The 70,555-nt window shown below is 52.4% G+C and overlaps 1 protein-coding gene across 4 annotated transcripts; it reads right to left on the reverse strand.

The window, feature by feature from the left end:
- Positions 1–1,813: 1,813 nt before the first annotated feature.
- On the reverse strand, positions 1,814–43,382 carry SYNPO (synaptopodin). Of its 4 annotated transcripts, none has more exons than XM_063643163.1 (3): positions 42,715–43,382; positions 10,928–13,287; positions 1,814–4,546 (listed from the first exon to the last, which is right to left on the reverse strand). In XM_063643163.1, exons 1-3 carry the CDS (start codon positions 43,112–43,114, stop codon positions 3,884–3,886), a joined length of 3,423 nt encoding a protein of 1,140 aa, XP_063499233.1. In that variant the 5' UTR covers positions 43,115–43,382; the 3' UTR covers positions 1,814–3,883. The 4 variants fall into 4 exon arrangements, with proteins under 4 accessions (XP_063499233.1, XP_055141587.1, XP_063499235.1 ...); XM_055285612.2 differs by lacking the exon at positions 42,715–43,382 and adding an exon at positions 36,633–36,906; XM_063643165.1 differs by lacking the exon at positions 42,715–43,382 and adding an exon at positions 30,472–30,630.
- Positions 43,383–70,555: the final 27,173 nt, after the last annotated feature.

Below are 70,555 nucleotides of genomic sequence, written 5' to 3' on the forward strand. Positions count from 1 at the left end.
GCCAAGAATGGTGCCTGATAGGAACTCAGTAGATATTTGTCAAAGGAAGGAATGGATGGATAGACAGATGGACGGATGAATGAATTGCTCCTCAATATCTTTGCTTGACTTATCATTTTCTTCCTTCCTTTCTTCTCTCCTGCCTTTCTTCTTCTGGCACCTTCCTGCCTGCCTTCTTTTCTCCCCTCCTCCCTCCCTCCCTCTACCTTCTCACATTCCCTGAGCCTCTCTCTAAGGACTGAAAATAAATAAGGCAGGGCTCTGTCTTCAAGGAGCTCAGCCAGGTCAGATTCAGACGGGTAAACAAGCTTTGGGGAAGGCTCTGGGAGAGCCCAGGGGAGGGAGTTACCAGCTCAGCCTGGGGTGGGGGGTGAGAAGGCTTCCCAGAGGAGGACACACTGGAGTTGGGCCTTGAAGGATGAGTGGGAGTTCACTGCGCAGAGAAGCGGCATGGCAGGCAGTGGACATGTCACCTACAAAGATGGGTAGGGGGTTGGCAAGTAGAGCCTGAGCTGGGGGCAGTGCTGAGAGATTAGCCCAGACAGTGGGGGCAGCGGCCAGATCCCAGCAGGCTTTCAAAAGGAAACTGTGTTTATGAAGGGTTGCTGACAAGATTAAAGTGGTGAAATGGAGTGATCGGATTGGCATTTTCCAAAGATATCTTTGCTGCCATGTGGGAAATGGGTTGGAGGGGGCCAGACTGGAGGCAGGAGGACCTGACTGTCACCAGGAGTGGCTGGATCAGGGCAGTGACAAGGAGATGGAGAGGAGAGGGAGTTGAGGGTTATTTGAAGAACCCTTGGGTCTTCGTGAGGAACTGGATGTGGGAGGCGAGGAAAGGGCGTCCCACTCCCCTGTTTCATGCTGGGGTGACTGGAAGGGGAGGAGCAGGAGGGGTGGGGGCAGACACTGAGGTCAGTTTTGGATGAACTTTGAGGTGTCGGGGGACTGGGATGAGATCACCAGTAGGCAGTGGGACACTGTGCTGCGGTGAGGCCCCAGCCGAAGATAAAGATTGGGTCCAAGGCACACACACCACTCCTGGGGAAGGGTGGACCTAGCAAGGATGGGCTGGGTGCAAGGTGGGGAGCACCTGTGTCTGTGTGCTGGCAGACTATCCTGGGGTGTATTTCTGACACCTCTCAAATCAGAAGCCTGGATTCTGCTGTCTACCACCCTGACCTTAGCTTCCTGGCCCTCGGTGGGCCTGAGCTTCTAGAGAGGAAGAGTGAGGTGTGTTCCCAGGGCAAGCTCAGCCTCACCTGGGAGCAGAATCGCAATCCCCTTCTCTGGCCAAAGGACACTCCTGTCAGGAGAGGATGCCTCATGGCCCAAGTCCTTGCCTCACTGGGGCTGCCTGGCTCAGATGGGACCTCTTACAGTGGCTCCTTTCCTGCCCTGGCACCCCCACCTGCCATGAGGAAACAGCCTCAGAGCACAGAGCCCTGACCCAGCTTGGCCCTGTCCACTCTGGTGACAGTGCTCTGTGGTCAGGGCCTGGACAATACCACCCTGAGACCTTACCTAGACCAACTCTCCCCATTATGCGGGTGGGGAAGCTGAGGCCTGGAGAAGGAGTGGGCTCACCCAGCGTCACCTCACTTATCCATGACAGGACCAGGACTGCAGCCCAGGTACTTCTGTGGCCTCAAGTTATCCGTTGTTCCCATCTCTCCCCATGGCTGCTTCTTCCCAAGCTCCCATCCCATGTGTTGCAAATATTCCCAGCCACCCAGAGTCCCATGGACTGCTCTATGCTTGGGGAGAAGGGAAGGGCATCAGACACAGCTAAAAATGACACAAGAGGCAGAAGAACGCAGGAAGCATTTATTGAGGGCCAGAGCTGAATTCTACAAGAGGCAAGAGGCAGGACACAGGCAAGCTCTAGCGGGTTAGAGGAGAGGCTGGGGAGAGGGCAGTGACAATGAGAGAACAGCCAGGGGCTGGCTTGGGAACTGCCGGTTTCTCAAGGCTGCCTCCTGCTAGTCCTTTGGGAAATGCAGGTAGAAATGGATCCTCTATGCTACTGCCTCAACCAGAGGCCTGATGGTGTCCCGTCTCTGGGAGGGGCCCTTAGCCCCAGTCTCCTGTGCCACAAGGGACCCAGCAGCAGGTGGGGGCTTTGGTAAATATAGTCACTCATCATTAACTGAGTAAGAGCACCTTCTCATCTTCACACCAGCAGGAACATTCCTGAGGCCCAAGGAGCCCTCTAAGGTCACTCTTTCATTCCAAAGCACCCCGTCCCAACCCTATCTTCCGTACTGACCTTAACTCCCTCCAGCCTCACTTGAGGGTTCCAGATCTAACATCACCCTGGTAAGTCCCAAACCCACACTGTCCCTCACCTTTGGCAACATCCTGGTATCCTTTCACCTACATACGTTTGATCCTCAGCCAATTCCATCCCCCCAGCTGATCCTGAAGCTAATATTCTGAACCTCTAGAAGGCTCTACCAGCCAACTCTGGAAACTACAGAACTCAGCCATATTCCTCCCTGAGTCCCTCCTGGGGACTGGAATCAGAGCCACCAAGGTTTAGGGAACCAGTGAGGGCCTGCAGCCAGGCTCCCCCAGGTCACTGGGCACCAGGCACTAGCTAGGTCAGAGTGCACTGGGGAAGGGATGGGACAGGATAATGTCTACTTTTCTGGGCACAATATGGACACTGGGACTGAGGTCTGACACTGAAGAAGGGGACATTTCCAAGGGGGCCAGTAATACAGGCAGTCCCTAACCTAACACCCTGCTCATGTACCCAAGCTCATCGGCCCCTAAATTCAAGCCCAACTAGCCCACCACCACCACCCACCCCCCACTTCCTAATACCATGGAATGCATTTCAAGATTGGAAGAGCCCTCAGGGGTCATCTGAGCCAATCCTGTCCCCTGCTAGAATCTCCTCTATGCATCCTGGCCATGCTTTTCATATTTCCCATAACAAGTAACTCTTTGTCTCTCTCTTTCCCAATAAGCAACCCCAAACTGAGGGCAGTCAGGTAAAGTCACATGGTAGCTCTGTATCTCTTCTCTCCCCAGTTCAGCTTTGAGCCCAGAACCTGCCATGAATGGGCCCAGAAGGAACAGATGAGCTGGAGGCCCAAGTCCTGGGCCTAAGGGAAATCACTGCCTTATAATTCTCTTATGGCTGCAGATAAGATGTCCTGGACAGTCTGAACTGGGATGGAGAAAGTAGCATGACAGGGACCCGGGGAGAATTTTCCTGCCTCTTCTCTCCAGAGGGGATAGTGGGACACCTTGAGCTGGCCTGGGAGACCTCTCTAAAGGTCATTGTGATAAAAATAGAGCTTGTCTGGGAAGGGATGGAAAACAGCTGCTCCTGCCTGGGACTTGGTGCCAGGGAGCCGGATGGTCAGGCCAGTGCCTGGACATGGAACACACCCCGCTTGCCAGACTCCAGACAGCAGAGCCAGGAGTGGGGGGAGGAGTATGGAACCCTGAAGGTAGCAAGTCCAGGGGTCCATATACACACTGCCCTGCCTCATCCAAGGCACTAACTAGTGTGTGTGTGCGTGTGTGTGATAGAGAGGGAGACACTGTGTGTGTGTGTGTATCTGTGTGTCTACTGATGGGATGGGGAATTTTGACGTTTGTGGATTGCCTTGGCCAAAGCCACCATTAAACAGATGGGAAAGCTGAGGGTCAAACAAGGAAGGGTCTTACCTAGGGTCACACAACAGCTGAATGAGAGCGAGGGCTGGAACTCAAGCTTGCGTCCCTAACCCATCCCCAACCCCAGAGCTCTCCTCTGCTGACCCCTCATCTCTGGGGCTGCCCAAAGAGGCCAGACTCTTTGGGTCCCCCAGGTCTAATAAGCCTTCTTCTGGCTCTGCCCTCCCGGGGTGGGGTCGGGGATGGGGCTCTAGGTGGTGCAGGAGGCCTCGGCGGGGAGGCTGCCACGCTTGAGCCGAAGGCTGCCATTCCACCCACGGGGACAGATATTGTAGCCGAGGATGCCTGGAGACTTAGCCCCGGAGTCCTCGGAGTCGAGGGACACGTCGGAGTCCGTGGGCGAGCGGCGGTAGAGGAAGGGCCTGGGAGGCGCGGGCAGCGGGCTCCGGGGACTGGTGCAGGACGAAGGCCCGGCGGGCAACGGGCTCCGCGGGATGGGCGCGAAGGCGGCCCCCGGCACAGCAGCCGAGCCGGGGCGGGCGGGCTGTGGCGAGCGCATGCGCGGGGGCGGCGGCGGCGGCGCCCTCGGCGGGGAGAAGGGCCGCAGGTTCTCGGCGCCCGCCGACCGCGGGGAGGCGCTCTTGCGCCGGGCCGCATTGATGATGTTTCGCGCCAGAAGCGCCTGCAGCTGGCGGCTGGGAGGCCGCGCCTCGGTCTCGGGTCGCAGCGGGGACACTGAGCGCTCGCTCCACGAGGGAGACATGGGCGGCGGCGGCAGCGGCGGGGGGCTGCTCATGCTGCTCCCGCGGCCTGGCTCCCACGGCCCCGGGCTCACCCAGCCGTCTAGGCTGCTGGGGGGCCGGGACGCGCCCGGCGTCCAGGGTGGGGAGGTGGGCAGGCTCTCCCGTCGGTCCTGGGGAGAGAGCAGAGAGGGTGGGGCAGGCATTAGTGCTGGTGTCCTCCACACCGGGCTTTAGGAAGGGACGAAGTCCGATTTGTCCATTACACCGAGAAGGGAAGCCACCGATCCAAGTCAGGTAGTGCCTGCAATAAAACGCAGGCTCTCAAACTCTCAGCCCAAAACGCCTGAAGAGTCTCCGCTGTCTTGTGTCTGCCTCCGCGTTAAGAAGACTCGCTTTGGGGAGAGACGCCTTAACTTACTAACTGAGCTTGGGCAAGTTACTTCACCCCTCTGGGCTTCAGTTTCTGCTTCTGTAAAATGGGGTGTGATAACAGCACATAACCCTATAGGGTTGTTGTGAGGGTTAAATGAGATAACTGATGGAAAAGAACATTACATATATTGGCACATTCCTTGGAGGAAAGTTCTCAATAGATGTTGATTACCATAAAGAAATACCAGAAGGGCCTGGCTCAGTGGCCCGCGCCTGTAATCCCAGCACTTTGGGAGGCCGAGGCGGGTGGATCACCTGAGGTCAGGAGTTCGAGACCAGCCTGGCCAACATGGAGAAACCCTGTCTCTACTAAAAATACAAAAATTAGCGGGCATGGTGGCGCGTGCCTGTAGTTACAGCTACTGCGGGGGCTGAGGCAGGAGGATCGCTTGAACCTGAGAGGCGGAGGTTGCAGTGAGCCGAGATCGTGCCACTGCACTCCATCCTGGGCAACGGAGCGAGACTCTGTCTCAATTAAAAAAAAATACTAGAAGGATATACATGAAACTAACCAAAGTGGTCACCTGTTAGGAAATGGGGTGAGAACAGGAACAGGGCACACAGCCTGAGGCACTGGGAGCTGCTCTGTCTGTGACACATCCTGGGAAGCTTTCAGTCAGGCTAGCTGAGGGAGGCTTTGGTTTCCCCATAACTTAGGGAGAGGAGCTGGGAGGGAGGTCCTGGACCCAGGGCCACATGGGAAGAACTAGATAGAGGCTGAGGTTAGTGTCTCAGGGCCAAATGCCAAGTCAGGGTGGGCTCTGTATGTCCTCTCGTCTGACCACAGTGTCACCCTGAACAGGGAGGTGGGGCCTAGAGCTCATGACCCAAGCCAGTCAACAACTATTGAGGCAGGGGAACCCGGTTCTTCAGCCAGGAGAGTAGGCTGGGGCAGGGAGATGGGAATAAGGCTTTTTGATATATTACTTTTTATATAAGTTTAGATTTCTGAACCATATGAATGTATTATCTATTATCAAAATTAGAATGTAAAAATATTGACCATTATTACTACTTTTTTTTTTTTTTTTTGAGACGGAGTCTCGCACTGTTGCCCAGGCTGGAGTGCAGTGGCAGGATCTCAGCTCACTGCAAGCTCCGCCTCCCGGGTTCACGCCATTCTCCTGCCTCAGCCTCTCCGAGTAGCTGGGACTACAGGTGCCCACCATCACACCCGGCTAATTTTTTGTATTTTTAGTAGAGACAGGGTTTCACCGTGTTAGCCAGGGTGGTCTCGATCTCCTGACTTCGTGATCTACCCGCCTCGGCCTCCCAAAGCCCTGGGATTACAGGCTTGAGCCACCGCGCCCGGCCTATTACTACTTTTTAAGATGGAGTTTCGTCCTTGTTGCCCAGGCTGGAGTGCAATGGCACAATCTCAGCTCACCGCAACCTCTGCCTCCCGGGTTCAAGTGATTCTCCTGCCTCAGCCTCCCAAATAGCTGGGATTACAGGCATGTGCCACTACACCTGGCTAATTTTGTATTTTTAGTAGAGACGGGGTTTCTCCATGTTGGTCAGGCTGGTCTCGAACTCCTGACCTCAGGTGATCCGCCCACCTCAGCCTCCCAAAGTGCTGGAGTTACAGGCGTGAGCCACCGCTCCCGGCCAACTATTATTAAAGTTGGACTTAGGGAAAGACCCTCTCAGCCCCAAACCCCTTCCCATGTTGCCATAGTCACCTCCTCATCTTTCCTTGGATGCCTGAGCAGGGAGGAAGATCCCCCTGACAGATGGAAATACAAAAGGAAGTCGGGTCATTCCTCCCTAGGCAGCACACGCCCCTCACTGAGCTTTTTCACAGCATGGGGAGGGGAGTGTGGTTTTGGAGAGGCCAAGATGGTGAACAGCTTGGAGGCTATGAAGCACTGGTCGGCGATGCACAGCCATACCTGTTTCCTATGTACTTAAGGACTTTCAGTCTATAAACTTCGTTCTCATCCTTTATCTCATTAGGTTTTCACAACAGACTAGTGAGGTAATTAGCATTACCACACCCATTTTTCAGATGATGAAAATGAAGCTCAGAGATGTAAATAACAATCTAGTGTGTTCTGCCCCACCAGGAAGTGTGTGTGTGTGTGTGTGTGTGTGTGTGTGTGCGTGTGCTGCTCAAAGCCTACATGTTTAAGCGGTTTGAACTGGTTTGGAAGTGGAGGGCTTGGGAATCCCTGCCTAACATGTATCTCCTGAACTTTCCAACTGTTCACCCAATCAGATACCAGCAATAACCAGTCCACCTTGCCATTCAATCCAATCCAAATTCACTAGCAGTCATCCGCCAGAGTTCAGAGCTAGCCAGTCCATTCCATGCTTCCTACCCAATCAAAATCTAGAACCATCCAAAGATTTATTCTTTCATCCAATCAGTGATCAGCCATAACCAAGCCAGTCATCCTCTCATCCAACTGAGAGTCTTCTAATTCCTCCCAATCCAAAGGAAATAGACACCAATTGTATGTTTTATCCAAACAGAATGTAGCAGCTGCCAGATGAGCCCAGACTCCAAACTAGAGCCCTTTAACCTAAAGAGGAATGTTATACAACAGCCTGAGCAGGACATTTCTCATGGGATGCTAATGCTGGAGTGACCCTTAGAGACTCCCTAGGGACATCCAAGCTCCCAGTCATCAAGCTGAAAGTTAAGGCTCGGCCTGGGATCCCACTCTTTTCTTCCCAGGGTCAGAATTGTGTATACATGAGCCAGAGACACTGGGAGCTTCTCTGTGACAGTGGAACATCCCAGCCAGGCTGGCCACGGAAGGCAGACCCCACAGTTCAGGGAGAGGAGCTGGGAGGAAGGTGCCAGCTCCAGGGCTAGAAGAGGAGGGCTAGGGCCTAATGCCAAATCAGGGTGGGCTCTGGCATGACCCAACACCTGACTACAGTGCCACCCTGAGCAGGGAGGTAGGGCCTAGAGTTCACGACCCAAGCCAGTCAATAACCACCCAAGGCGGAGGAACCTGGGGTCTTCAGCCAGGAGAGTAGGCTGCACAGGAGAGCTATGATAACTACCTAAAAATCTCTAAAGCATCGTTTCTGCCTTTGGTGGCCACAAGGGGAAAACTGGGGTCAACAAGTGGAAGGAATAACAATTCAGCCAAGACTGAAAAACAGAAGGGCTCAAACGGGGTTGAATGTTTGAGGGCAGTGGTAAGCATGACCTCACCCTAACAGCCATGCCTGGGCACTGACTCTGTGTGTATGTTTGGAGTGGGGGGTGTGCACAATACAAAAAGGCTGCAGGAAATCAGAACTGTTCACTTTCTGACAGAGAACTCAATGCACCATGCACACCAGAGCTCCTTGGGAATGCTGTGGGTGAAAATTCAAAAAGTAGCATCCACTCAATGCAACCCCAGACCCAAAGCAGGGCACGTGTGTGGGGTGAATGCATAAGTAGAACACAGTCAAACCTGGACTGTCAGAGACCAAATGGTCTCTGAACTCCTTCTGTAATCCTTTCACTGCACAGAAGGGGAAACTGAGGCTCAGAGATTGGAAGAGGTTGTCTGAGGTCACATACGAATCAGATGCGGACCTGGGGCTAGAACCCAGTTCTCCTGACCCTTGATGGCAGTTCTTTCCTCCCCACCAGGGGCAGAAACTCCATGCTTTTAGCATCCAGACAGTGAAAACAATGGCAAATGTGGGAAATGGCCAAATTTAGATAATGGGGAGCAGGGAGGGGACCTAGGGAACTGGAGAGCGAATGCTGGCTAGAGGAATTTCTATTCCACTTGTAAAGAACCCAAACAAACCTCAACCAGAAGAGGTAGTGCATTTTCCCCAAAAGTCCTCTACAGTATTTTTGGCCAAACTCTGTGGGAAGGAAAGAACAAAAGGTTGCAATTTGCACAGGATTCTGGCTCCCTGAATGCTGTAGAGAGGAAGCCCTCATTTCCAAGCCAGCACACGTCTGTACCAGTGCAGAACCAGACACACGGCAGATGCAGGCAGCACGCAGGACACAGCCACACTTTCACACACAGTAATTAAGCAGGTCCACTCCACTTCCCAGGCTAGAATCAGGGAGGAGGAAGGGAACCCTGAACCCTAGCAGCACGGAAGAAAGAAAGAAGCAAGACGGATTTGAGGCAGAGTGTATTGAGAACATGAGAGAAAACAAAGTTGGGGGCAGAGCTCAGCCTGGCCGCAGGAGCTGCAGAATGAAGGGTGGGCTCTTCCATTGGTGGTCCTCAAGGGTTGAAGGGAGCAGGGGTCCAGGGCAGGGGCTTCACTCTGTTCTGGGAGAGGCCAGGCCTGAAGGAGCCGAGCTCACTCACAACTTCCCCACGCATACCCCCTCGATCTGTGTGAAATGAGCTCACTAAGAAGGCACCCCTGTTCCCATGGAGACAAGCCCAGAGCTCACAAAAACTGCAGGCTCAGCCCAGCATGGGCACTGCCTCCATCACCCCTTGCCCTACTAGGGAACCCAGAACTAGGGCTGGGAAAGAGAAGTGGGTGGTCCTTGGCCCCCAGCCTTGTGAAGCTTCCATCTGAATCCTGCCACTTGTGTCTGTATTCTCTCACCCCCTACAAAGCCTGGTTTGGTTGGGGGCTGTATCATATCACCTCTAAAAGTGTCAGAGGCGATGGGGAGTCTCCAGCTACCTGACTTAACACCCTCCCTGTATGAATGTGGAAACTGAGACCTATAGACACACATGCAGTTGGTCTGTTAGAATCCAGGTCTCAAGTCCCAGATTTTCCTCAAAACTCTAAGATCTCCTCTGTCCCTTCCCACTGCACTGCTATGCACCTGTCCCAGCTCCTGCCATGCTCCTACTGTCCCCAGGCAATCCTGAGCCTGAGCCAGCCCAGCCCAGCCCAGGCATCCCTTGGCCTCCTGCAGCAGCTCATTCCAACCCTTCCCTCACCAGGTCGCCCTCACAGCCATCTAACGCCACCTGTCCTTTAGCAATAGCCCATTTCCTTTCTCTTTCTTCCCAGGGGACTGTCTTGTCACTTACAAGGTCTTTCTTCAAAGCACCAGCCTATCCTCTCAGTCCTCACAGATTGTTACAGCTAGAAAAGCCCTCCTTGTATAAATGATAAAACTGAGGCCCAAAGAGAATGTGAGTGGGCCAAAGTCACAAAGCAAATGAGAAGGTGACATGGGACTGGAACCCTCCTCTCCTGCCTCCCCCTGGGCCCCGTTCCACTACACTGAGGTGGCTTCTTGTAGTCAGACAGATCTTGGTTGAATCTGAAGCCAAAACAGCCAATGGATACATGGCTAGGGGCCATCCTCCCTGTGGCACACCCACATCTGCATGGCCTCCTACAGGGCTCTCCTTCTCTTGGGGATCCCCTGGGACGTCCCCCACCCCTAGAGCAGTGACAGCAAGCCAGGTAGAATTGGGGCTGAGGCCTGGGCCCAGTGGTCTCCCTAAAACAGAGCCAGGCCTCAGAGGGGGCAGGAAGAAAAGCGTCAGACAGCAGTGGTGGGCTGAGTCCACAGCCAGCAGAAGGACCCTGGAGGGGAGCGCAGGCGGAGGCGAGGCAAAGCTCTCTGAAGCAGCGTAGAGGAAACGGTGTCCAGAAGACAGAGGCAGAAGAGACAGGCCCATGGAGGTGAGAATCCAGCAACAGGAATAAAGATGTCAGGAGCTTGAGCCTCAGGAGGGAGGCCCCTCTGGGGCAGCTGAGGAGGCAGAGCCTTGGCTGGCTGACTTCACAGGCACTGGCAGGCTCTGTCTGCTCCAGAAGTTCCTGTTAGGATCCCCTTCTAGGCCACTCCCCCAGCAAGACGCTGGCATCAGACTGTGCATCCCTACAGCTCACAAAGGCCGGAGGATGCCTCTCTACCGCATCAGGGCTGCCAGACAGTTCTCTCTCCATGACCCTCCTCCCACTCAGACATGGAGTCCGACCCCTGTTGTAGTAGGGGAGGGGCAGCTTCAGCTCAGAGAGGGGAGGCGACTCGCCCAAGGTCACAAAGCCAGCTGGTGGCCGCATCTGACCTTGAACCATGGACTCCCCATTCTCCTCACTCAGCTCTGTGACATTTCCTGCCACGTCTGCTCTCCATCTGGCCCTCAAGGAGGGGACCTTGACCGGCAGTGGGACCCCCATGGGGTTCGTTACTTGAAGCAGAAGGAAGGCTTCCACACCTGAGCCTCGATCCCGGCGTTCCGGGTAGAGAAGGAGGGCCTGGGCGCCTGCTTGGCTCGGGGAGACCACGCCCTGGAGGGAGACACGGGGGAGATGTCACCGCCGTAAGGAGGGCTCACGGCAGTGGGCTGCAGGCTGTCCTGGCCGGGGGAGGTGTAGAGGCCCGGTGAGGAGCGGGAGGGCCGAGGCAGGGCAGGAGATGGAGGGAGAGCCCCCTTGGGCAGGTTGGGCACCAGGTCCAAGGAGCTGGGCTTGGCGGGCGAGGCAGCTCTTGGCGAGACCTTGGCAGGCTCCTTGATAGGTGAGAGGACAAAGAGCGAGGGCCGCAGCTGGTATGGCGGCTGCTTGGTGGGCTCTGGGCGCAGGACCCCATTCTCAGGCAGGTAGCCATGGTAGAGGGAGGCAGGTGGGGTCCGGGCTGGGCTTCGGGATGCCACTCGGAAGGCCCCGGGGGCATTAGTGGGGTATTTCCAGGAGGAAGGCAGGGACATGGTAGGTGATGGGCAGCGGGCCAGCTCTGGCGTGTGGCTTGAAGACTCGATGACATATTTCTCCATCCGTGACTGGCGGCGGGCGTAGAGCTCAGCCCCCTTCCCAGAGGCCTCGGAGAGGTTCTGGTTGGGTTTGGGCTTCGGCTTGGCCTGGATGCGGGGTGACTTGAGGCAGGAGGCCCACTCTGGGACCGCCTCCTCCACCGCCGCGGGGCTGGCCCTGTCGCGATGTGCTGGCTCCTGCTGGAAGTTGGAGGCCTCGGCCCCCAGTGCGAAGGGCTCCTCCTCCACGCCTACCTCCCCCTGGTCCCTCTGCCGCCGCTTCTCATCCGCTGTCTGTACCAGATCCAGCAGGTCTGGATTCGGGGTCACCTTGGGTTTCTCCACAAAGGTAAACATGGATTTGCGGCTGCCCCGGCGGGCCATCGACTCCTCCAGAATGCCTGTCTTGCTGGCAGGAACCGCCTGGCCCTTCAGATGAGAAGACTTGGGGTCGGAGCTGGGATACAGGGCAGAATATGAGGGAGGAGACCTCACCCAGGAAGCCAGAGGGGCTGTGGACAAGGTCTCAGTGTAGGTGGGGGGTGCAGTGAAGTTCCCCAAGGGGCGTCTCTCTGAGGCCGGGCTTCGATGCCCCATCATCCTCCTTTCCACCATGGGGCTGCGGGACATTATGTGTCTCTGTGGCCGGGGGCTCCTGTCTGGCAAACTGGGGGGCTGGGGAGCCGGGGCCTTCTCCCCAAAATGTCGTCTCTCTAGCATGGGGCTCCTCTCCATCTGGCTGGTGCCTCCTGGCGCCTGGATCCCAAAAGGCCTGGCCGTCCTGTTGACCACTGATGGGGGCTTGGCCAGTGTGAAGTGGACCTCACTGTAGACCTTGGTGGGCGTGGTGGCAGCTGCTGGCCCAGACATCTCTTGATCTGCTGACACCACTAGGGTGTCGGGCTGGATGTCAATGAGCAGGGAGCTGGACATGAAATCTGAGGCTGGGGGCCTGGAGCTGGGGATGAGCGTAGCTTCTCTGGAGAAGGTGCTGGTGGTGGTAGCTGGAGTTGATACCTTGTCAATCAGGAGTGTGCTGCATCTCACCTCCTCAGCCGGTGCCTGGGGTTGCCCATCAGCACACAGGGTGCTGGGTTTGGAAGCAGGCCCTGTGCCATTGGATGGGAGTTGGGCCTCCGAGGAATTCTGTTGGATGCTAGAAAGTGGCAGGCTCTGTGGGACGACAGTTGCCGGTGGGTTCTGATTGACATCGGTGGCTGGCGGATTGTGGCTGCTGTTAGAAGCTGGTGTGGTGAGCGTGGCACTGGGCGAGGCAAGGTTTTGGTTGACATCTGCAGCTGGGCTGTGGACCTCAGCTGGAGGTGGGGCCGGTGAGGACTGCTGGGCCTCTCGGTTTTGGGACAGGTGCAGCCCATTGGCCGTCAGCAGCGCTGCATTCTCCTTTAGATAAACCACCAGCGGTACCTCTTCCTCCTCACTGGCCACCTTCTCCAGGTGCCGCAGCAAGCTAGCCTCCTCTGAGTACCCCTCCATGCTGTGGCCAGGGACCCCTCTGTCGGGGCTCTGGGGATTGGGCTGCCGTGGAGGGCCTGGCTCCGGCAGCGAGGTGGAACTCAGGCTCAGCCCCGGCGCATGGCCTGGGGGGCTTGCAGGGAGCACTCTAAGGGACTCTTGGCTGGGCTTCTGTCCCCTCTGGCCGTGGCTCTCCAAGGTGAACTCGTTCACCCTCTGCCGGCGCCTGTTGAAGAGCTGGACACCTCGGGAATTGGAGCTGGGAGGGGTGGTCAGCTGGGCTGCAATCTGCTGGCTCCGCGCCTTGGCCTCTTTCAGATCCTTCTCCGTGAGGCTAGTGCTCCGGCCCAACGCTGCAGGGAGGGACAGAAGCCCAGTTAGCAAACAGGAATGCAGTGACACAGGGGTGCACAGACAGACAGGCGGACAGAGATGGTCGCCTCGGCCCTTCCTACACAGGATCTCTTCTGGAATTTAATCGTCACTCACTGTTTCTTAGAATTAGCTCACTTCGTAATCAGCCCTGACCTACCTTTCATGGCCCAACTCAAATGCCACCACGTCTACGCCACCCTGATTATCCTCTCAGGATTAACTGGTCCCTGATTTGGATTCCCCCTGACAGTTGCTGATATGGCACTTTACGAAACTGAGTATGAACACATCACCCTAGAAGTCCCACCATGTCCCCGGTTCCTCCCCACTGCCTTCTCCTCTCTCATTAGGCTCTGCCACACTGGCTTGCTTTCTCTTCCTTGAAAATGCCAAGTATGTTCCTGCCCCAGGGCCTTTGGACTTGCTGCTCCCTCTGCTTAGAATAATCTTTTCCCGGGTAGCCGTCCATGCTGGTTCCTATCTTGCCACTCAAGTCTCAGCTGGAATATCCCCTCTCTGGAGGCACTTTTCCTTCTCCTATCCCATCTGTTTTGTTTTCTCCATAGCATTCGCCAAGTTGAAATGATCTTTATGTTTCCCTGTCTGCTATCTGTCTCCTCACCTACAGCATAGCTCCAAGGGGCAATGACCTTGCCTGACTTTTTTGTTTTGTTTTGTTTTGTTTTGTTGTTGTTGTTTTGAGAAGGAGTGTCGCTCTTGTCACCCAGGCTAGAGTGCAGTGGCGCAATCTCGGCTCACTGCAACCGCTGCCTCCCAGGTTCAAGTGATTCTCCTGCCTCAGCCTCCCGAGTAGCTGGGACTACAGGCATGTGCCACCATGCCCGGCTAATTTTTGTATTTTTAGTAGAGACAGGGTTTCACCATGTAGGCCAGGCTGGTCTCGAACTCCTGACCTCAGGTGATCCACCCACCTCGGCCTCCCAAAGTGCTGGGATTACAGGCATGAGCCACAGTGCCTGGCCACCTGACTTGTTTATCACTCTAACAGCAGCCTCTAGAACAGCACCTGTCATACAGTGGCACTTGGTAGATATTGCTTGAATGCACAAATGAACCTCCAGAATATTTTCTGTGTGCCTTCCTTAGGGCCCTTTATACTTTCAGAATTATAGTATAGGAATGTGCTCTAATTTTTTTTTTTTTTTTTTTGAGACGGAGTCTCGCTCTGTCGGCCAGGCTGGAGTGCAGTGGCGCGATCTCGGCTCACTGCAAGCTCCGCCTCCCGGGTTCACGCCATTCTCCTGCCTCAGCCTCTCCGAGTAGCTGGGACTACAGGCGCCCGCCACCATGCCCGGCTAATTTTTTGTATTTTTAGTAGAGACGGGGTTTCACCGTGGTCTCGATCTCCTGACCTCGTGATCCGCCCGCCTCGGCCTCCCAAAGTGCTGGGATTACAAGCGTGAGCCACCGCGCCCAGCCTCTAATTTTTTTAAACAAAAATATTTTAATAAACCACTGTCTGCTTTAATTTTTTACATTTGTATTTATTTATTTTTTTGAGACAGTGTCTCACTCTGTCACCCAGGCTGGAGTGCAGTGATGAGATCTCAGCTCATTGCAGCCTCGACGTCCTGGGATCAAGTGATTCTCCTGCCTCAGCTCCCCAAGTAGCTGGGACTACAGATGTGTGCCACCATACTCGGCTAATTTTTGTATTTTTTTTGTAGAGACAGGGTTTCACCATGTTGCTTAGGCTGGTCTCAAACTCAGGTGGGCTCAAGTGATCCGCCCACCTCAGTCTCTCAAAGTGCTGGGATTACAGGCATGTGCTTTGATTTTATAAAGAGATGCCACTAATATTTCCCCTTTTTAGAGTAGGTAATACATTCACATAGTCTAAAAATTTATTTATTCATTCATTTTTATTTTATTTTTGCTCTTCTGAGACAGGGTCTTGCTCTGTTGCCCAGGCTGGCATGCAGTGGCACCATCATAGCTCACTGCAGCCTCAACCTCCTGGGCTCACGTCATCCTCCCACCTCAGCCTCCCAAATATCTGGACTATCGGTGTGCGCCACCACGCTTAGCCGATTTTTTTTTTTTTTTGTATTTTTTGTAGAGAAGGGGTCTCGCTATGTTGCCCAGGCTGGTCTCAAACTCCTGGGCCCAGGTGATACTCTGGCCTTGGCTTCCTAAAATGCTGAGATTATAGGCATGAGCCACCACACCTGGCCCTAAAAATTAAAACATAAAAAGGTATACAGTAAAAAGTGTCACCCCATCCCTGATTACTGTGTATCACAATCAGTTTCTTCTATCTCCTCCCAGGATTTCTTCCCACTTTTACTTAAATAATCATGATTTTAAAATTTACATCTTTTAACACTAGAAAAGTAACAAATTGAGCTAGTTTCACCAATGACTACTCTAGAACATTGCATTCTTTTATCTGCACAAGACCACAATGAGACAAGCATTGCTTGCCTGTGTTTTACAGAAGAAGAAACGGAGGTTCAGAGATATATAAGGAACTGCCCCAAGGTTGCAAAGCCAAGGGTGACAAAGCTGGAGTCAGAACTGTTCTTTCTGGAGTCTCCAGTCCATGCTCAAGCTGTCTACTCATCCCAAAAGGTCTCTTTGGGACCTAAGGGGCAGGAACAAGGTCATCATGGGTCGGGGTTCAGTCTGGGACTTGAGGTGCTGAGATCAGGCTGAGTTCAGTCCCCTATTAATCTATAAGATCACTATAGGCAACCATTTCTCTTTCTATCCCCAGTGCCCAGCTGGCACACAGTTGATGCTCAGTTTATAATTGTTGAATAATAAATGAACAAATGCTGCATGAACAAATGCATTGACAGACAGGTGGATGGATCAGCCTGTGACCAGGGTCAGAAGCAACATCAGTGGCTAAGAAAATTCCTCCCTCCATCGCCCCTCTCCTCCCTACTGTGGGAAGCTAATTAGTTCTTGAGGAATCCGACCCTGCCCTCCCCTCCCTTGCCCTCATTAGCACTGGCCATGGCATGCTGAGCCTGTCTCCAGGGACAGTCTTTCCAGGCATCTTGCCAGCGAGGCTCTGAATTCGTGGACTCTCAGAGCTGGAAGAATTCTTACAGAGGAGGTATTTCATGGCCACTCTGTTTTATAGGTGGGAAACAGAGATCCAGAGAGTAGCCCAGGGTAGAGCCGGCTGACCCCACATGGGACCCGCAGGGAGGCCCACACGGAGCAGAGAAGCTGTGACCAGCAGTGTCACAGCAGCTCCACTGGGGCCAGGCCAGGCAGCCACAGGCTTTCTGGCCCCAACCTCCTTCTTCCCTCCTCCATCGAACCTGGTTTTCCCCTAACCTATTAGAAACAGTGAAAGCACACAGCCTATCCCACCCACCCATGATACTACTCCCCTCCCTCAGTAGGACTCCTCTCCTGCCTGGATCACCCTATCTATTAAAGATGTCTATCAGCCACCTATTAGCCAGGCTGCTCCCCTGGGAGGAGCCTAAAGGACCGGGTGCCAGCCACACAGGAGGGCTCTGAGAGGTTGCTCAGCTCATGCAGTGTCTGTCTCCCCTGCTCTGCTTAGAAACCAGGCCTCCTGGCCTGAATCCAAGCTCTGCCATTTGCTAGCCATGTGACCTTGGCAAGTTACTATACCTCTCAGAGCCACAGTCTCCTTAACTTGACATGAGTGTTGGGAGGCCACAGTGAGATCACGAAAATGCCAAGGCCTGACAGCCATGAAGCCCAGGTGGACAGACAGAGGGCTCATGCTATCCTGGCATAAGCTGGCAATTGGTCATCCCATTTCACTCCCTGGAAAAGGTCAGATACTCTTCTAGCACAGGAGATTGACTGAAGGTCAAATAGCAGGAGATTCCAGAGCTACAGGGAGGCAAAGCTTACTGCCCCAAAACACGGAATCTCGGAATCTCAGAGGTGGCTATCACCAAGTCCAATCCCCACACAATTCTTGCATCTTCAAAGCCACACCCTTGAGTGTGCAAGTCTCTGTTTACATACTCAGGTGACGAGCTCAATCCCCCAGGAGGTGTCTTCCACTAATTAACATTCCTCAGCTAGAAAGTTCCTCCTTACATTCACTTCCATCCACTTTTTTTTTTTTTTTTTTTCTGAGACAGGGTCTTGCTCTGTCGCTGGAGGGCAGTGGCACCATCATGGTTCACTGTAGCCTCAACCTTCCAGGATCAAGCAATCCTCCCACCTCAGCCTCCTGAGTAACTGGGACTACAGGCATATACCCGTATGCCTGGCTAATTTTTGTATTTTTTGTAGAGACAGGATTTCACTACATTGCCCAGGCTGATCTTGAATTCCTGAGCTCAAGTGATCCACCCACCTCAGCCTCCCAAAGTGCTGGGATTACAGGCGTGAGCCACCACGTCCAGCCTTCATCCACTTTCTTGATGTGGTTCTGCCTCCCCAGGCTGCACAGAAAAAAAGTCTTCTCAGCCAGGTGCGGTGGCTCACGCCTGTAATCCTAGCATTCTTGGGGGCCAAGGCAGGCGGATCACGAGGTCAGGAGTTCGAGACCAGCCTGGCCAATATGGTGAAACCCCATCTCTACTAAAAATATAAAAATTAGCCAAGCGTGGTGGCGGGCACCTGTAATCCCAGCTACTTGGGAGGCTGAGGCAAAAGAATCGCTTGAACTAGGTAGGCAGAGGTTGCGGTGAGCCAAGATCACGCCACTGCACTGCAGCCTGGGCAACAGAGCGACATTCCGTCTCAAAAAAAAAAAAAAAAAGTTTTCTCATTCATTCCAGCCTGACAGCCCTGCAGATTTGCAGCTACATCAGATCCCCTTGGGACAGGGTCAGGATAAACATCTCCAGTCTTGCCAGTGTTTCTTATGACACAGTTGCAGCAATAGTAGCCAATATTGATTGGTCACTTACTGTATACCTATACACATACTTTACTCATATTACTTAATTTCCAAAACAACCCTAAAAATCACAAACTATTATTATGCACACTTTATCGATGAGAAATCTACGGCTCAGAGAAGTAAAGTGAGCTGCCCAAGATCACACAGCCAGAAGGAGTAGAGCTGTGTTCACACCTGGCTCTATGTTACTGCAGAGAGCACCAGGCTCCTGGCTGGCTGGTTCCCACCGTGTGAGGCTCATAGAAAGCACTTCAGTGTTTGATTACTCCAGACCTCTCAATGCCCCTGCATTTTTCTGCTTTTCTCTTTACTGGCTCTAGAAGGCCATGGGTTTAGAAAATCCTCAAATGTCAGAGTTTGAAGGGCCTTTAGAAATAAGCTGGCCTGGGAGGCCCAGCCAGGGAAGGGGTCAGAGAGGAGGATGTGAGCCCAAGACCAGGTCAGCTGACTCTCAGTGAGGCTCCATTCACAGCCTGCGCTGCTGCTAAGATCCCATCACCACCACCTCTCTGAGCTTAGAACTGCTCCCAAGCTACTGTTCTGGAACAAGAGGAATGGCAGAAAAGGCCAGGAGTTAACAGAGCCCTGCCCTCCAAGGCAAGCTCCTGCAGCCCACACTCCAGCCCACAGTGACTCCATGGAAAAGGAATTCAGCAGGAGGTTTGGACCAGATCCAGCCAGCCATCCAGATGATTTTCGCCACCCTTCACAACAAAGCTGGGGAGGCGGGGGGACACCCCAGAGTCCCTTGTAGCAGGGCACCAGGGGGCAACTCCATCTAAAATTCCTCAGACTAGGGAGCTGCCCTCTCTGGCAATATCCCAGGCAGCAGCTGCTCAAGATCATGCTCTTGGTGTCAAAGGTGGGGGTGGGGAGGTAGCCAAAGGCTACAGGGGACAGGTACCTCATTGAACCCTCAATCAGCCTGGCTGTGGCCTGCACTTGTGCAAGTCATGATGTCCCCACCGCCTCCCCACCTAAACTTCTGCAGGGCCAGGTTGGGGTGCTAGCCCTTTAAAGACCCACTCTGGACATTGGATCAGGAGCCCTGAAGATAGGCCTTCAAGAGAGGAAGGGGTGGAGGGCGGGCACAATGAAAAGCTGCCTGGGGTCAGGAGACTTGGGTCCAACAGGGTAAATCCTGAAGTGGGGGAGTAGGCGAGAAGCCCCAGCACAGCCATTAGAAGGGGGTTTGCAATGACTGCTGTCACTACTGAGCCCCCGCTGCAGCCCAGGCGCAGTGCTGTGCACTTTATGCTCACCACCTTGTTCAGTTCTTACAACAGCTCCAAGACATTAGTCCTGTGATTCTTCTCATTCTGCAGATGAAACTGGGGCTCAGAGAGACCTGCCCAGGGTCACACAACTTATGAGTGACGGACCTGGAATTCAAACTCAGAAAAGTCTGGCTCTGAGTCTGATCTCCTAACTATTCTCCTTCCAGACTAAGACTCTGGAAAGCGGAAAAACAAGAGAGGCTCCAGTGCTCTTGGATGATGGTCTGCAAAGCCCTCTGCTTCCTCATCTCATGATCAATGCCCCTTGGCAATGTCTTCTCCCCTGCAAACCCAGCTGCCTAGAACAACTCCTTCTTTCTCCCACTTCTTCCTCTCAGGAGAAGAGTTGATAAACTCATTCTTACTAAGGTAGAAAGGACTGCTAGGGGATGAAAGATGAGTAGAGTGGAAAGATCACAATGCTGGGAGTCAGGCCCAGTTCTCGTTTGGCGTAGAAAGGGACAAACCCTTTCCCCCACCCCTACCACGCACCGTGGACAGCTGCCTGTTCTGCCCACCACTGGGGCCCGTGTGGACGAAGGATCCACAGGAGGGAGGTGGGGCCGGGGAAGGGAGGCCAGAGCAGAAGGTCAGGACAGGGAGAATTCAAGGAAATGCTTCTTCACACGATGCCGTCAATGGGAGTGTCCAGCCAGGGTCGGGTGGGGCGGGGTGGGACAGGGAGCCAGGGGTAGGAATAGAGATTGGCTCAAGGCAGCCCATTGTGGTAGTCCAGGGGTCTTGGCAACAAGAAGGGTAAACAGGCTAGGTAAACTGCCCCCCCCGGTGAGGTCAGGAAGGAACCAATGACTGGCCACTGCACAACCTCTGGCTCAGCTGGGGGCAGGAAGATGGAGAGGCCTGAGTAACAGCCTGGCTACCTTGCCAGCCCCTTCCCCATTCCTCCCACTGAAAGGAGGAAATGACACAGGCTCCATGCCCTGGGGAATTCTCCATCCCCAGAGTCATGGCGAGCGCAACCTGACTGGGGTCGGCAGACTGCCAGACCTCCTCTTGGGAGGAGAATAATCTAGGCTTTGGTGGGAAGGACTGCCGGGCATGGGAAAAGACACAGAAATGGGGTGGGGAGCCCCAGGCCCAGCCCCCGCCTCACCACTCACAGGCTGGCAGAAATCACCACATACCTCTCCCTTGATGCCCAGAGGAGAGACTAAGATCAGAGGGGGGATGCCACATGCCCTAAGTCATATACCCCAAGCCACAAAGGCACCTCCGGGTGCTCATCTTACTCACTCTGCTGGGTCCTCCCTGAAGCCAAGCTTCCCCCTGGATGCTCCTGCCGGCCTTCAGGCCTCGGTTCTCAAAGCCTCCGGCAAAGGCAGCCAATTGCCTGGCTGACGAAGCCAGGAAAATCCCACATCGGCAGCAACATGAAGGAGCTGGATATGACTTTTCTCCTCCACAGATGACTCAGCCCAGCTCTTTATCAGGAAAACCGATTTTGCAACAGCCTTTTAAATGGCCTCTCCACCCCCAGTCTCTCCCCCGCCAATCTACCCGCCCCACGCTGCCAGATTCATCTTCCTCCCTCCGGGCTCCACTCATGCCTCTCTCCTGCTCAAAACCCTCTGCTGCCTCCCCAGGACATGGAGGATCAAGAGGAGAGTCCTCATCCTGGCATTCAAACCCCTGCCATCGGGGCCTGCCCAAGAGCTCACTCACCTTCTCTCTGTGCCCTCAGCAACAGTGGAGGGAGTTCAGTGGCTTGCAGTTCCCACAGCCGCCCAATGAATTCCTGCCTGCAAAGCAGCGTTTGCACAGACCCCCTCTACCGGGAGCCCTCCTCTGTCTCACATCCTTTCTACATGCCCTAATCCTTCAGATTTCCGGCCTACCTAGAATGCCACCACCCCCTCCAAAAAGCCTTCTCCCTGATTCATCAATGTTCTATCTGCATCACTTAATAACCATCACCTTGTGTATTATTTATTCTAGTAAAAGTAATCTTTCAGAGTGTGCTCACCACATGCCAGGTAGCAGGACAGGGCCTTACTTCACTTACTTCCACAGCAACCCATGAGGCCAGCACTATCCTCATCTCCATATTAGAGAAGACGCTGGCTCAGAGGGGTGCAGCGACTTGCTCAAGGTCACACAGCCAGCCAGAGGAAGAACTGAAATTCAAGCCCAGTTTGGCCTAATGCCCAGTGCAGGGCCAGTCACGTGGGCCACGCTGCCCCCTCCCAGTGTTTTGCTTTGTAGCAATCAGGGGCTGGGTCTTATTTTCCCGCAGAGACTGCAATGGCCTCGAGGGCAGGGGCCTCTACTGCTTCACTTCTGTATTCCTCCCTCGTCCCCACCACATCTTCCACTGGCACTTGCAGAATAAACATGAAATCTATGAGAATGACAAGAGCCAACATTTTGGGAGCACCAGATGCTGCCAAGCCAAGGGTTTAACGTGCCTTTTCTCATTTAATCATTTAATCCTCACAGCAACTCATAGAGGAGGTTCCCTTATCCCCATTTCGTAGATGAGGAAGATGAGGCACACAGAAGCAGCTAACTCACCCCAGGTCTCACAGCATAGCAAGGGGCCCCTGCGGTCTGACTGATCTCAAGCCTGGACGCCTTCCTTCTGAAGAGCTCCCCACAAAGCAAATTCACCTTCCTTACTCACCCACCCAGGCCCAGCCCAATGGCCACTTCTTGTAGGAAGCCCTCATCAATCCATTCAGACTCCTAGATCAGTGCTCCTCCCCTGTTCAACCTGGCCCAGAGGCCCCAGAGCAGGAACAGGGCTCAGAGGAAATGGCAGGTTGAGAAAACTCAGAAACCCAGGGGAAGGAGGCTGGGCCCGGCCAAACTTCTGGTTTCTCTCTGCTGGCAGTGGGTCGGGATCAGGGAGGGCAGAGATGGAGGGGTAAGGGGAAGCTAAGATGAGGGCTCCACAGTTAGTGCAGGCCTGACCCATCTTCTATCCTTGCAGACCACAAGCCCTGCTCCCTGCTGGCTGACCAGGGCCCTGCCAAAGGCCAGGAGCCACAGCCTCTCTCTTGCCCATTCTACTGGGGTAATCATTAATCTATAATCAGTCGATTTTTAGAAACTTTGAGATAGTAACCCAGAGAGAGGCAGGCTAAGCCCCAGATATACAGCAAACTGAAAAGGGAGGGCTCACAGAGAGGATCACAGGATCACAGCCCAGGCTTCCACCTCTCCAGTCCAACCCTGGTGAGCTAGGCCTGTGCTCATGAAGCCCCCTCCTGCTGTTTCACTCGCCCCACCCCCAGCTCCCTGGAAGCCTTGGGAGTACAGAAAGGACCATCACACCCTGCCTTTCCAGAGAAAACACATAATCTAAAAGACAAAAAGGTGGCAAGCCAGCGCAGGGAAAGAGGTGGTTTCCCCTAAACTGTGCCTCTGCCAGGGTCAGGGCGGGGCCTAGGTCATCTGTGGGTCCCCTCCACTCTTCCCAGGGCCTGACACACTCTGGGCCCACCACAAAGATGTGGTCCCTCCCCTTAGCCCTGTGCCAGCCTAGGGCTGGGACTGGTCTCCGTCCTCTGTAAATGTCCCAAGACTCAGCAGAAGCCATCACCCAGGAGGGGTTGAAACCATCACCGTGTTGACTAAATAAACTACTAAAGGACGAGCACTTCCACAGTCCAAAGCCTTCCCCTTCACATTTTGCTTCACCATTCATCCCTGGAGACGAATTTTAGATTTGTCTAAATCCAAGATTCATCTAGATTCTAGATCAAAGATCTAGAGGGTGGTTCCTGGGAGTGGCAGGAGAAGGAAGGAGAAAGTAACACGTTTGTGAGAGAAGAAGGAGATGAAATCTCAAATCACTGTGTTAGACCTAAGAGGAAGAATGTTTCATGAAGTGAGGGGAGAACATAGAACCTAAGAGAAAGATGAATTAGGATGAAGCAAGCCAGGAAGGCTCCCTGGAGGAGGTGACATATGTCCTAGCTCTTGAAAGATGGAGATAAGGAGGTATTCTAAGCAATGATGATAGCTCAGCAGAGACTAGGAGGTTCAAGATAACCCCCATCCCACTCCCCTACCTATCCCCATACCCCAAATCAAGACCAGCTGAATAGAAAGGAAACTTTGATAGAGGAACACACCCATTGGGCTTGCCCAGAGGCCAGGGGTGAATGGGGAGGGCCAGGCACAGTTCCACAGGAGCTATGTACATTATCAGGCTCATGCCCGGAGACCAGAACCTGGGCCTCTGGGTGGGTTACATAACTGCCCCCGACTCCTTGGGCCACAGAGCTAGCTGGGACCCTCCGCCTCCACCTCTCCTGCCATCTGTCTCAGCAGCTTCCTTCTTATAGGAAAGGATGCCATGCAGCCCAGCTGAAAGCAAAGGCCAGCGCCCTGTGGTAAATTCCCCACATTCCTTCCTCACAGAAAAATAAATAAAGAAAAACGCAGGAGGAATGATAATGACGAAGTCACCGCACATGGGGTAAACAACAGAGAGATGAGGTTTATCCCCAGCAGGCGTCATCACCAGCCTGGGGCTCTGGGACAGACAAACCTGCCCCCAACCCCTGCGGGTCCCCCAGACGGGGTCTCAGGCTTGCTCACAGCTGCCAAAGAAGGCACTGGCAATCCCTCAGTCGTGGCAGGTGGTCACCGTGTGCAAACTCCTCAGGGGCCGGGTGCACTCATGTTCATTACTCAAGTTGCTGCTTACTGAGCGCTTCTGTATGTGCGAGGCGTTCGGTTTCAGTGTTATCATCTTTCATCATGTTTTATTTTATCCTCACAAGCTGTGAGTTAGGGAGTACCATTATTCCCATTTTACAGATGAGGAAACTGAGCCTCAAAAAGAAAGGTTTTGTGATTTGTCAAGGTTATTTGGCCAGTGAGTGGATTGTGGGTTTCCAGCCGGCCCCTCACTCCCGAATCCATTCAGCCTGCCCGCTCCTCCCACAGACAGCCCTCCTTTACCAAATCCAATCAGAGGTGCAGCCAGTTCTTCCCCCACCTATGGCTCAGCAAGGCATCCTATTCAAATTGCTGGGCTACCTTCAGTAAATCACTTCACCTCTCTGAGTCTCAACTTCATCATCAGTAAAACAGGGACAATAATATCTGCTTTGCAGAGTAGCTGCTGAGTAAATGAGATGCAGCAATGATTTCTAAAGTATAAAGCACTGTGCACACATCGGGGGGTGGTTAACTGTAGGCTTTTGCACACACCCACCTCTGCATAACTCGACCAGGCTGGGGCTGTATCTGTCTCTCTCCCTGTCTTCACCACCCCTCTCTGGGTCTGGTCTCACTCTTCTGCTCATTATCAGACACAGTCCAACCCCATCCCCCTTCCCAACACCCCCCACCCCTGCATCCTCTCTGCAGAGGGGATCCCCATGTCACTTATAGGCAGAACCAGTTTTGAATCCCAGACCCCCTCAGAGGAGGACACCATGGCTCTGGGGTGCTGGAGGCTGCTGACCCTGCCATGGCCCTCTCCTCTGCTGCCATTCACCAATTACCAGGCGGGTTTGGCCCCACTCCCACAGGAGAAGTCTCCTGCCGGGGAGAGGCTGAATCATGCAGTCCTGCCCTCCATGTTTCCCTCAAACTACAAAAGAAAAGAAGACTAGAAGTTAGGAGATTTGGCTCCAGGGTCTGTCCTGCCACAATTTGGGTGAGACGCTGGGCTGATCCCTGACCCTCTTGGGGCCTCAGTGCATCCAATTTGTCCAAAGGAGGGATTGGACTGGACTGGTGGTTCCTAGAGTGTGGTGCCCCCACCACTAATGGAAGCAAAAAGGATTTTAGGTGGTACCCTGATATTTAAAATCTTAATAGTTATATACATTTCAAATGTGAATTGGAAAAGAGGTATCATGAATACACTTGTGATCTCAGGTATATTACTGCTTAAGGAGAGGCTAAAGTGGACATTTCACTAACAAAATTTAAAGAAAATACGTATAGGTGGTGCATGGATTCATTCATCCAACAAGTATTTATTATACACCAACTAAGGGCCAGGCACTGTTCACAGGCATGGAGGGAAACAGATTAAAATCTCTGCTTGCATTCGAGCAAGGGAACAAGATAATAAATACACAGGTAAGTCAGATGGTAAATGCTATAAAAAAATTAAGCAGGGACTGGAGGTATATGGACTGTAAGGGGTGAGGAGTGATTTGCAAAGGTAGATATGATAACCAAAGCCATCCTCACTGAGAAGGCACATCTGAGCAAAGAACAGAAGAAGGTGAGAGAGTGAGGCATATGCGTGTCTAGGGCAACAATGCAGGCAGAGGGAACAGCAAGTGCTAAGGTCCTGAGGCTGGCTCACACCTGGCAGGTTTAAGAATGATACCCATAATGTGGAGGTAGGACACGAATAAGAAAAGTGTAGGCTGGGTGCGGTGGCTCACGCCTATAATCCCAGCACTTTGGGAGGCCGAGGCAGGCAGATCACTTGAGGTCAGGAGTTCAAGACCAGCCTGGCCAACATGGTGAAACCCCATCTCTACAAAAAATATTCGCTAGGCATGGTAGCGCATGCGTGTAATCCCAGCTATTTGAGGGGCTGAGGCAAGAGAATCACTTCAACCCAGGAGGCAGAGGTCACAGTGAGCCAAGATTGCATCACTGCACTCCAGCCTGGGTGACAGAATGAGACTATCTAAAAAAAACAAACAAACAAAAAAATGTTTTCTCTAATGGCCCTTCTCCTTCTGAGCTCTGCATTGCAACCATTTACATACACACACATACACCTGCAACATACACGCATTCTCAGTAGCCTCTTAATGCTGGAGAGGCTCCAGCCGGCAGCAGCACATCCTCCTCTGCACGTATGCCCACACACAGAGGTGCTGCTTGCTTCAAGCCTGTGCTACACACAGCAGAGCGTGCCCAGGCACGCATGCACACCCACAGAGGGGGCAGGACATACACATAAATATGTGCACACTGAGCACCCGCAGGTACACGGGACTCATGTGGAAGGCTGGCATGGATGGACGGGCATCAGGTACACACCTTGTGGGACATATGTGTTTCCTTCCTGCCAGCCTGCCCTGTCTTCAGGTAACCGGGTTAGCAGACAACTCTTGCCTTGAGGGCACATGCTCCTGGAGAATGGACAATGCACCGACGGTGTGGTTTCCAATTCACTTCTCCAGTATCTTTGCATCTCACTCATAGTCTCCCTTTTCCAAGGGTACATTAAAATCTGCCACTTGATGCTCAAATGATCCGGGGGATCATGTGGCTGTGGAGAGTGTCCCCTTTGTGTGTGTGTGTGTGTGTGTGTGTGTGTTTAAGACAGGGTCTCACTCTGTCACCCAGGCTGGCAGGCTGGAGTGCAGTGGTGCAATTACAGCTCATGGCAGTGACCTTCCAGGGACAAGTGGTCCTCCTGCCTCAGCCTCCCAAGTAGCTGGGACTACAGGCATGCACCACCACACTCGGCTAATTTTAAAAAAATTTTTGTACAGACGAGGTCTCACTTGTTGCCCAGGCTGGTCTCAAACTCCTGGGCTCAAGCAATCCTCCTGCCTTGGTCTCTCCAGGTGTTGGGATTACAAGCACAAGCCACTATGCCCAGTCAAATGTCCCCTTTTCTATCCTTATTGCCATTAAACAGGATAAGCCATGTGAAATGCCTACCACAGCACCATACACCTTAGCACCACCACCAGCATCCTCATGTGTCACCAAAGTCATCTCCACCTTCATTCCTCTAGGGCACTTGGAGGCAACTGAAGAGTAGAGAGAAAGGATCAGGCCAGGAGCTGGAGATCTGGGTTTTAGCCTCAACCTGGTCTCCAATTCAATGTGAAGCCTCTGGCAAGTTCCTTCCCCTCTCTGGTCCAAATCAGAAACTTGCAGGTGCTTCAGAATCCCTCAGGGAATGTGGTCAAGATGCAGATTCCTGGGCTCTACCCTAGACCCGAGTAACCACAGAATATACACCTTAACAGGCTCCCGAAGGGGTTATGTGTACAGCCAGGCTGGGGACCCACTGGGCTTTAGAGTCCATGATCTTATAACCAAGTGTGTAAGTTAGTTAACACAAGAAAATGTCTGGAATACAGACTTGCACACAGTAAGACTCCATAATGTTAATAAAAATACATTCAATAAAAAATATTTATATAATTGTCTTTTTTTAATTTTTATTTTAATAGAGGTGCGTTTTCACTATTGAACTCCTGAGCTCAAGCAATCCTCCTACCTTGGCCTTCTAAAGTGCTGAGATTACAGGAATGAGCCACCACACACAGCCTGTGATAATTATATATGTTCATTTTATAGCATTCCTTGAATATGCACAACACTTTTATAGTTTTCCTAGCACTTTTCATCCATCAGAGATAGAGACAGAGCAAGGATTGTTACACCATTTTACAGACTAGAAAACTGAGGCAGAGAAAGGGCAAGGGACCTGCCCAGGATCTCACTGCACATGGTTCATTGGCTCCTAGCCAGAGCCATTGGCACAGCCTCATGAGGCGCCCACCTCGGGGCCTTGTCCTCTCATCCCATGTGATTTTGACTCCCACCCCGCAATGTAACTGTCCTACCACGCCAGGTTTATGAAAACTCTGAGCACACATGACTTCTCCATGACTCTGGAGAATACGACAACCTTAACCAGTTAATTTCCTTCCAGCCACAAGACCCCTCTCACTGGCAGTGCAGGGAGTTCCCAGAGCCCTAACGCTACACACTACCATCTGATCTAAAATAGTTGTTTTATTCTAACTAATCTGAGTTCAACCTGATCACTAGCTATGGGGACCTTTAGCAAGCCTTATATGTGGGGAGCCTCAGTTTCCTCTAAAAGATTCTTAATTCCCACTGCTATGTTATTGCTCAGATCAGCTCTCACATAGGCAAAGGCCTGAAACCTATACTACTGCACATTAACTCTCTGGCTAAAGTGTGAGCTCCTGGAAGGCAGGAACCCTGTTTCCTCCACCCATGCACCCACACCTACAGTATGTAATATATGCTCAATAAATATATGCGGAATGCATGATGAAAGGAAATGGTATGGCCAAAGCAGCTCTTTTCTAGTCCTAACTGACCATGGTATTTCATGAGTCGTTTCCCAGGTCGAGGGGCAGGGACTCTGAGCAGAGATGATCAGGGCCAGAAAGAATGGTTTCTGGGTCCTGGGAAATTGCCCTCCCATCTGCACACAGTGGACCGCCTGCCATGGCTGTGGTGAAGGCCACGCTGGGAGGGCGGTTTCTGGGAGTCCTGAATGTAATCCTGTTGACTCACAAACATAAATAATGCACTAGTATGTTCTCTCCTTACCACCCTGTCACACTAAGAATAGCACCGGCTACTCTTTCAGGGATTCCAAGGGGAAGAGGGCAGGACAGCAAGATAGGGACAAGCAGGGAAAGATATCACTGGGCTATGGACCATCAAGCACTCCTTCTCCAAGCCTATAAAGCAGAGGAGCCTGGAGGGCAGAGCCAAAAGGGCCCTTAGAGGCCAACTGTCAGGGGCTCTCAAGGGGTGAGCAGATGGCACCCGCCCCTCCACCAGCCTGTTTTATCTTTTCCTCCTCCTTTCTGAAGCCCATCCTAATAAAGCCTGTGCCTCTAACTTACCCCTCCACACTCCTCCCCCTCCTTGTTCATGGGATGAATAAATATAGAGTGGGTGGGTGCCCTCTTAGGTGTTTATATGTAAAGCTTTAGAGAAGGAAAAATATGCTATAGATTTTCATTTATCTTCATTTTAAAAATAACTGACCTAGAACAGTGCTTCTCATAGTTTAAAGTACATGGAAATTACTCAGGAATGTTGTCAAAATGCAGATTGTAATTCAGGAAGTCTGGGATGTGGCCTGGGATTCTGCATTTCTAACATCTTCTGGGTGATGCTGATACTGCATCCATGGGCCATACATTGAGTGCAGAAAAATTAGAGTATTTCTCTATAATGGAGATGGGGAAACTGATGCCCAGGGAGAAAAAGGGGTGTGCCCTAGAGGGTACAGCAGAGCTGGGCTCAGGATGCAAGCCTCCCGCCTGCCATCCCAGGGCTTTGGCTCCGGGGTTGGCGGGGGGTTGGTGCCTGGAATGGAACAGGGGACAGGCAGCCGTTACAGGCAGCGGAAGTAGGTCCGGGGCGGCCTTCATTCAGACACAAGCTGACCCTCCTTTGTCCACAGACTCCCACAGGGAATAAAAGGAAATAAGAACTCACCTGAACAGGGGCACTCAGCTTGAGTGACCGCAGCCTCCTGCCCAGGAACGCACTCTCACCAGCTTGCATCTGAGGCCTGCTGGGCCTCCATAACCCTCCTTGAAGAGAGGAGGGAGAGATGGCCCCAGACTCTGCATTTAGCTACCTCAAGAAGTGGCTGGGGGGGGCATGAATGGGGTCTGTTGATAGCACTATCAGGGTGGACATCCAAGGGAAAGACGAAAGGAAAGGAGGAAAGACCGGCCTCCCAGATCAGCACCAGCATGCTCCTCTTTCCTATGATCTGCCTCAAGCCCCTTCGCAGGCTCCAGGCCCTGTACCACCAGTCCCACTGCCCCGACCCCCGCACTGCAGCTCCCATCGTGGTGCTTCACCTCCCAGCCCGCCAGGCTCCAGCCATGCTGACCCTCTTCCTAGTGCTCAGCCAGCCCAGCACTTTCTCCCCTCAGGGCCTCTGCACTGGCTGCTCCTTTTCCCAGAGCTCTTTCTTCCCTTGCCCCCTTGGCTGCACCTTTCTGACCACACTTCTCATCCTTCAGGTCTGTTCACAGGTCCCAAGGCCCTCAGAGGTCACATTCTCCTGCCACAACCCTCTCTGCCTCTCCCCTAAATGCTCATCAGCTTTGTAATTCCATAAGGATTTGTTTTCATGTCAGTCTGCCTATCCCCGCAGGGCAGGGACCTTGGCTATGTCCATGACCCTGTGCCTCGGCCATAGCTGGGCCTGAATAAACATTTGTTGACTAAGTAAAAGAGCAAATGCATGAAACACTGCTCACATCATGACTGCAAAGCCTCCTGCCTCCATGCTCCCATGTGACCTCACTCACCCGGAGTTGTACAGGATTGGGATTTGCACAATTATCGGGGTACCGGCCTCTGCTCTGCTGCACCCTAGCTGAGTGGCCACTGCAGGTCACATCACCTCTCTGAGTGGGGTCTCCTGCAGTGTCTGTCAGGTCTAAATAAGAGAAGAAATCTGAGAAAGAACTTTGATTGACAGCATTACTCTGTCAATGTTTGAAGCCCAGAGAGGGAAAGGGCTCATTCAAGGCCACATAGCCAGTGTGTGGGGATGCCAGACGCCCCTGGCACAGCTTAAAGTCCACAGCTGAGCTTCAGGCCCACCCAAGCTCAGTAAGAGCACCATCTGCCTGGAGGCTGGGCAGGGATGGAGGAGGGAGAGGAGAGGGTGGATGGGAGCATTCAGCCTCAGGCCCAGAGCCAGGGTGTGGTGGGCGGGGCCCCCAGCAGGAGACCTGAGTGGGGCCTGGCAGCCGGGCACAGGGGAGCCAACTGGCTCAGGTTGGGTGGTGGCATGCTTGTTCTCCGTGCGCGTGACAGTCTATTTTTTAATCAGTACTCTCCCCATCCCCCAACTCCATGTGCCCTCCCAAAGGGCCCCATATTGGGAATAATGTCCTGGCTGAGGAGGCCAGGACCACCTTAGGGATCCACTGGAGGGTCCCCAACATCTCATCTTCCTATGGAGCCCACAAGAACTAAGCGGCCCAGAAGGCAGGACAGGAGGGATGAAGCATGTCCTCTGCCTGTGTGACCCTGGGCTGGTTCCTAAACACTCTGACCTCAGTTTCCCCTACCTGTACAATGGTAGTGGTGTGCCAGACTGCATGGGAGTTTATTACAACTCAAGCACTTAGGAGCCACTCAAGCTCCAAGGCACTAACAACGCCCACTCATCAGGCCATGGCAGAGCCTTCCATGCCCACAGTGACTGTGGGGCACCCTTGATCCTCTCTGACCTACTCCCAGGGCCATAGAAAGGTTGAGCTGGTTCAAGGGCCAATCTCAGAGCCCTGGACCCTAGACCCAGTGAGGCTCCTCCTTCCAAGACCTAAGCTTCAGGGATGATGAGGATCAAAGATGAATGCTGTCTGTTCTGGGATAGGTGGCTTGCTTTTCCTGAGCCCCTGGCACTCCATCTAGTGTGGGAGAGACCAAGTTGTGAAGAAGTTAAACACACAGTTTTTGGGGCCAGAATGCCTGTGTTTGAATCTAGCCACTTACGAGGTGTGTGACCTTGGAAGCTCACTTAACCAACTTCTCTGTGCCTCAGTTTCCCATCTGCAAAATGCTAATAACAGTACTCACCTCATGGAGTTGTTGATGCGTAAAGAACTTAAAGCACCCATGGTACATAGTAAATCACAGTAAACAATCATTTTTCAAGAACTGTGGCTTTTATCTTTCAAGCACTCTTAGACTCTAAGAGATTTTATTCTGGAGGATTACACGCAAGGGTCTCAAGTTAGCCCACTCTCCTGTCCCAGGGGCTCGTCCAGCCTGCCCCTTCCTTGACCCTTGACACCATGGTGTCAGCCCCTCCTGCTAGCTCCATGTTTTTGCTGACAAGCCAGTAAGGAGCTTTGTCACACCCATGATCCCTTCAGATCCTTACTAGCCCATATCTCAGCAGTCAGAAGTGAAGCCTGAGGCCCAGAGGAAGCAAATGATTTGCCCAAGACCACCAGCCAGTCAGCTAAGAGCAGAGGTTCGAGCATCCATTCCTGAAGCTCAGTCCAGGCATTTTCCACTGTGCTTGTGCCTATTCTCCCACCATCAGAACCTGCTCTTAGGCCGGGCATGGTGACTTATGCCTACAAGGCTGAGGCAGATGGATCACTTGAGCCCAGGAGTTCAAGACCAGCCTGGGCAACATAGTGAGACACTGTCTCTACTAAAAATACAAAAATTAGCTGGGCACGGTGGCACATCTCTGTAGTTCCAGCTACTTAGGAGGTGGGAGGATCACTTGAGCCCAGGAGGTTGAGGTGGCAGTGAGCCATAATCATGCCAACTGCACCCCAGCCTGGGTGGCCAAGTCAGACTCTGTCTCAAACAAACAACCCAACCAACCAAACAAACAAAAAAACCTGTTCCTGGCCAAACATCAAAAAGTAACATATACTGAGATACAATTAGTCTTGAGCGAGAGCCCATCTCCTTAAGAACTTGCTGTTTCTATTTTGTTGGTGGAGTCTCACTCTGTCTCCCAGGCTGGAGTGCAATGGCGCGATCTCGGCTCACTGCAACCTCTGCCTCCTGGGTTCAGGCGAGTCTCCTGCCTCAGCCTCCTGAGGAGCTGAGCTTACAGGCATGCGCCACCATTCCTGGTTAATTTTGTATTTTTAGTAGAGACGGGGTTTCACCACGTTGGCCAGGCTGGTCTCAAACTCCTGACCTCAGGTGATCCACCTGCCTTGGCCTCTGAAAGTTCTGGGATTACAGGCGTGAGCCACCACACCTGACCGCTATTTTAACAGAGATCAAAACACGACAATACCTAAGTGGTAGCTCTTTTTTTTTTTTTTTTTTTTTTTTTAGCATTTATCATCATCTCATTTAATTTTCAGAACAACAGTATACAACAGGGTCTATTATTGTTTCTATCTTATAGATGAGGAAACAAAAACCCAGAGAGGTTACATAACATAGTTAAGATCTCCCAGCTAGCCAGGAAGGGAACCCAGAGGTCCAACCATAGAATCTGTGTATTAGCCACACATGAGGCATGCCTCCAAGAATTCAGGAGTAGATTGAATTTTGTTACACCGGCAGCAACCCTGGAAGGCTGGACAGGGTAGGGTAGGGCAGGGTCTGCACAGTACTATACGACCCTGCCTCACCGAGTGGAAAAGCTGAAGCTAGACTGGTGGAATTTCAGGCAGCAGCAGCCAGATGGTAGATTTCATTCCAAACAGAGGGCTTGTGTAAGCCTTTGGAATTACAGGGCCTGGAGGCTGCTTCCATGATGACTCCTCCTCTGGCCACACTGGGTAGCAATTGAGCCCCAATATCCAGGGACAGTTCACAAAAGACTGACCACAGACACACACACACACACACACACACACACACAGAGAAACACACACATACACACACACACGCCTAACTTAGCAGAGCCACTTTGCAGGCAGGCCCAGCCGCCCCTCTGACCAGATCTCAGGTGGAGCTCCTTTGGATCTGCAGTCTGAAGCCCCTGGGGATGCAACCAACACCCACCCTCCAATCCCCACCCCTGGTCCCAGCCCCTAGCCCCAGACCATGACCATCTTCTGGGAAACCTTTCCTCCCAACCAAATCCTCCCCCACCCCCGCCTCCCCATTCTTCCAGACTCCAGTTGCAGATACACCTCCCCCAGGAAGCCTTGAGCATTGCTTCAAGTAAGATTCAGGTCTCTGTTCCGAAGTCACCTCTGAGAGAGGACTTTCCTAATCACCAACCCCCGGTAGCCCCCTAACTGCTCTCCATCTTAACAGCATGACTTATTTTTTTATGGCACTTTTACCTATCTGAAATTATCTTGATGATTTATTTGCTTCCTTTTTTCTTTTCTATCTCCCCAATTAAAATGCAAGTGCCTTGAGGGCAGGGGCCTGTCTGTCTTATTCACTACTGCAACCCCAGTGTCTAAGCACCCATCCCATCCCATTGCTAGCCAGGTACAGTGAGGCCCATAGAGAGAAAGGGATTTACCCAAGGTCATACAGTAAGTGAGTGGGTAGCAGAGGTTGGCCTAGCACTACAGCCCAGGGCACTTGGCCTGTCTCCACCCTTCCCCAGTTGACCCTCAGTGGATCTATCCTGCTGCTGTCTTTTCACTACAATGGAGACCAGAGCCTGCAGGGCCTCACCAGTAGCACCCCCTGTACTTCCCCGGGCCCACGGTGCCCTGATCTGGGCAGCCCTGCCTGCTTCCCCTCAGTCCCTCCCTTCCTGGCACCAGCAGCTCTGATGAGCTCATGTCTAGAAGCCTGGGAGCCGCCTTGAAGGAAAAGGTGCCTCCCAGGCCAGGCAGGGGGCCTGGAGGTGAGCTCAGCCCTGTGGGAGGGCAGCCCTGGCAGGTGGAAGGAGTGTGCTGACCCCTGCCCTGCCCACCTCCCAGAGCTGTGACATGGGCTCAGGAAGACACATGTCAACCCTGGAAATGGGCTGTGACTAGGGGTGGAGAGAAGATGGAAGAAGGTTCCTTCCATGCTTCTCCTCCCTCTCCAGGTGCTCCATGGACACTCATGTCCCCATCCACCTATTAAGGATGTGCTCTCTCCCAAGGAAAGGGAGCTCTGTTGCCTTCTTCCCACAGAATCACTCTGTGCAAACCTCTTCCTCTCCTCGGCCCCAGTCTCCCCAATTCTAAAATCGGAGACTGGATAAGATGCCATGGAAGAACCTAGGGATGCACCAGGAACCAGGCGCCTGAATGCCACAGGTTTGATTTGGTTGGTTTTTTTCCTACCTTAAGGGATGGGGAGTAGATAAGGGCAACAGCTGACTAGGGAGGGAAGGAGTTAAAGGCCTTATTTAGCCATGTAAATGCTGGTTCCAACCACAGCTTAATTTAGGTGTCAGTTGTGGGGTTGAGGGGAACTGGCCCATGGCTTGCAAAGAGGGGGCAGGCCTGGAAAGTGGGGGCTGCAAGCCAGAGTGGTAAACAACATTCCTGGGGGAAGTTTGAATATCAAGCTAGTGATCCTAGTCCATCCCCTTCGTACTGATGGAAAAACTGAGGACGAGAGAAGGGGAGGAACTAGACCAAGATCTCCTAAGGAGACAGAGGAAGGGGATGCCCCACCCAGCAAACGGGGTTTTTCAACTCCCAGGAGGGGTTTTCAACTCCCCTGAGGGATCTCATCTGCCTGCCTGAGACAATATGGCAAGTAGTGGGGGGGCACATCAGTTCCAGTTTGTGGCTGTGCCCCCCAACATGGAATGGGCCAAGCTTGGGCTTGGTGACAAGGCAGGCTGGCGCCAGTAAGGCTTCCAACCCCTTGCCCCAGTGTACCCTAGACCCCCATCAGCATCCAGTTTCACTTCCACTTTCTAATGGACAGGGGGTAGGGCACCCTCTGACTAGCCCTACAGCTACCACCAGCACTGCTGTCCACAATGCAATTTCCCCCTCAGGGGCCACCCTGCCAACCCTCTCACTGCAGGCCAAGAGAGCAAGGGTCTTGCTCCAAGATCACAAAACGAGTTGGTTTATCCCAGTGCCACCTGCCATTCAGGACAGGGCGGGGGATGGGGAATGGGGCACATGCTGCTTCCCACTCAGCTCTTGTCCCTTCCAGACAACCTGGACCCCGTGGACGGAGTTCCCTGGCACCTTCCGGAAGACACCCATAACTTGGGGTAATGTGGGGAGGAAAGGAGACCTTTTCCTGAGTCCTCAAATAGGTCTTGCCAGGGCTCTGGACAGTGCCCCTGATTCCACAGCGCAGTGGTTAGAAAGGAGCCGGGCCCTCCACTCACTTCACCTCTGGGGCCTCTCTCTCACCTTGGCAAGGAGGGCAATTGCAAAGGTGTTGTGAGGCGGGCAGCGCAGGACAGTTTCCCCTGTCCCTGAAGGCGCTGGGGAAAGGCCTCGATTTCTCCAGATAGGGCTTGGGCTGGGTGGTCCCCAGGGTGTGACTGCTCTGGCATCCTGTGTGCCCCACCGGCACAGCCAGACCCCAGAGCCCGGTCGCCCCGCCCGCAGGGAGGAGTGAGGAGGCCCAGCACTGGCCGTTCCCGCTGCCCCCACGGCGCCCATGTTGGTCAACCCTGGGCAGAGCCCAACCCGCCGTTATCTTGGGTCAAGTCGGTCCGACTTTTCCCAGAACGGGCTTGGGGAAACAGACTCTGGGCTGTTGCCCACCTGTAAGCCTGGGGCTGCCTCGCCCTGATCCGCTTGCGGAGAGGGGCGCAAGGGCTGGAGCCCCTACGGAGCCCGGGAGGGTAGCTTCCCGGCGTCAGGGCGTCCTCCCGCTCCTCAGCTGCTCGAAAGCCTGGATACCCCTCCAGCCCCCCACCTACAGATGGGGAAACTGAGGCCCAAAGTGTAGAAGCGACTTGGCCAAGGTCACCCCGCGTGCGAGGACTGGAGCCCAGATGTGCCACCTCCTCCTGGGCGGCACCGGGAATAGCGCAGGTGGGAAGGGGCGAGGCTCGCGCGGTGCCCGCACCCCTGCCAGGCCAGCGCCCCTCACTCACCTCCAGCCGCTGCGCACGGTCCCCGAGCTCCCGGGCGCCGCCGCCTCGGCACACCTGGCCGCGTCCTTCAGCGCGCCCCGCCCCGAGGTCCCCGCCACCCCCGCCCCGCGCCAGGCCCAGGCTCCGCGCCCGACGCCCCCTCCTCGCCGCCGCCGCCGCCACCGCCTAGCGGGCTGCTCCGGGACCCCGGGCTGGGAGCCGGGAGCGCTGGGCGGGCGGGCTGGCGGGTGAGCCGTGCTCCTGCTGCCTGCTCCCCGGGGCCCTAGCGCCGCCCCTCCCGCCCCGCCCCGCCCAGCCCAGCCCAGCCCAGCCCTGGGGGTGCAACTCCCTCCTCCACCCGCTCAGCCTCCCATCTCCAGGCGGGGCCCCCTCTCTTTCCTCTCGCTGTGCCTCACTCTCTGCTGCCTGGTTGTCTGTCTCTCCGTTTCCTTGTCATTTTCTGTATCTCTAGGTCAGTCGGCCTGTCTTAAAATCCTCCGGTCTCGGATAGGAGGGAGACAGTTTCTTTGTGTCCCCTTTTCTTTTCTCTAACCCACCCACTACCCACTTTGAAATCTGCCTTTGTGATTCTGTCCCTATAACTGGTACCACCTCCCACCCCCACCTCTTCCTGGCTCTCCTTTCAGACCTGGGTGCTCAGGCCCATCTTCCCTGCTATGTCTCAGCCCCAGTAACTAGAATAACTGTCTCTCTTGGTAGGACTTAGGCAAAAGGGCACTGAGAAAGGTGACCATGTCCCCACCCACCTGCTGCCATCCCCTGACTTAACCAGTGGGTCAGCAACAAGGCAGGGGGTGCTGTATGGCAGCTCTGAGGCTCAGCTCCCCACCTTTCACTGAGCAAAATGCCATTCAGATTGAGCGTGTGAAGCCCCATGGCAGTGGCCATGTACATCAGAGTCACGTGGGATGCTGTTAAAAGTCCAGATACCCACATTCCAGCACCACTCCCATTGAGGGCACGAGCCGGTGGGCTTGGCACAGGACTGATGGCAAGTACCCTCCACAGCCCCAGCAATTTTGAAGCAGAACCACAATTGGAAAAATGCTGGTCTAGGTTTTCACCGAAGTTTCCCTGGGTTCCCCACCCCCTTGACCAGGGTGGTTCCACTTTCATCTGTCTTTTGCATCAAGAGTTCTGTGTTTAGATTTCTGCTAAAGGAAGTTAGGAATGTGCTAGCGTAAGCCCGCCCCACACAAGGGCCTGTGAAACACAGACCTGCAGGTGGCCTGGCTTTGGGATGTCCCCTGTTCACACTGGGGAGACTCAGAATGCAGGAACCCTCCCTGGCAGTTCCCCTTTCTCCTCCTGGCCTCGTGGGCTTCAGAGAATTCCTCTGATCATGTGGCTGCTCTGCTTTCATCCCCTTATACCCAGGGTAGAGGGCAGGTTGGGAGAGTGAGGGGTGGGGGTGGGATCCTGGGACCCCCACCAGGTTGGGGTATTGCTAACCCTGAGAGTGCCTGTTCCAGGGAAGTGGCTGCAGCCCAGCCTGTGGGAAAGCAGGAAGCTGTGTGTGGGTGAGAGGAAAAGAGAGAGAGCAGCTAGGATTGCTGTGTGGGTGGTATGAAAGAGAAAGATGTGGAAAAGAAAGGAGAGAAAGTGATTTGGTCTGTACGTAGGTGTGTGACTGTGGGTGTGCAAGAGTGGCTAGGTCTGTAGGAGAGAATGTGTGAAAGATTTCAAAGTGTAGGTGTGTAGCAAAAGGAAATGGAGAAAAGAACATGCTTTTCACCTGTATCTATGAGAGGGAATATGTGTGTTTGTGTGAGAAAGTGTGCCTAAGTCTGCTTACGTTTTCAGATGGAACTGCAGCTCTGTAAGCAAATCTGAGACATGTGTTCACATGTGGCAGCTATGCATGGGTGAGGGGGCCTTCAGGAAGGTTTGTGCCAGTGTGTACCCCATGCATGGATGTGTGTCTGAGGGCCTCCATGTGTGTGCAGTTGTGCGAGTGCATATGTGTGATGGTTTGCATAAGAACATGGCATCTATACATCATGTGTGGATACATGTGTGTTTATGGATGGATGTGAAAGCATGTATGTGTGAGTGCATGATGAGGTATATGTGAACCTGTGAGCAGTGCTCCTCACCATCACCTTCCTGTTACAATCACTGTGGAGCAGGGGAGTGGAGGGGGAGTGGGCAGCTTCCTGCCCAGGCTCCTGCTCCATCTGCCCTCTCTGTCACAGCCTGAGGAGCAGGAGCCTTGTTCTGGGCCCAGTGACCACTGGCAGCTATTAACACGGACACAGGTTCCTCTGCCTGAACAAAACAGACCTGTCTAGTGGCAGGACTCATCTGACAACGCAGACCCACACCCCTCCCCACCCCAGAGGCTCAGAACAGTGTCCACTAGAGTTGGAAATGGCTCTAAATCTGCCACACACCTCCAGCCTCCAATAACAAGTGTCCACCAGCAAAGGCGGGGAGGGATCAGCGGTGAGTACCCAGGTTTCCCCCAGAGCATCCGAGTGGGAGGGAATGTGGCTTGGCAAAATCTTCCAACAACTCCCAGAGCCTGAAGAACCTTTTCCCAGCCCCAGGTGGGTGGAAGAACACAGCCTGCTGCCTCATCACCATGGAGACAGGCAGCAGAGAGGGTGGTTAAAAGCATGGGCCCAGACCTCCTGGGGTTCAAACCTCAGCTCCTCCACCCACAGGCTGTGAGACTTTGACAATTCACTTAAACTCCTTATGCCTTAGTTTCCTCATCTGTAAAACAGAGATAAGAAAAGTATGAACTTCACAGGATTGTTTATAGGATTAAATACTCCACATGGCACATTTAGCACAGTGCCAGGCAGCTGAATGGGAGGCATAAGCCCTGGGTTCCAGCCCTAGCTTTGCCACCAACTTACTGTGTGAGTTTGGGCAAGTCACTTGCCATCTCTGGCCCTCAGGGTCTCCATCTGCACAACAATCTCAAGAAACCCCACCAGTTATGACCAGCTGAGACTTTGGGAAGGGCAGCTATAGCATGGGGCTGTCTTGGTGAGCTGGGGTCCCTAGTGTTGGCTGAGGCCTGATCTGAGCTCTACACTACCCTTTCCTCTCCAGATCTATTTTCCCAAATTGGCAGCAGCTGATGGCATCTCTCTGTACCCTCTATCCCTCTAGCCTGCCCACAGGGCCCTGTGTTGCCTTGCTCAGCTGGTACTCAGGCCTTGGAGAAATGGCACTGGTGCCCACTGACCCCAAACAAAGGTATCTGCAGTGCCCAAAGCAGAAGATATAGTGGCTCATACTTACACCTGCCTGTGAGCCCTCTAGAGAGACAGGTACAATTGCGGAAGGATGGATGTAATTGTCTGAAGATGCTTATAATCCTTCGGCGGTAATGGGAGGAAGCTTTAAAAGGAAGCCCTAATCCACTAATAACCTGGCAGCCCCACAGCTTTCTTCCCTCCTGATCTCCAGGAAGAGAGAAGGAACTCTAGCCACTCCCTTTCCCAAGGGAGCAGAAAGGCAAGTGTGGGCTATGACCCAAGACCACCGGATTTTGACTCTCCTGCAAGACCCAGCTTCCTTCCTGCCTCCATCTCTGAGAAGTCTTCCCTGCCCATTTCATCCTTCTGAAGTCTTTTCTGCCCCCTCTGTCCATAGAAATATTCTAGGACAGAACTGGATGACAGACTGGCTGGACAGTAAAGAAAGGAATGAGGCCTGGTGTGGTGGCTCACACCTATAATCCCAACAGTTTGGGAGGCCGAGGCAGGCAGACCACCTGAGGTTAGGAGTTCGAGACTAGCCAGGCCAACATGGTGAAACCCCATCTCTACTAAAAATACAAAAATTAGCTGGGCATGGTGGCGGGCACCTGTAATCCCAGCTACTTGGGAGGCTGAGGCAGGAGAATTGCTTGAACCCGGTAGGCGGAGGTTGCAATGAGCCAAGATCGTGCCACTGCACTCCATTCCAGCCTGGGCGACAGAGCAAGACACCATCTCAAAAAAAAAAAAAAAAAAAAGAAAGAAAGGAATGAACCATACTGTTCCAGTCAAGAATGCAATCATAGTCACAGCTCTGGCACTAGCTGTGTGACCTTGGGTAGGGGATTAAATCTCTGAGCCTCAGTTGCCTCACCTGTAAAATGGAGAGAATAATACCTGCCTCCCTTGAGAGTACAATAACAAGAATGAGATGCTATCAAATGAACTGGCTTGGTGTGACTTGTCAACAGAGTTCATTAAAGGTAGTGCCTTCTTCTATCCCCTCCATCCATGGTCTCTTCCATTCCAGGATGTCCACAGACCACTGTTTACTCTTATAATTCCAGAAGAGAGTGGTGGCCAAGAGCACAAGCCCCATATTCAAAAAACCATGACTGGATCATGGCTTAGCAGCTTGCTAGCCATGCATCTTGGATAAGTCACATGTATTTCCTGAGCCTCTATCTTCTCATCTGTTTAATGAAGATAATAAAAGTATGTCCCTCATGGGGATTGCTATGAGGTTAAATGAAATGAAAAGGGTAAAGCTCTTGGCACAGTGGGCTTAGCACATAAAGGCTTCTAACAAATAATAGCAGTCCTATTGTTGAGCTGATGATGGTCATTTCAATTAAGTATAAACATTTCTTACATACCTATCTAGATTACTCTAAAATTTCCAAAACACTGCCACAACTAAGATCATTGCAACCTCCTAACAGCTCTTTGAGGTAGTTAAGACTCATATTTTTATTTTATTTTCACAGAGGAGGAAAGTAGAGCTCACCAAGGGGAAAGGATTTGCTAGGGCTTGGCTAGTCAGCAACATCCAGTCTAGAAAGTATCTATGTCTCCTGACCCCAGCCTGGGCCTGTGAGAGGGATGGGAGCGGGTCCTGGGAAGTTCAGGCTCTAGGAGACTGAATTTGGGCTGACTCTGGTGTGAAGGCCCACCTCCAAGTTCAAGACTACAGTGCCTCCCTGGAGTCCTCCTTCTTCCTGCCCTAGAGGGATTAAATGTCCTTCCTTGCTCCTGCCTAGCCCCCGTGTGACCCCAGCCTAGTAGACAATGGTGGCCATGGGGGGTGATCAGAGCCTAGAGAGAATTATTGCAGAGAGAAGAGTGGGCGGGAAGGCTGGTGAGATGCCAGCCGGGCTCAACGACGCCTGCAGAGAAATGAAGTGTTCCTTCAGTTTCCTGACGCACAAGCCCTCCCAGGACTATGTCCCCCGCACGCCCTGCGCCCCCGGGATCTACTGGCTGCGGCTCCTGCTTGAGCTGAGCATGGCCCTGCTCACGTCCTCCCCATCTGGACCCACTTCAGCGTTTCCATGGGCCGGCTGTGGAGGTGATTCAGCGTGGGCTTCCCTGTCCCGCCCTGCTCTGCAGACAGCAGCCGCTGCAGGAAAATTATCATCATTCCTGCCCTTCCTTCCTTCCGTGCCGCGCACACTGTGCTCTCCCCACACGCTGTCATGGGATCTCACTGCAGCCTAGGTGGTGTTCCATCTGCCCTTGTCATCTCTAACAAATGAAAAACCGAGGCCTAGGCGAGGAACATGGGCCTAGCTCAGCCACTACTAACATGCTGAGTGACCTCTAGCTGTCTTTTCCTCACTCTGAGTCTCAATTGCCCCACCTGTAAAATTGGAAGTTCAAATTCTATCAAAGGCTTCAGCCTCTACCTCCCAAGCTCCATGAGGTCAGCAACCACATCCGTTTTGTCCAGTGCTGTGTCCCCAGCACCCCCACGTAGCCAGCACTCAATACATTTAATGAGAGGGTTCTGCCCCATCGGTTGCTTGGGACACCACAGTGATTTGTTGCCACTAATGATTAAAAGGCAGACGAGAGTGGGAAATGAGCTTTTTTTTTTTAACCAAGCAAGATAATGTGGCTTTCTCTCACTGCCTTCTCACGTGCGCTCTTTAGCAGAGAAAGGAGTGGGGTTAGATGTGGTGCAGCTGGAACTGCACGTAACTCACAGTCGCTCCTATCTCTCCACAGCTGTTAATCTGGGCATGCCCGTCGGACTGTGATGAATTACTGTGAATCATGGAAAAATATGGTCAGGAGCCCTTGTACTAAGGACCTGGGGGGGTCTCCAGTGACTCTGGTAGTCCAAGGGAAAAGGAACACAAGCTTACCTGGTTTCTGGGCCACTCTGGGCCCAGGGCCAGGGCTGGGTCTGGCTGTCATCACCTGCGGGGCCTTCACTACGTTCCAGTCCTGGCTGGCCCTGTCACCATGCTGGGACGCCCCTTGTTCGTCTCTGGAGCAGCTGGGTGGTTGGATGCCCAGGGTTTTGGGCAGAGGCGGTGTCCCCTGGGTGACTCTGCAGGCAGAGTTGTCACCACTCCTGCTGACCCCCTCATCCTCTTCCAGGTCAGTAGGCCCCGCCTCTCCCTGCAGGCCCTCCTCACCGCTGCTCTCCTCGGCTTCCAGAGCCAGACACCTGTAGCTTCCATCAGGGATCTGGAAGGTGCAGGGAGTAGGTCTCCCTTCGCTGGGCACAAGGGGCGGAGGTGGGAGGTGAGGACCCAGCATGGTGCTGTTCCTCCTCAGCGATGCAGGGAAGCAGGCTCCTGGGCCTGGGCCAGGGCCTGGGCTGGGGCCACCTGTGTGAGCCCTGGTCTCTGCTCGTTGCACAGCCTTCTCTGACTCTCTGCAGTTTTGCCTTCCTCTGCTGATTCACAGAATTGGGGTGAGGTCTGGCTGAGGCGAAAGATAAGTCCTTCCTGGGCTAGTGGAGTGGTGGACCTCCAATCCCTCTTCTTAACCCGTCTCTGGTGTGAGGCCGCTTCGGGGCAATTTATCTGCACAGGGAAGAAAGAAACAGCACGTGAGAAAGCTCACTGGGGGTTCCAGGCTGAATTTCTGAGGCCTGTTCCTCTTCAGGTGACCCTGAGAACTGGCCAGCATTTGGGGTGCAGGTTCCACATTTCCATAGGGAAGTGTTTCGAAAGCTCCAGTCATTTAACATCCTGGATTTTCACCACATCCTCATGCTACCTGAAACTTTATTTAATATTTTTCCATTAATCAACTTGAAATCACTTACTTCTATTACTTTAGAATTATCTTAAGCAATATTTGCAGAGAAACCACAAGTATATTGTGCTCAGTCCTTTTCCCCCTAATGCACATTAAATAAATAACTAGTTATTTAACAACACATATCTAGACACCACCTAGAAAGAATTCACTCATATCCCAGCAAAGGTACCTACACCACAGGAATCACAGGAGTGGTGTGACCTAAGATGCAAACTGGGGATAGGAGCCCTTGGAGGAGGTTGTGCAACAAGAAACACTGTGCAGGCCGGGGGTGGTGGCTCATGCCTGTAATCCTAGCACTTTGGGAGGCCGAGGCGGGTGGATCACCTGAGGTCAAGAGTTCAAGACCAGCCTGGCCAACATGGTGAAACCCCGTCTCTACTAAAAATACAGAAATTAGCTGGGCGTAGTGGTAGGCACCTGTAATCCCAGCTACTTGGGAGGCTGAGGCAGGAGAATCGCTTGAACCCAGGAGGTGGAGGTTGCAGTGAACCGAGATCACCCCATTGCACTCCAGCCTGGGCAACAGAGCAGAAACTCCGAAAAAAAAAAAAAAAAAAAAAAAAGATGGTGCAGTGGTGTGCTTTCAGTTTCTGCGTCCAGGCTTTCAGTTAGAATCCTAGCTCTGCCATTTGTGTGACGATCAGCAAGCCAGCCACAGGACCTCTCTAAACCTCCACTTCTGCATCTGTAAAATGGGTATTGTAATATTTCTAACTTCGCATTGCATTGAGGATTGCAAGAGAAAATGCATGCAGAGGACTTAGCACAGTTTCTAAGCCATAACTTAATACATGTTGGCTGTTCTTTCATTCCACAAAAATTTCTTACGATCCTATTATTTTTCAGACATCATAAAAAGTACTGGGGATATAGCAGAGGGATAAAGAAGCCTTAAAACGTGGTGAGGAGAGCTGTGAATGATAGCAGGAACAACAATAATCATTGAATGATTATTTATATAAATGTTAAGAATTATGATAATCCAGGCAAAAGAGAATGGAGGCTTTCTATAAGGGGTGGTGAGGAGGGGGTAGATGGGAGAGATGCTTGGGTGGAAGAACTGGCTGGGCCTGGAGGCAGATGGAGAGTGGGTGTGGAGAAGAGGGAGGAGCCTAGGATGCAGCCCAGGTTCCTAGCTCTGGTGACAGCGATTTTGTTAATAGAGATCGGGAATAAATGAGAAGGAGCAGCTGTTTAGTGGAGCAGGGAGATGAGTTAGGTTTTGTATTTCCAGGGGAGATGAGCAGTGGGCGGTTCCACATAGGGGTCTAGAGAACAAGGGAGAATTCCAGGCTGGGGACAAATATCTAGAAATCATATGTGGAGGCAAAGGGTGGAGGTGGGTGAGATGCCCAGGATGGGCAGGTAGTGCATAAGACAGAGCAGATGGTCAATTACACTTGGGAGGAAACCCTGGAATCAAGGGATCTTGGTTAAAGACTGGATTCCGCTGCTACTTAGCTGTGTGAACTCAGGCAAGTGTGAACTCTCTCTCACTTACCCTATTGCAAAATGGGGAGCAGTGAGAATCCTGAAGATTGTGAGAGTCTGTGGACATGAGTGACCTGAGGACCTGGACTGACTTCAGCTGCTGTGGTCACACCTCCGCCCCCAAGCAGGGGTCAGGCACCTCCCACCGCAGCAGGCTGGGTCAAGGTCTTGGTTTCTGGCTGGGACTGTGCCAGGCGAGTCTGGCAGGCAGGCAGAGAGATAAGCGCATTACCAAGCCCCAGGGCAAATCAGAGCCAACCAGGGGAAAGGCAAACAACCATCCGGATCAGAAAGATAACCAGGCACCTGTTACAGCAGCCTCAGTGGCAGGGAAATCCAGAGAAAGAAGCCCACCTTCTGCCCCCGGCGGAAGAACAAAAGCACCTCTTCTATCTTGGGTCATTCACTTAGGTTATTGCCGTAATTTCTCACATCAACCCTATGAGAGAATTACCTTATTATTATCCCATTTCAGAGGTGAGGAAATTGAGGCTTAGATAGGTGAAGTGACTTTTTGCCTAAGGCACACAGCTAATAAGTGGCCAGGCTGGGATTCTAACCTAGTTCTGACACCTTGACCATGATGGTGGATTCAGAGACATGGAGGAGAGCCTCCAGGCCCTCATTCATCTCCAGGCACTTTCTCACTCACCAGCTGCTGCCAGATTTCTGCCATTTGAGTTTCAAAGAATCTTAGAATCTCACAAAGGCCAGCAGCACTCAGAAGAGACAGGACTGTGAACTGGGGCAGGTGCTTTCGCACTCTGTAGTCAGATTCCCGGAGGACACCGTGGTGAGACTGAACCAGATGATGCTGGAGGATCCGTCCAACTCTGGCATTGCAGGATCCCCTGATTCTAAGCACTTGGATACCCACCTCCGTCATCCCCCCAGCGTACAGCCAGATGGCCGGAGGCAGAAGGAGTGGGCGTGGGGAGGGGGCAGGGCTCCTCTGACTCCCCGCAGGGGCCTCGCCTCACTCTATCCCTGCTTCTGTTTTGATGTATTTGACGGTGGCCACGGTTTCCAGGAAAGAAGAGAGAGGCGGAAAAGTTAACTTTCCGCCACCCACACAAATATTTTTGGCCGGCGTTGTCTTCACGCTGCCAAGCCAGGAGGGAGGAGTTGGCAGGAGCACTCCAATTCAAGGTTCCCTCCCAAGGAGGAAGGAGGACTCCCAACCCAGTCGGGGAGCTTGGGCAGGCCCTATGCAGGCCTGAGCCCTGCAGCACCCACCTCTGCACAGGAGCTGTGGGGGTCGGGACCCGAAACAATAATAACGGCTACCACTAACTGAGCACCTGCTAGGCGCTGAACCCAGCCCTTTACCTGACACTCCTGCTGTGTGAGTGCAGTCTATAGAGGAGGAAACTGAGGCACGGAGAGGTAAGTACTGTGTTCAGAGTCACACAGGTGGGGAATGGCAAAGCAGATGTGAATGGAGGGAGCCGAGGTCTGTGCTTGTACTCACTGCTCTCAGCAGCTGCAGACTCCAGGGACCCCCACAGCCTCTGGGGTTGCTGGACTCAGCCATAGCTCAAATGGCCAACCCATCCATGAGGGTGGATCTCCTCTGTGGGTAGGAGAGCACCTGCTGCAGACTCCACAGACATAGGAGGGAGTCCTACCAACTTCTAATTCCATTTTCCCCAGATTCATGACCCTCATCTGGACACAAGCTCTAAAATACTTGAGCCTTGGCAGAAAGGGCTGATAGAGTCCACAGAACACGCTGTCCTCATCTCAGAGAAGAGAACTCTGAACCCAGAGGGGAAGGATTTACCTGCAGTTGTATGGCAAGCCAGAGGTAGGCGCTGCACTGGAACCCAGGTACCCAGACCCTTCGACTCTAGCTACTCACATAAGCCCTGCTCCCTCTGAGGGGTCAGCCTGCCCTTCTCCCTCCCCTTCACCTCTGCGTGAGTCCAAGAAGGGGCCCCCAGGACCAGAGGACTGGCTGAGCATCAGGTGCTCCTCAGTCTGAGGGCCGGCCAAGACACTCCAGGGCTCCAACTGTTGGCTTCTGCAATGGCCTTGGGACCCTGGCATCCCTTCTGCTGCTGTGTGTGTGGTGGGGAAGGGCACTGGCTGTGGCATCAGGTCTGGGTTGGAATTCTCACCCAGTGGCTGCCTGATCCTGGACATGTCTCTTATCTTTCTGAGCTTCACTTTTACTGCCTGCAAAACAAGGCTTAAAACACGATCTACTTCCCAGGGTGGTTGTAGGGATTAATAGAGAAAATATAGGCTTATTCCTTCACCCAGTGGGGAATGAGGAAGCACTGCTGTGTGCTGCTCACCTGCTGGGCTCTACAGATGCTTGGTGAGCCTGGCGTTCGGGGCCCCAAGTGCTTGGTGTGCACAAATTGCAATGATTATAAGGCACGGTCCAGCCTCCATCTGATTCCCCATCATCTGCAGGGTCCCCAGGGGTCAAAAGAGCCTCCCTTATAAGCTGTAGAAGGGAAAGGGAGTGAGGGGTGCTGAGCATCAGGGCTTAAGTAGGTGCATTGCAGAAGTCAGGGCATGGGGTCCTTGTTTTGACTCTTCCATTGCCTCACTGAGTCATGCTGGGGAAATCACAAGATCTAATTTTATAGGTGGAAGGCCATAGGGTGGAGAAGGTAGAAGCTGCCCAGGAAGACTAGACCCTCATTCCTCCAAAGGCCCTACTGCCCATGGCTCCCTACCTGACCTCCCCACCTGCTGTCTCTTCCCGTTTCCATCCTATACAAAGTCTGATCCATTGTCCTAGAGTGTGGTTCTGAATGTGTTGCTCACCTGCTCAAGAGCATTCCATGGCTCCCCATTCTCACAGATAAAGCAACACTGCAAATGCAGACTCAAAGCCAAATCTTATGATTCTTGGCTGAGGGGAATGAGGAAAGGCTTCCTGAGGTAAAGATCATCCATCAAGGCCCAGTGAAGGCAAGAAGGCAGGACCACTGGGGATGACTCTGAAGAACCAGGCGGGCTTGGATAGGCTGAGGTTAGGGCATGTATGGAAGGGCTGAGAAGGTGGCCAGTTTGTGATAGCCTTTGGTAGCCTAGGCTCTCTCCTGCTGGCCGGAGAGACAAAGTAGGGGGGTGGGCAGCCCTACAGGGTTGGGGGAAACGACTGCAAGGCCCAGCTCTGTGGGTTTGGGTTGGAGGCAACATGGCCAGAACAGAAGGCATGGGACTGAATAAAGGGCTGGCAGGCAGAGGTCCCAGCAAGAGGAGAATTTTGGAGCAATTTCTTCAGCAGCTGGCACAGGGCCAGGCGCATAAAGCAACAGGCCAGGACCAGTGGCTCACGCCTGTAATCTCAGCACTTTGGGAGGCCAAGGTGAGATGATCACCTGAGCCCAGGAGTTTGAGACCAGCCTGAGCAACATAGTGAGACCCCTGTCTCTACAAAAAATTAAATATTAGCCAGGCATTGTGGCACACACCTGTAGTCCCAGCTACTTGAAAGGCTGAGCTGGAGGAGTGCTTGAGCCCAGGAGGTCAAGGCTGCAGTGAGCCATGATTGTGCCACTGCACTCCAGCCTGGGCGACAGAGTGAGACCCTGTCTCAGAAAAAAAAAGAAAAAAAGAAAAAAGAAAAGAAGAACAAAACACAAAACCAGTAACAATGATAATAGCTGATGTATATGGAATGTTTACTCTGTCAGGTGCTATTCAGACACTTCATTTGCAGCAGCTCATTTGATCCTCATCACACCCTATAAGGAAGGTGCTATTATTATCCCCATTGTGCAGATAAGGAAATGGAGCTTCGATGACTTGCCAAGCTCACACAGCTAGTGAGTGATTGAGTCAAGGTTCACGTCCTGATGGTCTAGCTCCAAATGTCACTCTTATCCATAAGGCTGTACTATCTCAATGGTATAAGTAGTTGCTGAGTGAAAGAATGAAAGGATGAATGAATGAAAGAGAGGAATGGGAAATGGAAGGATGGGAGGGAGAAGGGAGCTTCTCTCTGATGTCTGGTACATTGCCTGGCATATTGTAGATGCGTAATATATATCAAATGAAACAATACAAGTGGGGTGGCCAGGAGATTAACTTTAGGTGTAACCTAGGAGCAAAACGGAGGCATCCTGAGGAAAAAGGTGACTCTGAACGGGTTCAGATGGCTCAGGCGCACCTGCCCACCAGACTCCTGTCTGGAAGCACCCTCAGCACCAGTCTAGGGTAGGGGAACTGTCTGGCCTGTCCAGAGCTAAGTTCTCCCTGACAACAGGAAGAAAGCTTTTGTTGTCCTTGCGAACCTGACTTATGTTCCTGCCTTAGTGTTTCTCTCCCAAGGAGGGGATGAAATCCAAGGTTGGGGGTTTCTTCCTCATGGCTCCAAAGGCGGGGAATCCCAAGCCCTTCCAACCTCCAGAGCTAGTAAGCATGAGAAACCCCAGCATTTTCCATTACCTTGCTCTGCATTCTTGGAAGAATCACTTTCTTTTACCAGGCCTCAGTTTCTCCAGCTGAGAAAGGCCTCAGGCAAAATGGTTAGTGGGAGCAGTAGCAGCAAGTTTGCTGCTACACCTGAATTCTCCTTGGCCTTGCCCATTTCCAGCGTTTTCCAACTGGGGCAGTCAGTCCCAGAGGGATGTCCACCATGATCCCATGGTCCTGATCCCTTCTTCTAGTCCTTCAGGACAGACTGACCAATCTCGGCATCCTTCCTCCCTTCCTCAGCGGCCATCAGTATCAACCAACCCGGCCACCCAGCCTACTCTGACCTCTTCTCCTTCCTCCCTAGTCCTCTCCTGCCCTCCATTTCTGCCCACCTCCTGGGGCAGAAGGGACCAGTGTTGGATGGGCATGAGGTGCAGCTGGGTGGAGCCCCAGGAGCCATAGGAAACCAGCCCTTGGCACGAGGTAGTGGTGAGAGGTTGGGAAGAACTTCCAGCTGGGCACACTGGGTGGTCTCAGGAGAGATAAGGCTTCAGTTCAGCCTCAGACTAGTGGGTAACTTCAGATGAGTCCCTGCATCTTACTGAATTTCAGGTGCCCTCCTGGTAGAATGGGGACTCAGTCATTCATTTACTCATTTGTTCACTCAACGCATATTCACAGAACGCCTGCTAAGTGCCATCACTATTTTAAGTGCTGGCAGTACACAGTGAACAAAAGAGAAAGAAATCTGCCCACGTGAAGCTCACATGTTAGCTGGGGTGGACAGATAAATAAATAAGAAAGTATGTCAGATGATGTTAAATACGATGGAAAAATAAGCCAGAAAGGCGGCCTGGGAGTGCTATGTGTCATTAAGATAAAGAAACTGTGGTATGAACATAACAAACCTTAACAGATGCCATTCCATGTTTTGTATAGCATATGCATTTCAAGTTCACCATTATGTTAAATTCTCATATGCAATTATAAAAAAACATAAACCAACATTAGGTGACAAGCTTAGAAACATAAGCCCTGCAAACCCTTGGGAGACATATTTCTTATGCTAATATTCTGATTATTCAATTGTTCACCATTTTAGAACCTTCCTATTCCATTCTGAATATGTCTACTATTTAGAAATGAGTATTTTTTGTAATCCTGTATATAAAAAATAAGATTTCATATGGTAGCATTCTTTTTTTGGAACATTCTTTTCCAAGTTCGTTATTGGTAGGGCATCTCTTCACTGTAAAACACACAATATGCAATGAGTTTGAGGACAATAATAATGATATCATATTGCTGTGAGGATTAAAGAAGGTAACCTGTGTACATGCTCAATAGAAACAGCTGTTGTTATTATAATTATTGTTTTTGTGAAGTGGTGACTGAGGGCATCACAAGAGCTACCGTGTATTGAATATTGAGCATGTGCTGGGCACTGTGTCAATCTTGTTTCTTGTTTCTTCCTCACAATAACATAATGAGGCAGGCACCTACTGTTATCCCCCAGTTAACAGATTGAGGAAGCAGAGGCTCACAGAGGGTGAGTCTGCGCCCATGATCCCAGAGCAGGAAAATGACCAAGCTGGAACCTGACAGGTGTCTGTGGCCTGGCGTGGTCACTGGAGGTTTCCTGAGGGTCTGGGGAGAGGCCATTTCACATAGCACAGAGTCCTTTGTTCTGGCTCTGGCTCTGCCATGCCTGTGACCGTGGCCACATGCCTCCACTCTTGGGCTTTGGTGACCCCCACCGCACAATGACAAGGCTGGGCCTGGGGTCTCAAAATGCTCTTCCAGCTTTAAACTGCCTGTGGAACCCAGCACCCAGGTTGCTGGGGCACTCAAGCCTGTTCCAAGTGGACTCACTGAAGCCAGCCTGCTCACAGAATCAGCCAAGTCCCCAGTACGTCACATCTATTTCTGCCCTGCTGGGTTTATAAATACATGGGCCAGGGAACCAGCTTCAGAGGAACTGGGGAGACTGAAGTCATGGCTATAAATACGGGGCTGAGACTGGCTGGGGTCAGGTAGGGGTGTGGCAGGGCAGAGGCCACTCTGCACACAGTCCAGTCTCCCTTGGCCACACCAGAAAATGGGGGCTCAGATGGGGAGGGACTTGCCCAAGGCCACGCAGTCAGCAGAGGGGGAGAGGGCTGGCACACAGGGCCCTGGCTATGAGACTGCTCCTCACTGCCACCCCCTGCCACATTCACAGTGCCCCCTCACCCTGTCCCCCAGTTTAAACAAGAGACTGAGACTGATACTATGATTTCGGTTTCTATAATAAACTTATGCTGATAACATACTGCTTTTTATCTGTTGCATACATTGGGGCTCCCAAATATTGCGTTGCAGAAAGGGTTCAAGGACTAAAAATTCAGAAAATGCCTAACCAGCCAGGCATGATGGCTCACGCCGATAATCCCAGCATTTTGGGAGGGCGAGGCGGGCGGATCACCTGAGGTCAGGAGTTCGAGACCAGCCTGGCCAACATGGTGAAATCCCATTTCTACTAAAAATACAAAAATTAGCTGGGTGTGGTGGTGCATGCCTGTAATCCCAGCTACTTGGGAGGCTGAGGCAGGAGAATTGCTTGAACCCGGCAGGTGGAGGTTGCAGTGAGCCGAGATAGAGTCATTGCACTCCAGCCTGGGCGACAAGAGTGAAACTCCATCTCAAAAAATTAAAAAAATTAAAAATAAAAATAGAAAATGCTTAACCATGCCTACCAAATGGGATCCCTTCTTCTCCATGCCAAGTGGCCCAGCTGTGTGCTGAAGCCAGCCACACTGTCTCAACAGCCAATGCACCCTTTCCCAGCTCTGCATTCAGGGACATTGTCAATGGCTTAAAATGGGCCATGGTGGGAGTAGCTACACCACAGAAACTGGCAGGTGCTACAAATCAAAGCTTTTTTTCTCCAGAGAGCAAGTTGTTAGACATTTATCCACACACCGCTGGTTAAAACCATAGCTAGTGAATCCCTATCATACCCATTTCCTGACTGTCTGAACTTGCCCCAGTTACTTTACTTCTGTGAGCCTCCAGTCTTTCATCTGTGGAGTGGGAACCCTAATCACGCCTGCATCATAGCAACTGTGAGGGCTACCAGAGCTGGTGCCCCTAAGGGTTAGCATGGCAATTCCCAAACTTGTCCAACTCATCAGAATCACCTGAGGATCTTTTATACATTCCAAAGCTCTGGCCACACCCCAGACAAATTAAATCACCCCTGGGGGTAGGACCTGGGATCAGCATAGTTTGAAGCTTCCCAGGTGGTTCCTATGTGCAGGTAGGTTTGGGAACCCTCACTCTTTGCAAGCACTATGTAGCTGCCCAGAGATCATACAGGGATGGGGAAAGTGCAGACCCCACATCACTGCTCCATTGTTTAACTGCTGGGGTTTCAGGAAAAAAAAAAACTGTATTAAGAATAGTGGGTTTTATTCATTTGTTTTTTCTGTGTAAAAGCCTAACCAGCCTAAAGGAACCACGGGAGGAGAGGCTCTTACCCTCTGCCTTGCAGATGTGGACCTGGCTGCCTCACACTTCAGAGCAGATGGGCCACAGGCTTATAGGCCCCAAGGAAGCTTCACTTTATGTGGTACCCAGCTGGCCAGCCAGGAAGATGGAGGGGCTTCTGGCTGGCCTCTCTTCCTCTCCTAGAGAGTCACGCTGGCCCTTTTGGGTCCACAGGCCAAAGATTCATGAAGTTGGCTCTGCCTGCAAGACATCAAGCTCCTGGCTTGAAGGACTTGGATTAAGAAGAGTGACATCAGTGCACAGTTTATGCCAAGGGCTTGGGGCCTCAGTCTAGCTTCTTCCTGGACCACCACCAACAACAACCAGTGATAAAAATAATCATACTAGTGGCTGACATTTATGGATTCTTCCTATACACTAGGCTATACCGCAGCGAGTGCCTCGAAAGGCAATATAGTATAGCACTGTGCGTCCAACATGGCCACTAGCCACATGCGCTGCTGAGCACTTGAAATGTGGCTAGCCCACATCGAGATGTGCTGTAAATAAAGAATAGACACCAGATTTCCAAGACTTAGTACCAAAAAAAGAATGTAAAATGTCTCATTAACAAGTTTTTTTCTTACATTTATTACATGCTAACACGACGCTATTTGGAGTTTAAATAAATGCATTATTAAAATTGATTTCATGGGCTTATTTTTTCCACCTTTTTTTTTTTAACTTTTTAGTGTACCTGCTAGATAATGTAATATTACATATGTGCTCGCATTACATTTCAGGGGACAGCACTGGCATTGCAGTCAGGAGGGCTGGTCTCCACTGCCATACTCCAGCACTGCATTCTGCCACGTACCAGCTGTGAGACCTGGGTCAAGTTATATCACCCTCTGTTCCTCAGTTTCTTCATCTGTAAAACTAGAATAATAATAGTACCTACCTCTCATTTAAATGTGCCTGGCAAAGAAAGTCTTCAATAAAGATCAGATATCCTGGCACCCCTTGGCATTGGGCTAAGTGATTCCTTGGGTTATTACGTGCCTCAATAGGTACTGAGCTCCCTGTCACTTGTGGTAAACAAGCAGAGAATGAGAAACTCCTCAGTAGAAATAAACTGACCCCAATATTACAGGACACCCAGACCAGCACAGAGCATCATAAGACCATAACCTCCTTCACTCTGGACATTCTACCTTTATTAATGCAGCCTAACATCAGATTTGCTTTTTTTTTCCTTTCAACAGCTATGTCCCTATTATGCTTACAGCCCACAAAGACGTCACTAAACAACTGCTACTTCTATGCCATATCTCCCACATCCTGTACCTGGGCAGTTGGCATTTTGAGCCCAATTGAGGACCTGACACGTATTTAAGTTAGTTTGGCATCATGCTGACAAGGACTCTCAGTAAGGACTAGAGCCCAGACTCAAGTCTATCAAAAGACAATAACCCCCTCTCCCTACCCCAACATAGGATCAAATAAAATAAAGGAAGGGAAATGTGTTTTGTCAACAGTTATCCAAGGCCACCATTAAGTCCATTCAGGACACACTTGTTGAGGCTGGAAGAAGAACAAGTGTGAGGGCGTCAGATACTGGACAGGGAAGGGCTGGAGGATAGAAGTACAGGCTCAGGTGTTGGGGGCAGGTCAAGGAAAGGAAGACACTGAAAGAGGAGGCTGAGGGGCGCTGAGCCTAACTGTAGATTTGCTCGGTTGGCCAGCCCCTGTCACCTGCCTGTCCTCCTCACTGAAGCCTTGGCTCAGCACACACTCAGATGTTCAGCCCTGCTCCTTCCAACCCCTGTGACCGTGGGCAGGTCACTTTCCCTCCCTGGACCTGAGAAAAGCCAAAATCATGTAGCTGCTCCACAGGGCATGGCAATATTGGAGGTGAAAGAGCTGGTCCCCGTGCCCGGCGCAGAGCAAGAGCCCAGTGCTCTGGGACAGTGTGGGAGCATGGTTCGCCAGCCAGCTCTGCACACTGGCAGCCTGCCTTGGAGAAGCCATAAACGAACTGTGTGGCCTTGGGCAAGTGACTTCCCCTCTTCTCCATGTACAAATCAAGACTAATCACAGTGCCCACCTCACTGGGTGGTTGTGAGGATGAAACAAGCTAATATAAGAGCTTAGAACAGAGCCTGACACTTGGCAGTGCCCAGTATACAGTAGATGTTATTATTGCAGTGAGGGGGTTGAGCCTGTGTAAGTTGTTGGGGCAGAGGGGAGCAGGTTGAACTAGAAGTAGCTACAGAAATACGCCATCCCAGCATCTGTCCTCCAGCTTGGAGCTTCTCTGCTGTGTGTCCATGCCTGTGTGTGTGTCTATGTCTGTCTGGGTTTATATGTATTCATTGTGTATGTTTGTATGTATATCTTGTGTTTATGTGGATATCTGCATGATATCTGCATGATATCTGCATGATATCCACGTGTGTGTATGTGTGCATGTGTACATGTCTGGGCGTGTATCTGTGTCTGTGTGTCTGTATGTGTTTCTATGTGGCATTTTGTATATATGTGTCCGTGTGTAATCTGTGTAATTGTGTTTCTTTGTGTGTACCTGTGTAACTGTGTGTAAGTGTGATGTATATGTGTCTCTGGGTACGTATGTATGCATCTGTGTGTGTCTGTGTGTGTGTGTCTATGTATATCTGTCTGTGTGTATTTGTGTGTCTGTATGACTGTATAGTCGTGCTTTTGTGCCTATATTTATGTGTGTGTCTGTACGTGTCTCTGTGTATCAGTGTGTGCATATCTGTGTGTGTGTGTGTCTGTGTGTGTGTCTGTGTGTGTGTGTGTGTGTGTGTGTGTGTGTGTATGTGGTGGGGGTGGCTGGAGTCTGTCTGCAGAGCTGCTGGGAGTGGCCCAGGAGGTGGTCCAGCCAGACCAAACAACCCCAGCGAGCTTGCAGCTCCAGGCTTTTCTCCTGACTCTGTTTGCTTTCTTCCGCTCCTTTCCGGTCCCCTTTAACCCATTCCTGCTCCAGTGAAGCTGGGAAAGGAGGCCCTGTCCGGGTAAGTACCAAGGGCCTTCCCTTCCCCTCTCCCCATAAGGTTTCCTACCTTCTTGCCTCCATCCCTCCATCCCTGCCTTGTTGCCACATTGATCCCACAGAGGCCCCTTCCCTATCTGAGCCTCAGTTTTCTGAATTTCCTCATCTCTTTAAATATCCTTCAGGTATGAACCATCACACCATCCCTGCTGTCAGTGACAAGGAAGAGCGCTAGTCCTGACCACCTGCCAACCTGGGAGACTCAGGGAGAACATTCCAAGAAGTGCTTTTGGTAGTGCTTATGGCAAGATTTGAGACCAGCCTCAGGGAGAACCCCACCTGGGGCTCAGGGCCTCTGACTGTCCAACCTCACTACTCACAAAGGCTGTGGCCCCAATTTGGGACTACAGGGACTATCAGAGGGGAGCGATTTGAGGAGCAAAGGCTTCTGGGTTTCCAATCAGCTAGAGGAGTGTTCATTGAGCACCTACTATGAGCCAGGAGCTTAGGGTTGGCTCATTTAATCCGCATAACTGCCTTGTGAGGTAGGTGCTATTCCTGCCCACTTTACAGATGAGGAATCACAGACTTGGTGGGGTTAAGTAATCTGCTTGAAGTTATGGAGCCAGTGGGAGCAGGGATGGGACTAGAACCCAGGCCTGCGAAAGAGTTGGTGCTCTTCTGTCATCTTAGGGCATATCATTTGCTGCCACATTCTCCCCTCTATAAAATGACAATCACACCCCCTCCTTAAGCCAGCAGAGCTATCAGCAGGCCTGATACCTTTGAGCTACAATTTGTTCAGTGCCAGCCGCAGTGTGTGCCAGGGCTTCTGTGCCACCACCTCGTGAATTTTCATGACAACTCATTTTACTCGTCAGGAAGGTGGAGTTGAGACACAGTCGCCTGGTGAGCTCCCACGGCTGCTACAGGAGCAGAGCACGGGGTCACCTAGCTTCTCTTCTTTTTCTTTTTGCCTCACCCAGCAGCTACCTTCAGTTTTTCCTTGCCTAAAGTTAACATTGCCACCAGTAGATCTGGATGTGACTCTATAGATAAACTGCATTGTTGCCACTTCCACACACTGCCCCTACCAAACCCAGGAAAAAGAAATCAAAGTAAAATCTAAGGAAGTCAAGAACCCAGGGCATCACTATCGGTGAATAAGTTCTAGAATCTTCAGCCTCCATCTGCACCCCACTCCTTAGCCCACCAGGGTGGCTTACTTAAGTAGACCACAGTTATGGGAACAGTTTTGCTTTTAAATGAGAATGTTTCTTTGGGACGGAGTTGCTCTTTAAGCGCTCATCTTCCCCACATAGCAGTGCCATCTCCCACTCCCTGGTCAGGCAGATCTCTCTATAACGATGCCCATGCCAGGACAGCATGAAGCAGATCTCTGTTTGCCCTTGGCCTTGGGTATAGCTGCTAGTGGTTCAGCAGGACCCACAAGGCCACTGAAGGGCCAGTTAGAATGTGGCATGTTCTACGGGCAGAGGCTATGCCCCTGACCACAGCCAGCAGCTTCCCCAGGGTTTGAAACAGGATTCAAGGGAATCCAGGCCCAAGGACTGTGGATGACTCCATACGCCCATCTCCAAGAAGCCCAACTCCAAAACTCACAAGGTTCTTCCCCTAGGAAAGGCACCCTTCCATAAGAACAAGAGTCCCCTGGAAATAGGATTTTGTTTCATCCTAGGGCAGCACTAGAGAATCACTTCAGCCTCATCAAGGACAATTCCTCCTGGGGCCAGAGGAGAGGTGGGCCAGAGAGGGCAAGCAGCTTGCCTAGGGTCACACTGCATGTTAGTGTCAGGGATCAGGTGGACCCAGCCCTGTGCTCCTTCCTCTGCATCTCTGCCTCACCAAGAAGGGACTATGAATTCATCCCCACCCAAGGATGCTGTCCACATCCTGGAGCCAAAGCTTGGTACCCTTTGCCTGTTGCAGGACAAGACAAGAAAGAATGGTCCTGAGAGTTGCATTTCCTGCAGCAGAGCAGGGTCAGGCTACCCTAAAGAGCTGGTGATGAGACAAATCACCAATGAATATCCACATATAAGCAACTATGGTCACAAGTAACACTAACAGCAACAGCAAATCTAGCAGAAAGGGAGGAGGGTGAGGGAGTATGTCCTGAAAGATGCCAGCTCTGACCAGCTTTGCCTGGAGAAGTGACTGGGGAGCTTTGCCAAGGGTCCCCCCCAAAACCCTTGCACCCTCCCAGTGCACCTCTCCCTGGCTAGTCCTGGGCTGGCAGATAAAACGCAGCCAAGTGGCCTGGGAGCCAGAGCTGAATGGCAGGAAAGGCCAAGGCCAGGGTGGCTTCTCGCCTACCCACCCATCCTGGTGATTCAAAGCAAGGCTGAGGCCCGACAAAACACTTGAAAATGTCAGTCAGGGGACAATCTCTTTCCCAAACTCCTTGCCTGTGACCTTGGGCATCCAGCTTTTACTCAGGATGGCTGATTTTTTCCCCAGCTCTGCGCATTCCATCCCCTGCCCCTTCCCACATAGCACTCACAGCATACACCACACACACACACACACACACACACACACACACACACACACACACACCCTAAGGTGGCAACTGGGCTTTCCACTCTGTAATCACAGAATTACAGGGCGGTTGCTAGTTGGTGGGGGCCAAAAGATGGCCTACATAGCAGATCACACCTTCAGGCCCTAGACAGTCAAAACCAACGCTCTTAGGAACATTTAAAATGATGAAAGCGGCTACGCGAGGTGGCTCATGTCTGTAATCCCAGTGCGTTGGGAAGCCATGAAGGAAGGATCGCTTGTGGCCAGGTGTTTGAGACCAGCCTGAGCAACATAGTGAGACCCTGTCTCTACAAAAAATAAAAGAAAAAACAGCTGGAAGAGTTATGATCATGCTACTAGTCTCCAGCCTGGGTAACAGAGTGAGACTCTGTCTCTAAAAAAAAATAAAATAAACAAATAAAAATAAATAAATAAAATGCGGGAAGCATAACGAGAGCCCATTGCCAAAAGGGACAGAACACAAGGATCTTCTCCTGATCCCCGGCTTTTATTCATTTGGGTCCATTATTCCTTTATTTCCATCTACCCGATGGGTTGATATGCTATTTAGACACCTTTCCCTAATGTAGGTAAAAACAACACACACTCCTTGTTACAATGAAAATTGGCAGTCTACGTGGCACCGTCTCATGGGCTGCCAGAGGTGCACACACCAGACTTTGGAAAACACTATCCTGGCCCAACTCTGCCATTGTGGGGATAGGGAAACAGGCCCAGAGACAGGAGGAGACCTGTCCAACATCCATAGCGAGGCAGTGGCAGGGCCACCACCAGAACCCAGAGCCTGGCGCCCAGTAAGCCTCATTCCTTAAGGAGAGATGATCCAGGACTCAGGTCACCTAGGCCCTCTGGGAGCCCCATTTGCCACAGAACCTGAAAGTGTGCACTCCAGCCTTGCACCAAGGCTGAGCCCACATCCCAGTGTCCTCTGTGCCCCTGATGAGTCTGGATGGCCCACCACTGTCTCCCCGATGGCCATGAGCAAGCTGTCCCTCACTCAGTTTAGGTTTTCTCACCTGCCAGGGCTACAGTGGCGTTGCCGAGCTCCTGGAGGTGACTGCTCTGAAAAAGATGAAAACAGATGTGGGAGCAGAGATTGTTATCACCTCCTTGCTCTACTTCTCAGCTTTTCCCCCAGGGAAATGGGCAGAGGTTGTGCAGGTGCCAGAAGACTGAGCTGGGCTGAAAGAAAAGGAACCAAGGAGGATGGTGGTCACAAGGGGGTCTCTGCACAGTGAGGACCAACCCCCACTCAGGTGAGTGTCCTCTCACCCAGAGGGCCCTCCCAGGGGGCAGCCAGCAGGCTCCCAAGCTCTGGGTGACAGGTAGGAGTGTGCCCAGGACTTAGGCCACGGGAGGCCACTTCAGCCCTCCAAGCAGGAACACCCCACCGACCTGCAGACAGGCTCTCACGTGTGCACACATGCTCATTCATACCACAAGCACATGCACAGATCTCATTCACTCACACTCTGACACACTCTCACTTGTACGGATGCAAATGACCCCGAGCCCTCCTGCACAGCCCCTCACCCACCCTGGGGCACATGGTGGGGCCAGCTGCATCTTTTCTCCCCCAGCCCCAAGCCCCAGGCTCGGCGGCGTCTCTGCCCCGCTGCCTGGGAGACACATGTGGTTTCAGTTAACAGGAAAGCGGGCATTTCCGTCCCAGACAGCCAGGCCCTGCCAGGGCCCTGGCCCTACAGGCGCCCGCAAGAAGGGCCACCTCTACCCTCACTCCTCCACTGGCCATCCCAGGGACCCCGAGGCCCCCTCTCCCCTGGAAGGCCCTGTTCTCCTTCCCTGTGGTCGCCCCCTCACCTGTAGCCGGACACTACACCCTCTGGCACAGCAACTGGCTGTGCCCGGGCCTCTGTCCACGGCTGCCCGGCTGCCCGCTGCCTGCCCGCCTGCTCCTCACTCTGGCTCTGTCTTGAGCAGGCTGAGCGGGATGGGAGGAGGGCAGGGTGTCAGGGGGGCGGGCGGGAGGGAGGGGAGGGGGCGTGTGGAAATGAAACTTTAATAACAGAGCCCCTTTTGTTTCCGAGCATATGGGATATTTCATACATACTGAAGACATTAGCCGTCTATATTTTTAAGGGCTTGGGCTAAAGGATGAATAAATACAGCCCATATTCTGCTTGACAAACACACACATCAGAGGACTGACTTCTGTAGCATTTCAAAACCCGAAGAAAAAGCCCCCAGCGACACAGGACACTTAAAAATATATATGTTTCCAAAACCTTAGGCTGGCTTTGCCCTTTCCTGGAGCCACTTGGAGGACTTGGGGCTCCCTTTATCCCACGGCACTTCCCACCAGCCCCTACACCTTCTGTGCTATTGTGGGAAGCAAGCCCCAGGAATCCAGCCCCCTGCCCCATTTCCCTTTCCCGGATCCCCTAACCCCCAGCCGGATCCCTGAGTGTTAAGAGTTCCAGAAGAGCTTGGAATCTCTGCTCTCCTCATTGCAGAGATGGGGAACCAAGGCCCAGAAAGGGGCAGGGACTTGCCTGAGGTCACACAGCAAATCCGGGGGCCAAGGGGCTGTGCCTTCTTCTTTCAACAGGAGGGATCCCCACTTCCCCGCCTGGGGGATGGGCTGGGGGGACCCCAGAGCCCCAGAGGGAGGGCCGTTGTGTGGGCTGGGAGAGTGCCCGCCTGCCTTTCCCACTGGAGTGCTGCTCTGGGCATCCCCTCCAACTCTGGGCACCCATCCAGGAGTGACGTCAGCAAGGCTGGGAATGGGGCTGGCCCCAGGAAATCCCCTTCAGGCCGGCAGATCCCAACAGGCCTGGAGGCCTCAGGTGCAGGAGCCTCCCTCCTTTACAGTTCAGCTTCCAAGTCCCCTTGCGCCCTCCATCTGTTCTCCGCAAACAAAAGCAGAGGCCCAGAGAGGTCTGAGGTTTGGCCAAAGTCACGCAGCAAAATGATGGCAGGACAGAAAATCGACCCCGGCTCTTCTGAGCTTGTGTTTGCTGGCAAAGCTTTGCCAGCAAGCTGTTCCCAGCTCCCTCCAGGCAGGGTCCCTTGCTTGGGGTCTGTGCAGTTTCCCCACTCATGTCTATTCATTCTCCGGAGGTGGCCTCAGGCCCCCTCTCCTGTTAGAATTCAATTCCTTCTCATCAACTGCCTAACCATCCATTTAGTTAAGCAGTTAACACAGTGCTTGACACTTAGTAAGTGCCCATGATAAATGCAAACACTTTACTATGATGATATTGATTGAGTCCCTGCTACAACCAAGTCTGTGCCCAGCACTGGCACTGCAGTAGTTACTGTAAGACAAGCCCACCCCGCGACCCCCAGGCTCACAGTACAGAAAGAGCCTCCGTCTTTGCAGATGTCTTCTCAGGGACTCTTCTCCGATACACTTTGCAGTAGGTACCATAGTCATCCTCACTTTAGGGCAACTGAGGCTCAGAGAGGTTTAGATGTCTCCCCAGGCCTCACTGGTGGTAAGGGGGCTGGGCCTCCAACCAGGATTCCCTGACTCCAGAGCCAGTGTGGGTCACCCTCCTGGGCTCACTCAGTACTTGGCCCCAGCATTGGTCCCAAGTCTACTCAGCACCGCATATACCGCTGGGTGTCTCTACAGCCAATAACAGTCACTTTCCTGGCCCTTGCCAGGAAGAGCACCCCCAAACCATCCATGAAAAAGGGGGCACTGATGCAGAAGCTTGCATCCTGGGTTCTTGGTCTCACCATGCCACTAGCAAGTGTGTGGGGTCCCTTCTCTAAGGACTGTTCTTCACCTGTGAAGTAGAGATCGCCGTTTCACTCAACTGTGAGGATCACATGATATTAAAGGATGTGAGAGGGGCTTCGCCCGGTACGTGGTGATTTCCCTGTCTGGAATTTTGTGTTGAGAATGGATCCTGGCATTAAATCCTGTCTGGGTTCCAACAGGCCCTGACAGGCCTCCTTGCCCATGGGTGGCCCTCAGTGTAACCTGCATCCGGCCCCAGAATCAGCCTCCTGAACAAGCACTTCCGTGTCCGTGTCGCCACCCCTGCAATAAACGGACAGCAGGTCCCCCAGCCATATCAGGGGCTAGAGGGGATTGATTCAAGGCCCCCGTGAACCTGGCCCCACCTCAACCTCCCCCTCCTTCCCAACACAGACCCCCCACCATGTCAGCCTGCACCTTCAGGCCTCTGGGGACCCCTCCCTCCCCACCACCATCAGCGGCCCCTGCCTTCCACTGCCGCCATCAGCTGGCCGATGTGGGAAGTCCGTGAGCTGTGTTGTCTCTGCACACGGAACTCTCTGTTGGTAACGGTTCAGAGGCCTCTTTAGAAAGGGGGTTTCAGAGGAGTTCTGGGCTGGGCTCTGCATTAGGAAGTTTCCCAGGTAGGTGGGAGGTTATTATCTGGATACTAATTATCTCATAAAATAATAAGAAAACTGCCATTAATGGAGCACTTCCTCTGTGCCTGGCACTGTGCTAAGCATTTCACATGCACTGTACACGCATTCCTGACAACCCCAGAAAGCTGGTAGGGAGGCTGAACTGTTTGCTGAAACCCCCCAGCCTGTCCTGGCAGCGCGGGTATCTAAGTGTGTCCTACGAGTATAACCTGCTACCTCCAGCCTATGCCCTTCGCAGCAGCACAGACTGGCTCCAGGGGCAGCATTTTCTGTCCCTGGTGACGGGATGAGCCCCTGGAGGAGTGAGGCTCAGCCTCAGTCTTTTCTTTCCCCCTGCAGCAGGGCTGAGCACCATGCTTGTTCTGAATTGGCATTCGTGAACATTTGCTGTGTTGAATGCCAGAGAGGTCCTGGTTAGACTCTCAGATGGAAGGAGGTAGTGTGTGTTTCTCTGTGGGCGGGGGACACCGCTTCCTCGGTCTGGCGAGCCCTGCCCAATCTACGTGGAGCCCGTGACCACGATGTATTGCAAGGGCAGTGGGTATTCACAGGCAAGATCCCACTACTGAGGAGCGTGAGGGTTTTGACCCACTCTGTTTCTGATACAGGGAAGTTTGTCCCTCCTTACGTAACTGGGTGGTCTCCCACCCCCAGGAAGTCATTATATTCATGCCAAATTAAGTGTGGTCCGGGTGTGGTGGCTCACGCCTGTAATCCCAGCATTTTGGGAGGCCGAGGTGGGCATATCACTTGAGGTCAGGAGTTCAAGATCAGCCTGGGCAAGATGGTGAAACCCTGTCTCTACTAAAAATATAAAAAATTAGCCAGGCGTGGTGGCGCATGCCTGTAATCCCAGCTACTCCAGAAGCTGAGGCAGGAGAATCGCTTGAGCCTGGGAGGTGGAGGTTGCGGTGAGCTGAGATTGCACAATTGCACTCCAGCATGGGCAACAAGAGCAAAACTCCATCTCAAAAACAAAACGACACAAAACAACAAAACCAAATTTAGTATGGACAATGAATCAGCACAGCACACTATGTCGCAGAACTCCTGGGCTCACTGAGCCTCCTGTGTATGTTGATGGTGAGGGGTGGGAGACAGCCGAGAGGTGCAATGTCTAAGAAAACAGTCCTTGAGCAGTGGGCTCAGAGTAAGATGCGTTAAATGGAGATTTGAAGAAACAGGAAGCTCCAAAGCCCACTGTCCCCGACTAGGCAACTTAGCAGAAGCCACAGGAAGACAGCAGGATTGTCTTGATTTCCCAAGGAAGGCGCATGGAGACACAGCACTAGGTCCCCAACCCTCACTATCACAGCCCTGCAAGCAGGTGCCAGCCCTACCATCCAGGTTCCCCTTCTAGAGTCCAGAATGTGGACAGAAGTCATGAGGCTTTCCAGTCCTTGCAGACTCTAATGGCCGGGTACATGATGGGGCCCGTGGGTGTGAAATGCATACACTGTCTTCCCTTACCTTCCAGCCTCCTTGTCCTGACTTGGGTCTTTGCATGGGGGATCTGAGCCCGTGCAGGAGACGGCAGCCTCTTCTGGGTCCCCTACCCTTGCTCAGCAGGAGACACTGCTCACCAGACTCATTCTGGGACCCAGGGACCTCAAGAAGGTACCCTGGGCTGTGGGAGGGGTGGATCACTGGCCCAGGAACCTTCATCTCTGGCAGAGCAACCTTCACCAGGGCCCCCTCTGACACATGAGCCGTCCTGATCAGATCACTGGTAATTGAGTTGCCTTGGGGGGTAAATTCCATCCAGATGTGGAGGGCGGGGTGGACTTCCTGAGCAGAGCAGGGGCGGGGCACTGATACATGGGGGCCGTCCGTCAACTCGCCAAGTACCTAGGAGGCCTGGGATCGAACATCGTCGTCTGAAAAAGCCAGATGTAGAATTTCAAGGCCAGGATATCTGAGTCCAGTCTTCTTAGTGAGCAGGTAGGAAAACTGAGGCCTAGAGAGCCTAGAGAGCCAAAGGGACTAGTCCCACCGTGACTGCTGGATTTGCGGGATCAGAATTCCAGATCTCCTATCCGGCCGGATCTCTTCTCTGGGGGTGTTTAGGGGAAAGTAGGTAGGGTGACCCCCTCTCCCAGGAATCTCTATCAAGCCCTGGATTTGGAGGTCAGGAGTAGGGGTCAGGAAGCAGAGAATCTGTGGTTGGGGTAGGCTCTAATCACCTCCAGCTTAAACCCCCAAACCATAGAGAGCTGTGTTTTATTTGCAGAGATTGTGGGGACAGAGGAGAGAAGATTCTAGGGGCAAGCCTATAAACAAGACCTCCCCCCCAACCCACCTGCCCTTGCAGGGTCATGGGAGAGCCTGTGGCCTGGGCCTCTTTTCCCAGGGGAGGCCCCTCCGTGCTTCTCTCCTTTGAGAAGAGCCGCTGGGCCACATACCTTCCTGGCTCTGTTGGGCCGACTTACGGGAAGGCAGGAAGGGGCCAGCCAGCTGGGGGGGTGGGGGGCATGAGAACTTGGAGAGAATGAGAGGAAATGAGGGGGGAGTGGGCTGGGGTGGGGGGAGATTAAGAAGGGAATTTTTTTCCTCCTGCCTCATGTTTTGGCTGCCTTAGTGTGAACATGTCTAGGCGCCTTATCGCGAAGGCCAGCACGGTCTGCACAAGAAAGAAAATAGTGTCTGCAGCGGAGAAAATTACATCTTGATAAAATAGCCCTTTGGAATGACATTGTGGGTCTCTTATCAGCGAGTGGCTGGGCCTTACATACCTCTTGTCTGCCTGTCCCCAGGCCCCCAGATCCCTCCTTTTCTTCCCTCTCCCCTGTCCCCTGACTCCTAATGCCTACCCAGAAAGTGGCCTATGCCGAAACTGTCAGCAAAGTGTGGAGACCCAAGTTCTAGTCCTGTTGCTCCTGATGCTGTGAGACCTGAGCCAGGTTCTTCTCCTCGCTGGGCCTCTGTTTCCCTTCAGTGAAGAACAGGGAAGGGTGGAGGAACAAGACGGTTTCTGAAGATCCTTCCAGCATTAGCATCTCACGGTGCTGACATTTTCATACTTGGTGATTCTATGTGTTTTGAACTTTTCCAACCTCTTCCCAAATTCCATCGCATGCTAAATGTCTACGATCTAAAATGTGCAAATCCCCTTCATTTCCATTAGACACATGAAGTTCTTGCTTAATCCCCAGGTAAAGCTACCCAACCCAGAGTCTGTGCAGCTCAGGAGAGGGTCCACCTCAGCTTCCACCTGAGAAGTCTTGCAACAGCACAGGGTCTTCCAATTTTTTAGGCATGAATATTTTTTTCCTCAAAATATTTCCTACATGGAAATCCATATAAAATAACGGACAAGTGAAGCAATCATGCCTGCTTCATCCCATCCCCCTCATCCTCCACATCTGCTCCTCTCAGGACTCTGACCTCCTTCCACAGCATCCAGGCCCCACTGAAGCCCCTTGCAAACTTCTGGGGCAGTTGATGGAAGTCTGGACATAACAGCAAGAGTCCTGCTCAACCATGACCTTGCTGTGCAAACTTGGAAGGACTTTCCCCATCTCTGAGCCTCAGTTTTATCATCTGAAAAAAACTGGGGATAATGTTCACCACGCCCACCTCCCCAGGTTGTTGAGGGATAAACTAAGTGGTAAATAGGAAAGTGCTCTGTTAACTGAAAGACTTGATGATGTTGAGAGAACTTGTAGTCTGCAAATGTGAGGCCCAGGAGAGCTTTTAGTGACCATCTGTGCAATTCCTTCTTCTTACAGTTGGGGAAACTGAGGCCCAGGGAGAGGGGAAGGGATTTGACAAAGGCCACACAGTGAGATGGCAGCAGATCCAGGGGCAGGTGGAGGGACCCATTTCTGTAGCCATCTGTCAGGAAGGCCTGTTGGTAGGTTGTGGGGAAGACTGGTTGCTTTTTAGGGATCCTGCCCAGCTTGAGGATTTGCTCTGACCCCTCTGAGCTACTCAGAGTCTGGGTTTTCCCCTCTTCCAGCCTCCTGGCTCTGCAAGGCAGGGATGGGGAGAAAGCCCCTTTGTGTAGCAGCCAAGCCCCAGCTCTGACCCAAGTTTTTGTTCCCTAAAGATCTTCCCCCTGGCAGAGAAGCCCCATCTCCACTGCCCCAGCCCTACTTGGCCAGACTCCCCTGCCGCCTTCCACGCCACCCTCAAGCCGCAAGTCCTGGCCCACACACAGGATTCCACAGAGCGCCTCTGTCCTCTGGCCATCTGGATGGCAGGGCGGGAGCTAACACACGTCTGCAGGCTGAAGAAGGACAGCGCCAGGGTCAGCACGGCCATGCAGGTTAAGCCCCTCTGCCCAGCAGGGACACCCCCTGCCCCACGTCTGACTTCATTATCACCTCACTTTGTGGGGCTTTATTATTCCAGAACCAAGCACTGCCAGAACTGGCAGCCCCCTAAGTCTTCCATGACTGGTACCTACATAGCTCTCAAACTGCCATTCTACTGACCACACACTGCCCATTTACCCACCAAACCCAGACACTGCCTCTGAATTCTTCTTATCACAGTTCCAGCCAGCACTGGCCAACCAGAACAGAAGCAAATGTTTTTATTGTTAGAAATAGGCCACGCCCCAGGTGGGGTGGCTCATGCCTGTAATCCCAGAACTTTGGGAGGCCCAAGTAGCGGGACTACTTGAGCCCAGGAGTTTGAGACCAGCCTGGGCAGTGAGGCAAAACCCCATCTCTACAAAAACACAAAAATTAGCCAGTGTGGTGGTGAACGCCTGTAGTCTCAGGTACTTGGGAGGCGGAGGTAGGAGGATGGTTTGAGCGTGGGAGGCAGAGGTTGCAGTGAACCGAGATCATATCACTGCACTCCAGCCTGGAAGACAGAGCAAGACCCTGTCTCAAAAAAATGAAAATAAATAGGCCAAGCCACTTCCAGAATATATAAAATAGAGCCAAGGCTCAGAAGGGAAAGGAGTGTTGCCCAAATAAGGGACTGCGTAGGGAACAGAACCCAGGTCTCCGGGGCTCTGCTGCAACTCCTGCAGACTCAGCATCCAAAAGCTCAGAAAGGAGCTTTCCTCCTTGTCCTGGCTCTGCCCTGGCCCTGGCTCCCAGGGCAAACCTCATTCTTACTCCCTGCCTGAAGATAGCACACAAGTCAGGGCCGCCAGGCATGCCCTGGTCCGGCGGCCTAAGGCCATTTCTCTGCAAATGAGAAAGCCAGAGACCAGGCCATAACAGGTAGAATTCAAAGAAGTGGGTCTATTCAGACTCCAGTGGGCTACCAATACAGCTCTGAAGAACTGTCCCAGGGCAGAGGGGAGCACTTTGTTCAGAAGGCAGCGGTAAATCTACAGAGACATAACAGGAAGGCAGGTTTCTATTCAGCCTAAGGAAGAGCTTCCTAAGCTGCCCAGTGATGGAAAGACATAGCTTGGTAGGCGGTGAGCACCCTATCACTGGACACAAGGTTCAGATGCCCACATGGAGTGGGCAGGACCGGTAGGTGGTATTAGAGGAGATGCCCTTAAAAGCCCTTTTCCATCTTGAGAGGGCGTGATTTGGGCAAACACACTCAGTCACTCAAGCTCACAAACCACAGTCACTCAAACACAAGATCCCCTGTCTTCTGAAAGAAGGGTCAAGCTTTAATCACTGAGGAGTGGCCTCTGTCCTTCAGTCCATGGCTCAATGGGAGGAAGGGTGCTTGGGCTCCAAGGCTGCTGTCTTACACTAGCTGGCCTATGGGTCCAGCCCCAATGCCTCCTTCTCCTGTATGGAGCCTTCAGAATTTCCCCCATTTGGAATGTTCTTAACCTACTTGCAGATTCCCACACTAGCATGTTTTGTTGGTCTAATTCCACCTTGAATCAGAACAGTGTTTCTCAAGATTTATTTTTCTTGGTGGCATAGGGACATGGAAATATCCAATATCACTTAGCAGTGAGAAAGCTGTTCCTTTAAAAACTCTCTTTCATTCATTGAGGGTGGGGTTACCAGATTCAGCAAGTACAAATACAGGAGACCCAGTTAATTTGAATTTCAGATAAACAAGAAATAACTTTTTTCAGGGTAAGTAGGGCCTCCGCAATATTTAGGACATATAATAAAAAATTATTCATTGTTTATCTGAAATTCAAACCTAATGGGCATCTTATATCTTTTTTTCTTCTTCTTTTTTTTTTTTTTTTTCAGACAGAGTTTCATTCTTGTTGCCCAGGCTGGAGTGCAATGGCGCAATCTCGGCTCAGCGCAACCTCCGTCTCCCGGTTCAAGCAATTGTCCCACCTCAGCCTTCCGAGTAGCTGGGATTATAGGCATGCGCCACCACGCCCAGCTAATTTTGTATTTTTAGTAGAGACGGAGTTTCTCCATGTTGGTCAGTCTGGTCTCGAACTCCTGACCTCAGGTGATTCACCCACCTTGGCCTCCCAAAGTGCTGGGATTACAGGAGTGAGCCAGGGCATCTTGTATTTTATCTGGCAGATATAATCAAGAAGAAAGTCTTAGTTGGGTGCTAGCCTGTCTTTAACACAGATCTGACACTTGTTAATCTTCCTTTTTATCAGAGAGAGAGAGAGAGAGAGAGAACAAGTCTCAGGCTCTAGGTAAAATTTAACAACATTGTTTTGTTTTTATTGTATTTTATTTACATGGTTACTATGTACGGTGAGTGTTACCATCTTCCCTTTACAGTAGCAATATCAAATTCCCTTTGAAATAAATGTATTCAGGTTTAAAAAAATGAATCAATTTAAAGAAAACTGTTATGTAAGTAACATCACAGGTTCAATGCAGTTGTGACAAAAAATAGGAAGGCGAAGGCCAAGAGACCAAGGCTTGGGGCTATCTGAGAAGGTGCTTCTGCCCTTTCCCGTCTGTGAACTCCAGGGTCCCTTCCTCCCCTGCCCTGTCCCTTGTCCCACACAGGCTTGATGGCTGGAATTCTGCAGCCCCTGGGGCAGGCCTGCAGGAAGTGCTGGGGGCTCAGCTGTGCATGCTGCAGTTCTGGGGGAGAGGTTTCAGTCCATTCTCCATCACCGAGGTCCCCAGAGCCCCTTTATACAAAACAGCCTCCCCGTCCCGGGCTCGACTTCAGAGGGGCTGTTACTGAGGAGGCAGCCGCCAGGGACTCCTCAATGTGTTTCCAAGTCAAATCCCAGCCTTTTCAGCTTTGCCAAGACCCACCCCCCCTTCCACTCTGGCTGCCTCCAGGAGTCAGGGCTGCAGGCCATGTCCTCCAGACACCCCTCCCCCACCTACCAGACCTTCCGGCCCAGACACCATTAGTGCCCCCATCCCAGGCCTGGCACCTTTGCCTCATCTGTTCCCCACCCCCTCTAACGCTGAGGCTCAGAAGACAGTCTTGGAATTAGAGGTAGGGGCTGGGAGGGGGGCAGAAAAGGAGCTAATTCCCTGGATTGCAGAGAAGGCCCCAGTCCCTTCTTAGACCGGGACTGGGCTGGGGACGGGGAGGTATAGCGGCAAGTCTATGCTGCACGAGCCTCTTCTCCTTAGAAGCCCCCTTCCCACTTCTTTATTGTCATCACCAACAACAACGATAACAGCCCTTCCTTTTCGAGACTCTTCACGTGACAGGCACTGTGCTAAGTATTTTCTGTGAATCTTCTTATTGCACCCACACAGGGACCCTCTAAGCTGAGAATTGCCATTATCTTATTCTAGAGAGGAAAAAGC

This window comes from Symphalangus syndactylus, chromosome 7 (genome assembly GCF_028878055.3).
Source record: "Symphalangus syndactylus isolate Jambi chromosome 7, NHGRI_mSymSyn1-v2.1_pri, whole genome shotgun sequence".
Lineage (NCBI taxonomy): Eukaryota > Metazoa > Chordata > Mammalia > Primates > Hylobatidae > Symphalangus > Symphalangus syndactylus.

What these genes read in the sequence shown, in the direction of transcription:
- SYNPO (XM_063643163.1), bottom strand. Translation starts at nt 43,114, where the DNA reads ATGCTGGGTCCTCACCTCCCACCTCCGCCCCTTGTGCCCAGCGAAGGG. An exon ending in CAGAGTGGCCCAGAAACCAG is followed by an intron (nt 13,288 to 42,714) that starts GTAAGCTTGTGT and finishes CCCTCCCTGCAG; the next exon opens with CGTTGGGCCGGAGCACTAGC. An exon ending in ACGCCGGGATCGAGGCTCAG is followed by an intron (nt 4,547 to 10,927) that starts GTGTGGAAGCCT and finishes CTCTCTCCCCAG; the next exon opens with GACCGACGGGAGAGCCTGCC.